This window comes from Marmota flaviventris, chromosome 7, assembly GCF_047511675.1.
Source record: "Marmota flaviventris isolate mMarFla1 chromosome 7, mMarFla1.hap1, whole genome shotgun sequence".
Classification (NCBI taxonomy): Eukaryota; Metazoa; Chordata; class Mammalia; order Rodentia; family Sciuridae; genus Marmota; species Marmota flaviventris.
In genome coordinates this window covers 49,471,312-49,543,400 of record NC_092504.1, presented here as the reverse complement: position 1 = coordinate 49,543,400, position 72,089 = coordinate 49,471,312, and positions in this window count along the sequence as shown.

Below are 72,089 nucleotides of genomic sequence, written 5' to 3'. Positions count from 1 at the left end.
GAAGCAAAACATTGAGGACTGGGTTAAAATCTTTGTCCTATTCTTAAAAACAAAAACAAAACAAAAATGCATTATATGAGTAGAGAAACTTTTGGACTTTTGGTTAACCTTTATTTTCTCATAGAGAACCTTTATTGTGTTCTGTGAAGTAATAAGCAATGTACTGAGAGAACTCCTGGTATATTTTTTAAAAAATATAAAGGATGATACTTTCTGTCCTTTGTAGAGAGGATTGATGACAGAAGTTATTACAAAACTGAACTACCGAGTATCAGTAGGGCTGGTAAGATTCCAAGATGCAGAAGCCAGAGGCAGCATTTATCTGATAGCCATGAGTAGTACAGTTTTTGCAACAAGTAGAAAAGCTGAAACCACTTTCAGGGATCCATAGGAGATGATTACTAGACCATAGAATTCCTAGTTAAGGTGAGTGAGCAGCCAGTGAGGATATTTCTTAGCTTATATAACTAAAAAAAAAATCAAGACCCAAAATATCAAAATTTTCTTTCAGTTTCCTCTTTGGAAAATTAAGAGCTTTTCTTCATTTTTAATTCTTAGGACTAGATAGAGCAAACAAATTGACAAAAAGCTTTAGTAACATTGAAGAAGTCACTAAAATATAATGACAAGTATATATGGTAACAATCCCCTAGTCATTCTCGATAGGTACCACCAGCCTTTTATCAGAGTAATGAATCATTAAGAAAAATAGAGTTCATATTTTTCAAGGGCTTTTTGATACAGGAAAAAGAACTGAAAAAGACAACAGAACAAAAAATATTGTCATATTTCAAATCTTAGTGAGTTTGAGGACAGATAAAACCAGATGATGAATGGTGTGGCTCAAATCCATTATAATTGTTCCATGACCTACTCTGTGGTCATTCACTGACCTGAGGTTATTATCAGCATGGAAATAATTAGAAGCAGGCCCAAGTTTGCTGTCAGTTCACTGGCATGAGGAAAAATCTATAGGTAAGAAACATCAGGACAAATCTCTTGAAACTTCCTTACCCCTGCCTTAGGTGGACAGTAAGAAGCAATATTACAATTCAAGTGAAATGACAGAGAAGAAATGAGTGCCACAAAAAGAATTAAATAATGTAGGAATGAAGTTCCGCTGGGTCCTTCACTAGTCTGACCTGACAGCAATTATGTGGATTATAATCTATGCCAAAAGACTACTATGACCATGCCTAAATGTATTATTGATTATTACTTTTTTTTCCATATATGGTATCTTTACTAGAGCAATCAATTCAACTTCTATAACTTGGATTGCTGTTATGTAGCTGAAAAAATGTATGGACTCTCACTAATTAGAGCTGCAAGTAGTACTGGAAAGTTCTTTGGTCACTATGGTTAAATCCACTAATGTCAAAAAAGTGGCAGAATTTAGAAAACTACCACATTATTACAGTATTAATGGTTCAGAGATCATGAAAACCAAAATGTTCCCTAAAAGTAAAAGGATATGTTGTTCCAATTTGCCTTTTCAACCACCAGAAAATAGGAGGAATACTTGGTAGAACTCTTTGAATTTTGAATATGGCAAACATTGCTTCGATACACCTGTCTGGTGGTTTGGAATACTGCTAGTTTTGAGTAGGGTGAGAGAAAAAAAGGATCCTCTAGGATATTCAGAAATCAACACATGTGGCTTTGCCATTGGGCCAGATGATAATAGAGATAATGATGGTCACAGATAAAAATAATAGACTTTTTTTGTCAAGAATAAATAGGAGAGTCACAGCTTAGTCACTTAGGATTCTGGAAAAATAATGTATTGGCTCTATTAGAGATCTGCTCATCCTTCCAAAAGGAGTTTTTACATACTCCTGAAGCTAGGAAGACTGAGTTCCTGACTCTGATACAGCAAGTTGATGGCACAACTGGTGCTATAGAACCTGACATGGATATTGTCAGTCTTTATATCAGACAGCAATAGCATTAATATATTATGTTATGGGTATATGTTCCATTGCACATCTTGGGGCATCCCTGGGAGTAAATACTGAGAGAAATGTTGCTTGGAGAATTGAAAATCTTGGAAAAAAGCATGTAGATAGAACTGTGGAAATAAGCCCAACATTTATGGATCCTTGTTTCTTAGGTCATTGTACACTAGAGAATATGTATAACAAAAAAAGACATGCAGCAACAAGGGAATGACTAATTCAACTGAGGTTAGTTAGCTAGCCTCTTCCCTGAACTATCCCAGGACTTGCACCATGAAGTTACAAATCAGAATTCCAGTGGTAAAGATGGAGATTACAATTGATTCCAGAAACATCAATACTCCAAATTTGCCATCTTCTTGGCCCAAGACCATTATTCCTCTTGGATGTTCTGAGCTAAAAAAAACTAATTACCACAAGGATATCAACTCAGACTCATTCCTGAGAGATACCTGACTCCGCTACAGAATTGAGTGTCTCCATTGGCCTGACCACAACTTTTACAGAACTATGTTGTCTTAGACGGTTCTTAACTTACCTCTTCTTCTATTACAGATGTCAGGCCATCATTATAGTATGAAGGCTATTGTCATCTGCTGTCTCTTGCAAATCTTTCCTGTGTAATCTCAAATTGGCATCTGCTTCATTAGACATTTGACCTAATTCAGCATTGAAGAATTCAGAGAGTAAGAGAGTAAGAAGGGTGAATAATGAGTAGAGAATTAAAGGCCTCTCATAGTATCAGGAAGAAGGGAAAAATGGAAGCAAAATAATACAGTTGAAATATGTTTGTGGTTAGAATCCATTTGCAATGCTAACTTCATTTTTAGTGTCCATGTTTTAAAAATAAACTTTTAATTTTATAATACATTTACAGAAACAGAAGTACAGAGTGTCCCCATATATCCCATACCTAGTTTAAGCTATCTAGTCTTTGCTTACAAACTAAAAAATACTCCTCATTAAAAGTCTTAAGTATCACCTTTGTAAATTTGAGATATGACTTTCAGTTTTTGTTTAATACATTTCAATTGGTTCCCCTTATTACAATAAAATATAAAATTTAGCATTGACTTAAGAACCTATATCAACTTGCAGACATCACTATTCTAACTTCAGTAATTACAAGTGTCTTCATTCTCTAATACACACTAACCATCCTTTTCATTCTCAGCCATCCGTTGCACTTTGATATTCCGTGGACTTATTGCAGTATTCTTGTTTGTATACCTTCTGCCTTGGACAGGTTTGCTCCATTAAACTCCTTCAAACTTACGCCCTGCCTCATCTAGGTAGTTCTTCACCTAAGTAATTTCCACTATAATTTAGATGGTGAATGAGCACTATTTCCTCAAGTAACATTTTGATTATTATTCTATTAATGTTCTTGGCACTTAGTTTGTCCCCTCCGTTTTATAATACTCTTTAAATATATGTATTTCCCTAGATGCTAAGGAAGTGAAGTATGTCCATTTTGGTTATTTTATATAACTTCAGAGGCTCATACATTCTGAAAATATGTTCAAGAAGGAAAAATTGAAAAAAGGAATAAAAAGACAAGGAGGAGAAGGATGAAATCAGGAGGGAACAGAGGAAAAGAAAGGGAAATCAGGGAAAAAAGTAAAGATGAAAAGAAGGAAGGAGGGAGGGAGGGAGAGGAAGAGGGAAGATAGGAGGATGAAGAAGGAAGAAAGTGAACAAGGAATGTCTTGGTTAGTATGTGAGATGTCTCCCAGAAGCTCATATGTGAGACAATGAAAGAAGGTTCAGAGCAGAAGCAATTGAGTTGTGAGAGCCTTAAACCCATTTGTGTAATCCCCTGACAGGGATAACTAAGTGATAACTGAAGGCAGGTAGGGTGTGGCTGGAGAAGGTTGGGCATAGGAGTTGTGTTTTCTGATCATCATGTGAGGTGCTTTCCTCTGCCACACTCTTTTACCATGATGTTCTGCTTCGCCTCGCCTCAAGCCCTAAGGAATGAAGCCAGCCTTCTATGGACTTAGACCTCTGAAACTGCGAGGCCTCAAATAAAATTTTTCTTCCTCTACAATTGTGCTGGTTGAGTATTTTAGTCATAGTAGTGTAAAAGCTGACTGAAACAAGAAAGTTATTTAAAGTTACTTATTCAATATAAGAAAAATTTATATCATTCATGGTATTAATTCTGTGTTTTAAAAATAAAACCAAATTTAGTTTCTAGTACAATAGTCTTGCTAGAGAATGGACAGATGTGAATGGTGGGAACACAAGGTTAAAATTCTACAAAATGACCCACTCTGCATCTCCAACCACATTTTTTTCCTGCATTATCTGCTGGACTTAAGTCAACAGAATTTATGACATTTCTCAGAAAACTCTCTGTTATCTGCAAAAGAAATACATACCTGAAAAAATGCCAATAAGAGTGTAAGGTCTGGCAGCAACAACTAAAAGGAGACAGATTTAAAAAGGATGCTGAATAAGGCTTTATTGATATTTCACTTCTGGGTGAGACCCTCGGACCAACAGGGTAGGTCTGAGGAAAAGCTCATGGGGCTTCATAGGACTGGAATTTTTATTGGGCTTGGGGATGGAAGGGAGGGCTTGGGAAAGAAAAAGGGGTTTTTAGAGTCCCTTGTCCTACTGGGGTGGGAGGGGGGCTGGTTAAGATCCAGGATTGGCCAGGAGACCCCGCTGATTGACAGGCCATTCTGTCAGTGCCTGAATGGTGTTTCTTTCCCACCCTAGGTTGCTTGATGCTTTGTTCCTCAGCCACCTCCATCAACCTGACATTGAGGAACATAAGTTACCCTGAAAAGGGGTGACTTTTATGACCTTTATGAAGACTGAATCCTGCAACTTGGGAAAATAAGGATAATTCCTACTAATGATAAAATCTATAAAATGGATCCCTAATAGAACCAGTCAGCAAGTGTCAAAGTGACATAGAGCCATCATAGCAGTAGGACTTGAAAGTCTGATGTTGAAACTGGTCTTGAAAATCAGAATCACGTCCCTTTCCCCTTGTGTTGAAGATTGAACTCCCACCAAATGCCAAGAGGCAAGAGGAAAAATTTTATTTAAAGGACAGAATGGGGCAGTGGGGGGGCTCTTCTGGAGAGGAGCAGTTTCAGAACAGGGTGAGGATTTTCTGCCCCTTTACACATTTTAGATTTTCTTTCTTCTCATGTCCTCTCCTCCTCTTATCTTGTCTATGTGACCAAAAGCCTGGAGAGAGGCGGCCCAGAGTATACCTCACACTATTTTTCATATTTTCGCAGAAAGGCAGGAAGGAAGACTCCCAGGAGTTAATCATTAACAAGTCCTTGTTGGGAGGAACAATTCCCTGGAGAGAGGTGTTGGAAGCAGGTTAGAAGAGGAAGAAGTGCTCTGGAGGTACTAGCATTGTATTTCCTTTGGAATCAGCCCCCATCTTTCTGACCCCGTCATTCATTATCCACACTGATTGTCCTTATTCCCTGGTCTCAAAGTCATCCTGCTATCAGTTAAAAGTCAAGAGGTAGAACTGGGGGGACTCTTTGGAAACTTCCTAAAGACTCCCAATAAAACTGGAGTGCAGAAGAAGCACTCTGTCCTTCCCCTTTCTTAGAAGTTCTGATCCCTTCCTTGAGAGTGTCCCCCTTTCCTATTCCTTCTAATAAATTCATGCCTGTTACCTCTGAGCAACATGTCTGAAATCTTTCTGACTTAATTGCAAAAATCAGAGTTGGAAGGGGGCCTTCACACAGCCTCAGTTTCCTGGAAGGCTTCAGCCCTGTAACAATATCAAAACATGCTTTTTACATCAGTTGTGTGTAGAATTTTGCTCATCCACACACAACAAAGCTATAGAACTTGGAAATCTTCTAATTCATATCACTTCTGACACTGTGTGTCAGAAGTAGTGTCAGATACTCAGTCCCATAAGACTTCCCTTATCTCAGATGCAAGTCTCAGTTCTGGGCCTCAGAACTTCTGCTAACTAGCTGTTAATTGAGGTTCCCATAGTCTCCACGTCAGGTTTGTTTAATTTTTTAAAGCAACTCACAGAAATCAGGGAAATGCTTACCCTTACTGGTTTATTACAAAAGATGTTACCAAGGACATAAATAAAGAAAAGCATAAGGCAAGGTACAAGGGAATGTTTGCAGAGCTTCCATGATGTTTTGTTCCTCAGCCACCTCTATCATGCAGGTGCACTATCCTCTAGGAACCTCCACATGCTTCGTTAGCAAGAACCTATGTGAACCTAGGCTCTTGACCCACCCCCCAATAAATTTTATTATGTAGCCATGATTTATTAAGCCATTGGTGATAAACTTAACCTTTGGCTCTTCTCTACTCTCTGGAAATTGAGGAATAGTGTTGAAAGTCCTAAGCCTCTGAGAACAGGCCGCTCTTCCCAGTGACCAGCACCCATACTGAAGTAACAAGGAGCTGACAGCCACCAGCCAACTCATTAGCATACAAAAAAATACTTATCCTCTTGAATATTCCAAGGGTTTTATGAGTCCTATTCCAAGAAATTGGGAAGAAAAGCAAATAATATTTTACAATATCAAATGGTACCTCTAACATTCTTTTACGAATCAAGTCTGTAAAGAATGAAAAAATGTTCAACATCTCTAGCAATTAGAGAAATATAAATCAAAACTACTCTAAGCTTTCATCTCACTCCAGTCATAATGGCAGCTATGAAGAGTACAAACAACGATAAGTGTTGGCGAGAATGTGGGGGAAAAGGCACACTCATACATTGCTGGTGGGACTGCAAACTGGTGCAACCAATATGGAAAGCAGTATGGAGAATCCTTGGAAAACTGGTAATGGGACCACCATTTGACCCAGCTATCCCTCTCTTCCATCTATCCAAAATACTTAAAAACAGCATACTACAGTGACACAGCCGCATCAATGTTTATAACAGCACAATTCACAATAGCTAAACTGTGGAACCAACCTAGATGCCCTTCAATAGATGAATGGATAAAGAAAATGTGATATATATATATATATATATATATATATATATATATATATACACACACACACACACACACACACAACACACACACACACAATGAACTATTATTCAGCATTAAAAGAGAATAAAATCATGGCATTTGCAGGTAAATGGAGCTGGAGAATATAATGTGAAGTGAAATTAGCCAATCCCAAAAAACCCAGTGCCGAATGATTTTTCTGATTTAAGAATGTTCATTAATAATATGCTCCTGGGGGTGGGGATAGGAGGATTAAGTGAACTCTAGATAGGGCAAAGGGGAAAAGAGCAGGAAGGAAAAGGGATGGACATAGGGGTAGGAAAGATGGTGGAAAGCAATGGTCATAATTACCCTAAGTACACATAGGAAAACATTAAGGATGTGACTTTACTTTGTGTACAACAAGAGATATGAAAAATTGTGCTCTATATGTGTAATATGAATTATAACACATTCTGTTGTCATATATAACAAATTAAAATTAAAAAAAAATTAAAAGAATGAAAAGGTTTCACACTCTTGCTTGCTCATGAGGAACAGTTTATTTTTTTGGGGGGGGATTATTTTTGACATATATCTTACCTTAAAAAGTACAGAGCATTTTTGTAAAAGAATCTTGGATTCAATTTGTTATTATTTCCAGGTTGCTCAATAAAAGTAATTAAATTTCCCAGAAGAACTCATCATATTTCTTGATATAAATGGAGCAATAAATTTTTTTGACTCCAAGGGATAATAATTTTCTAAAATGTCTCTAGAATCCTGTATCAACATCATTTGTTTAAAATGCTCACTGAATATGTACAAATGGTTAATGATGTTAATGTATTTAATATTAAATAGTTAACAAAATGGCTATAAATATAATGGAACTTTTAAATATCAATGAATTTATTTTACTTTTCATATGAATTTATATTATTTATATTCTCTAATACCATGATTTTCAAAAGTAGTACTATTTATTGATGAACACTGCTCTTATTTGGTCATATTTGTATTTTAGAAATGTATGGTAATTGTATTTCCAATTGACTTTATAATTTTGAAGTAGTTTTCATATTTATATCTTATCATATTTATGTCTTATTCCTTTATCATATGTATATCTTATACCTTTCAAGGACATTGTTATTGTAACACAGAATTGAATAGATCATATTTACCTAGAAGCTTAAATGTATAAAAACTTTTATATGAAAGTATCAAACTATGGCAGTAGTTCTCAAACTTCTTTGTATCATAATTTTTCATTTTTTCAAAAAATTATTGGAGTTCCCCAAAAAAGCTTCCTAAGAAAGTTTTAGGTAATATTTTAATAAGAAGTTTTAAACATTTTTTTTGTGAAAACAAATCAAAATAATTGATTTGTAAACACCTTATTTTGAAAACTTCCATAGCAAGTACTAATTAATAGTCATATTATAAATGCTAGTAAAACTATAAATCACTTCACAAAACCAATTATTGTCACTGAAAATGCAAGTATATGTGTCTGTCCTTCCTCAGAATCATTCAATCATTATCCTTGCTTCTGGACCTTGTGCTCTTGAGAGCTGATTAATTGTGGTTTTACTTTATAATTATGATTGCAGACCATGTTCTTTCAAAAGAGAAAGTATACATCACTCATAGAGACAATGCTATTCAGTTAAATATATATTTTTAAATATTTATTAAATATAAAGGTGTTATAGGATTTATGGTTTATTATCCAACTCATTTAATTTTTAACTAGAATGAATAAAATACACACTAAAGAAAACCTTTTGAATGTGGAATTTTTTACAATTACACAAAAAAATCACAAAGTCCAAGATTGATGAATATTAGGTGGTTAAAACCTACTTTTATCAAATTATGCAATAAATTATTTGTTTCAAATATAAATTATGTTCCCTAAAATACTTTTAATAAATTTCATCTCTTGAAAAACATAATCTTATTTCAATTTATGAGATACTCAGATAGATAGCAAATCAAAATGTGTTAGCTAGATACATAATTTTTCAAAACTTCTTAAAGGAAAGGGCAAGTAAAAGTTTTGAGAAAAATACCAACTCCACACTGAGGTTAAATAATTTAAAGTATATTTTATTCATCATATTATATATATTTTAAATTCTATGATCACTCATATTTTTGCAGAGTTTACAATTTGCATAAGTTTTATATGGTATTATTTTAATTATAAGATTATTAATGGAAAGCCAAAACTTAATCCTGATATTAACTATATGTAATAATTCTGTGTTTATCACTTTACTTATAGGTTTTGACTTAAATAAACTCTTTAGTGTTTGCTGATATACACTTATTTCTTGTGGTATTTCTTACTCATTTCAATTTATTTATTAGAATACCTTTAAATTATTATTCTATCTTATTGAATATCCTCTGATATACCCTATAGCACGACATGTCTTTAATATTTAGAAAAAAGTACAGTCGAGGGATAATTTTGTCTAGAATATTGTGTATTCTCAAATCTGAATTAGATAAGGTACTGTGTGCCATGTCAGAGGTTTCAACAGGTAAGATTAACATGGCTCTACAGAATTCAGAGGAGGCTGTTCAACATGTGGCCTCCTATGAATGACATACAAACATCCATGATATAGCATTCATCTACTTGCACAATGGGGAGAATCAATGGAATAAAATTAAAGAATAAATCTGAAAGGAAGACAGGAGAACAAGTTGTCTCTAAACTCACTATATTTACAGAAACACCCATTAACATACATATGCACACAAACACACACACACACACATACAAATACAACATACTCATGGATTGTAACAGGTGAGACTACCTTTCTAAACCATCATGATTCACTGGGGGAACTGAGATTAGTACTATGGGGTGACTTTAGCCACCTCAATCAATAGTCACAGATGATTACTTTAGAGAGTGGGTAAAAAGGACATAGTGTGCTCATTTTCTTCCTCCTCCTCCTCCTCCTCCTCCTCCTCCTCCTCCTCCTTTTTTTTTAAAGGTTTCCCTGCCAGAGTAAGTTTTAATCTTGTGTATTACAAAAGTATTTTGATTATTGTGTTTGTAGCCATTGGTGGATAAATAAAAATTCTTAATTGTTATATATTTGAATTAATCATTTTGACTTCTTATCACTAGTGTTTTTTCTGGACTTAAGATTTTTTTTCTCTCTTCTTAATTTAACAAACACATTTCTTTACATTATCCTGAAAAAGATAATAGAAAGACAGAGCTGGGGATGTATTTGAAAGATAAGCAAATAGACAAATGTTTTTCAAAAACTGAATTATATAAGTATGAGGATACATTTCTGAATAGCCATATGTGTAAATATTTTATGTACTATTTGTATCAAATTAGTTAAAATGTATGCAAAATCCTAAAAAATTTATCCCCTAATCTCTCCATATTGTTCAAATGAACTAAAATTAGTTTGTAACTGTCTAAAAATTTATCCAGTGTAACTCCTAGGAAGACTGTTTTGATTTAGACAGATCAGTATCCTAATTTTGTCTCACTCAGTCTCCTAATCAGTAAACTGATTGTTTAAAAAAAAATTATATGTTTACCACAAGCGCTAAACAAATTCATTATAGTAAACACATATTTTTCTTCTGATAATATTTTATTCTCCCTACATAAGTAATTTTGTCCAGGCTGTTAATCATGCATAAGAATTCTTCCTGAAGAATTGGGAGCATTTGATTCAATTTGAACATTCAGATTATCCTGGAACCAGTTTTTTTTGTAATGCTTCTCTTTCTTTTTCTTACTTCTGACTTTTCAATTTTATGAGGCAAATAAACCTTCTTTATTTCTTTATTTGTTTTAGATTTATACCCTCCCTTCAGATAAATCCTAACAAATACATGTGCTTAGAATATGCTGTCATACATTAGTATTTAATTAATATCAGACACAATTACTATAATGAAGTGTCATGTGAATTGCAGCTAAGAAATAAAAAGGGAGCTGGAAATCATTTCAAATATATATTAGCTTTCTTATAAGATATAAACATCTCTGAAATGTATTCGTTGTTTATTTATTAAGTCATTTACTTAGTAAATATCACTTGAGCCATTAATGAGTTAGAAACTCAAATAAAAATATGATGTGCTCTAAAAATATAGTGAGTTTAGAGACAACTTGTTCTCTTATCTTTTATTCAGATTTTCCCATGTTCAGGTATTAGTGTAATTAGTCAGCTAGAGATGAGCAGGTAAGAGAGAAGGGTCAAAAGGGTAGGGTCTACGCTAGAAAGAGCACCTGGCAAGGAATTGACCTACTGATACCAGTCTTACACATTTCAGAAAGAGGCCTAATAGTGCCTCTTACAGATTTTCCTACACACATTATGTCCCCAAGGTCATGCATGTACCCACAAACTGCTGTGAGGGTGAGTTGACCCTTATATGATCTCCCACCATTGGCACTAAGCCAGAAAGGGCAAAATAGCCCATGTATGCAGGTGTGTGTCCGGATTTTAAAACAGTGCAGAAGAAAAACTTCTTCCAAAGTGGCAACAGCTACACAAAGCATAGGTCCTAAAGAGGTATGGCCAAGGTTTTGAAGCACTTAAAGTTAGCACCTAGTGCTAAAGGACCAAAGAACAAAAGAACTAAAGAACAAAGCTTAAGCATTTGGGGGAATTTCTGCCCCTAATCTATCTGCCGACTTTTCTTTCTCTGGGGTTTATCTCCCTTTCTCTTGCCTTTCTCTGGTTTTATAACAAACCTCCCTTAAATGCTGTCTGTCTCTACCTCCTTATATACTTTTGTTTCTGTGCTGTGTTAAATGTTATATAATATTAGGCATTTATTCCCAAGGACTGACAAACTATCACAATGCTCCACCATAGTTCTCAATGCCAATAGTATTTAGTTATTTTTTTTTGAAAAACATAAATAATTTCAAATTAGAATCAAATATTCTATGTAATATCTGCAAGAGTTAATGAGAACATTATAGAAGAAAGTTATTCGTGATTTAATTCAATAAAATCTATTTAATGTGAACCAAGAGTTTTGTTCTTATCTAATACACACATACACAGAGAAATGATGCTGAAAAAAAATCAAGTAATAATAATAAAAAAAAACTATTGTAATCTTTTTTCTCCTTCTCCTTCTCTTTCTCCTTCTCCTTCTCCTTCTCCTTCTCCTTCTCCTTCTTCTTCTTCTTCTTTGTACAAGAGATTGAACATAGGGTGCTTAACTACTGAGTCACATACCCAGCCCTTTTTTATTTTGAGACATGGTCTTCCTAAATTGCCAAGGTTGGCTTTGAACTTGCAATCCTTCTTCCTCAACTTCCCAAGCTGTGGGGATTATAGGTGTGGGCCAAAGTGCCCTGCAAAACTACTCTAATCTAGATACATAATAAAGTTAGTAATTTTATGTTTTCAAAACTTAGTAGTCTTAACATCAGGTAGCTTTGTCTCTTTAAGAATATATTGGAATAAAAATGAATTTTAAAAATAGTGCATACAACTAAAACATTACCACATACATGCATTGACTAATGCTAAAACTTCCAAAAGCCATACTCTCACAAATATGTAAAATTGTTTGGATTATTATTGCCTGAATTAATGCTATATATTAAACATTGTTTAATTTTTTTCTTTTTAACCACCAGGGCTTTTGCATTTGCTGTATGGCTCTTTTGATAGATCAGGAACAATGATAGCAATTCTGATTCCTTGTGCACCAACTGGGAGGTTGACTCTCTTATGACTGGTCTGGGCAGGTTGGGGTTGAGATGACTCAGCCCTTTTCCATATTTTCTCCTACCTACTACCAGTTGTCTGAGCTTGCTTTCACGACAAGGACAGGTTACTAAAATAAACAAAGCTGAAATATACAGGGCTTCCTGACTTTTTAGGTTTTATTTTTTATTTTTTTATTTGTTTTAATTAGTTACACATGACAGTACAATGATCTTGACATATCATACATTTGAATCAGATGGGATATAATTTCTCGTTTTTCGGAGTGTGCAGGTTGCAGAATCACATTGGTCATGCAGTCACGAATATACACACAGCAGACTTTTTAGGTTTTAAAGGGGCATACTATAAATGTGATGCAATTAGTTGGTCATACAAATCTCAAGATTATTCCAGATTTAAGAAGTGGGGAAATAGACTATCAGAAGGGGACAAATGAAAAGACACATAGCAAAGGTATGAAAGGAAGTGCAAATCGAGAGTGATTTTGCAATTCTACCATGTTCTTTACCCCACTTACTCAGAACATCAACTGTAGAGGAGAATACAGAGAGGCCCAAGCATTTGAAATAATACAGTATTTGGATGAAAAAAAAGCAATAAAAAGGTATTGTAATAAACTGGAAGTATTGTTTCTCTTGACAAATATGCTTATTTGAGAAATGCTAACATTCTTCAATGATACAATGTAATAGTAAGCAAATCTACAAAATGTAAAACTACTCAAAACTATCTGTCCAACTAAATATGCAATAGAAAATTCACTTTAATTATAATTGTATTGCAGTCTGCAAAGCCTGTATTTTTATCATTAGAGTCAATAAAGCAATGTAGAATTAATAAGCATTTGTCCGTGTGGATATGGCTTCATGAATTTTAAAAAGGATGAGAAATTGCTATATTGCATCTTTTGTCAAACAATGATTTCCTGCTATTAGCAGTGACAGATTAAACCAAACACTTGTGGGTTTTTTTTTTTTATTTTTTAATGTACAATACACATATAATTTCTTAGCAGTTACTATCTGTATGTTTAGTGAAATGCCTTAATGTATTTTTTCAAGTTTAATTTAAGAAACGGAAAAAAATACAAATTCACATATCAATTTAGTTGAATGTTCAAACAGGTATAACTCATCTGGAAAAATACCTCACTAGTATTCATAGAGCTATTGACAGTAGGCTGTCTTCTTCCTGGAATGTAACAGGACTGACATTTCCTTTGCTTCCTAAAATTAAGCAGGACTTTTACCTTTCCTTAGGCCATGTGCTGTGGGTTGTGATAATGTCATTGTCATTTATTATTAAGATGAACAGAGTACCTTGGATAACCCAAATATGACACGTAGAGTGAGAGAATATTCTTTTTAATTTTTTGAGCTACTAGGACTTTCAGAGTTGTATTTAGCTTTCATTCATCTTGACTAAAATAAATTTGTCTCAAAGTGTCTTAATTATAGATTTGCTATAAATTAAATTTTTATTTTCAGTCAAAGGAAAAATTGTTGACTTTAAAGTATATAGTTGAGAGTAGGAGTGGTTTAAGTCTCTAATGATACCTTCTTGGTAATCTGAACAAATATTAATGGCTCAGGAATGTTTACTTCTTTGATATTTGTAGATATGATACTGGATAAAATACATACATAGAATACAACAAAATATTAGTTGCTATTTCTTGCCTATGGCAGTGCAGGGTTTTATATTTTGGGATACTATATTAAGGATTTTTTCCCCAGTCCTGGGTATTAAACCCAGCACACAGGCTTCCTTTAAGGTACACTAGTGTTTTACCACTGAACTACATCCCCAGGTATCTTATCTTGTTGACTCCTCAGAACAATTATCTAAGCAAATTGTTTTCAGTATGTGCTTTAATCAGCCTAGACTGCCACAGCCTGGGTGGTCTGCATGATACAACTTTATTTTCTCACAATTCTGAAAGATGGAAAAAGCTGGTTATGTTCCATTTGGTATCTGGTGAGGTCTCTCTTCCCAGTTTAGAGATGGCTGCCATTATATGATGTCAGCTCATGATGACAAAAACAGTCAAAATCTCTATGGATTTTTTAAGGACACTGCTTCTACTGTATCACAGCTCCACAGTTATGACCTCATTTATCCTTAATTATTATTTCTTTACTCCAAATATAGCCAAACTGGAAGTTACTCCCTCAAGAAATGAATTTTGAGTAATATATACATTCAGTCCATAATAATATAATTCTTTATTTTCATTTTCCTCTTTACTTCTTCCCTCCCTTCTTGACTCCAACCTACCTCCTACTCTCATTCCCTCACTCTTTCCTTCCTCTCTTCTTTCCTTTCTTCCTTTTTACCTGATATTCTATTAGTACTTCCTGCTTTTTTAAAATTAAGGTGGCAGTAATGCACACAAGTTAGTAAACCCAGGAACTTTGACTCCTGCTTCTCATTCTATGAATGCTATCTTTATAAATGCTAAAATATTTAGCTTTCCTCTTTTCTAATGTTCTCATATTCAAAGTGTACATAAAAAATATTATTCAATGTGTATTTGGATTTGTATTGTGTAAAATGTCATATATAGCAGTTCTATTTTAGAACTAGCTAAATGGCAAAACTATTTAACATAAAAAAATTATCAGAAAATGTTTCTATGGATTTAGTACAAAGTATAGTGAGACATAATTGCTCTTTAAATTTAAAAAGTAAGTTAGAAGTAAAAATATAATTAATGACTTAAAATTCATTGTTTCAGTTATTTAAACTCAAATAATTTTCCCAGTTCCAATTAAGTTATCACCCAATGATTCCATCAACTCTTAGGATTATTATTATTATTATTATTATTATTTGTATTGCCATGAACTTTATGCTAATTAAAACATAACTATGATGTCTACTTTCTACTTAAATTTTATTTTGTATGATACTAAGTTAGCTTTGTAATCAATTTTTTAAACATATTTGAATCTTCTGAGAAATAAGAAAATAAATCAAAATGAATTTATAAATTTTAAATGTATAAATTCTTTATACATTTTAAATTGATTTAAAAATGATTATTTTCTTCCAGATAAAATATTAGGATGAGACTCTAAGTAAAATTTATAATGATTAATTTTATGCTTTAACTAGGCTATGAATTGTCCATATATTTGGTTAAACATTTCTTGGTGTGTCACTGAAGCTGATTCTTTAGAGGACTAATATTTTATAGGCATACCAAATAAAGCTGACTGCCTTTCCACATGTAGTTATACCCATATAATCCCTTGGATGTCTGAGTGGAACAACACAAAAGGCTGATTAAGGCAGGAAACATTCATCTTCTGCCTTCAGACTCAGGTTCAGAATGGGACATATGCAACTGGCTCTCCTGACTCACATGTCTTTGGGACTCAGGCTGGAATTATATCATTGTCCTTGCTGTGTGTCTAGCTTACTGAATGCAGTTCTTGGAACATCAAGCCTTCAAAAAATCACATGAACTAATTCTTTAGATTAAAAATATATGTTTTCGTCTTCAGAATCCAGACTAATATATAGAAAAATGACATAGCAATGGATCTTAAGTCTCAGGCAAATATGAAATTTGGAAATGATCAGTTTTATTTTTGCTATTAGAAAAAAATAAATAAACAAAACAAACCATTATGATTTGGATGTAAAGTGTCCCCCAAAATCTCACATGTGAGACAATGTACAAATGTTCAGAGGAGAAATGATTGGGTTGTGAAAGTCTTAACCCAATCAGTGAATCCCCTGATAGGGATTAACTCAGTGGTAACTGAAGGCAGGTGGGGTGTGGCTGGAGTACGTGAGCATTGGAGCCATGGCTTTGGGGTGTATATTTTATATCTGGCTAGTGGAGTATATTTCTACTTCCTGACCATCGTGTGAGCTGCTTACCTATGCTGCACTCTTCTGCTATGTTATTCAGCCTCACTTAAAGCCCCAAGAAATGGAGCAGGCCTTCTGTTGGTGAGACTTCTGAAACCATGAGCCTTCAAATAAACTTTTCCTCCTCTACAATGGTGATCCAGTAGTGATCTCAGTAGTGAAATAACTGACTAAAACACAAACGTAAGCTGGGTATTAACAATTTTCTCATATCCATCAAAAAATTGAAGTAACAAGAAAATCTAGGAAACGTGTAGCCAGAAATACAGATAAGTTCTACTAACATGAAACAGAAGTGAATGGAGACATAAAGTGGTAGAAAGTCATATAAGCAATTTAGTTGGATTGCTAGAAATGGAATGGGACCAAAAGTGAGAGTGAGAAATGCCTGAATATTACAGTCTTAGATAGCCACCTAAAATTTTCTAGGTTTTATTTCCACGAATCCTATCAGATTTTCACAATGAAGTGCCAAGCATAATTATCTCAGATCCTTGGCAGGAAAAGAAAGAATATGTCCAGTGCATTTTCTGTAACAAAGGCTTACTCTGCTATAAAAATTATTTTACCAGAGTCTATTTCACACAGGTGGAAGGGAAATTACCTGCCTTTAACCCTCTTTAGCTTTTCTCTCTGATCTAATGGAGAAGTCAGACAGGAAAGCCAGGATAGGTAAGGTAAGAAACACTTGTGAAGGTTATAGCTGAGAAACAGACCCACTAAAACACTGAGAATTATTCATGATATTATAGATATTTTCTAGCCTCTACTCCTTACTTCCACATCATTGGGGACCCAGCATAATAATGTTAACAGTAAGAACTCTCATACTGAGACCTGATATCAGAAGGAGTATCCATATAAAACAAAAGATAATAAGGAAAGCAAAAAGAGGGGCATTAGAAGAGTTTAAAGTTTGGGTGGTTATAGAAAACAAGACATATAGTCAGTTTCCTAGTGGGATTAGCATTGGTGTCATTTCAATACATACTCTCATATTTTTCTCTCTGTCTCCATATGTATATATATGTCCACATATAGAAGAATTCCAACATTTTAACTAAAAAGAAAGTATAAATCACACTGATAGGCAAGAAAAATGTCTGAAATATCTGAAGAAGCAAAACAAGTACCTGAACCAAATACAGATGTTACTTAGACTTTGTAATTATCAAGAGTGATATTTTGAGAACTCTAAAGGCAAAGTTAGATAACATCCCAAAATAAATGGGTAAATTGCCAATGTATATTGCAAACTCTAAGGAAACTAAAAGCAAAAATTAGAATATTACTGATATGTTAATAGAAGTGACACAGTGGAATCATATAAAGTACTCAGTTACAATCTGAGATGGCAAAAAAAAATGGAGGGAAAAAAGAATGAAGAATAAATGTGGTGAACAGAAAATGGTACTCATGTATAGATATGCATCCAACTAGTTCATAATTGTGCAGCTAGTGATTATTGATTAATCATGTTAAATGTAAGTTGTCTCAATACAACAGTTAATAGAGTTTTAAAAAGTGGATAGAATTACCATATTTATCTATATTTGGTTTACAAGGATCCTACTTTAAACATAAAGACTCAGGTTAAAAGTTCAACAATAGAGTAAGTTATACCATGCCAACACTAATCTAAAGAAGGCTGAAAATGTGCATTACTTTTGGGAAAAAAAAGGATGTAAAACAGAAAAATTAACATGAATAAAGAACTAACATGTCTTCCCAGCTGTCAAGTCCTGCAGCTGGCCTACTGTTCCCTGCAGAGAAGTGGCAGCAGAGTAGTGAAGTGACAGAGTGTCTGTTCGGGTGGGTTGGAGCAGGGGTGGCAAGTATGGTGCCTGTCATGCAGGTGTGGTGGTCTTGAAGTGTGGTGAGATGAAGACCAGGTAAACCATGGTGCACCGCTCATCCTTTAGTGAACAGGCCTGTATATGGAATGAATGCCTGCTGCAGAGGTCTGCTTCTTGCAGCCCCATCCTAGACCTCCACCTCCCAGCTGCCTGACCTGCCGTGAGAATATAAAAGTGCAGCAGACTTGAATGAAAAACATTATGAGTGAAATAAATCAGATTCAGAAAGTCAAGGATTGAATGTTTTCTCTCATATGCAGAAGCTAGAGAAAAATAAGGAGGTAAAACAGCAGGCAGAATCCCCTGAACATAAAAGAGAGATCAGTGAAGGAAAGGAAGTGGATTGAAAGGGAGAATGGATGGATGGTAAAAATGAGAAACTGAAGAATGAAATTGACTAAATTATCCTATGTACATATATGACTATATCACAGCGAACTTCAACTTTCTGTAATGTATAAAGTACTAATTAAAAAATAAATGAATAAATAAATAGAAAGATGACCAGTAGAGTAGAGAAAGGGGAACAGGGGACAGAGGAAGATAAGGTTAGAGGAAGTATTGAGCACTAAAATAGAGCAAATTATATTCCATGCATGTATGATTATGTCAAACTTTGAACTGCATTATTATGAATAACTAATAAATGAATAAAACATTTTTGAAACATGATAAATAATTTTATATTGCTAATGTATAAAAAGATAATATTTTTGATATATCTAGTTAAAAAATGATTATAACTAATTTGTTAATAAAAGGAAAAGAGCTACATAAATCCACTATTACACCTGAGAAAACTGCTTAGTAATTGATATTCACAGAGTAAGATTGCACAAAATCTTTGAAGATATACTATACTTGACTAGTGTTTTCAATATACTTATCCACATTTAGGCAAATATACATTATTCCACAGTTCATATGTGACAATCACAAAGCTAGATTAAATTCAAAACCATAAAATGCACATTACGATACTTTTAAAAAGAATTATGCAAAATAAGTTTTCATGCTACAATCAAGTTAAACTGTAAATTAATAACAAAACATTGTTTGAAAAACTCTATTTACAGAATATAAACTCACTTCTGAATAAAACAGGGCAAAAAAGTTGCTAAGATATTTTAAAAAATATTTTTAATTAAATGAAGAATTAAATAGAGAATATAGGAATCTGCATTTTGAAATGTGTAAAATTAATGAATGTTAGAAAATAAACCTCAATTCTATAATCAAACTATTTACTTTACTAAACTAGGAGAAAACAGATAGGCTCAGTTTAAGCCAAAAAGAAGCAGAAAAAAGAAAAATTGGAGTAGAAATCAATACAATTAATGACAGAAAACAAGTAACTGCCAAAATTAGTTCTTTAAAAATATTATTATATAAACTTCTAGGCAAGGTAAGAAAGAATAAGAGGGAGAAGACACACATTACTAATATCAGAAAAGAAATGTACACACTAATAGATACCAGATCCTTATTATACACTGAAAGGAACAAACTTCTTTGAGAAATACATTATTCCTAAGGCTGTAGCAGGAAATATAAAATATGAGTCTTGAAGATCTTACAGGCTCGAAAATAATGACATAGTCAACAATCAACCAAATAAAATATAGCCAGAAGACAGATTAAAGGCACATAGGAGTGAACTAAGAAGGGCTCAGTGATCAATGTTGGAATAATTTTAGAAAAAAGATTCATATAGTACTGAATCATAGCCTTAAAGTATAAAAAAATAGCTATGAGTTCATAATAATATGTTTATTGTTGAGTAAGTGAATAATTGAAGGAGAAAAGACAAGTGTCCCTTGCAGTAAAATTCAAATAATTTACTTTGAGAGTCTACCATAAAGAAAGGGAATTATTAATTTCCAACTCATATTGTGGGGTTGAAGGAAATTAAATTTATATTGAAGAAACTTGACAACATTTTGGACAGATGATCAAAGACATGATGGACTTTGATAAGTCATGTTTATAGATTGGATTTTTGAAGTGCTATCCTGAGAATGGTACTTTACCTTTGTGATCTTTCTTTAAAAAAATCCACAACCTCAGGCTGAGGTTGTGGCTCAGTGGTAGAGCACTCGCCTGGCACATGCAAGGCCCTGGGTTTGATCCTCAGCACCACATAAAAATAAATAAATAAAACGAAGGTATGTGTCTAACTACAACTAAAAAAATAAATATTAAAAAAAATCCACAGCCTCTATCTAAATGTCTAAATGATGAGATACAAAATCAGGCAAATCTCAATTCAGGGACATCCTACAAAGTACTTGACAGTACACCTCAAAAGTAAAGAGGTCATTAAAAATGAGAGAAATTTTAGAAATTGTCCCAAACAAGAAGACCCCAAGGAGACATAGTTGATGTAATGTGGTATCTGTGATTTGAGTCCTGAAACAGAAAGAGACTCAAAATAAAATTAATAAACAAACAAATATCTTATTTAGATAAAAAGTATATATAAATATTGGCTAATTAGTGAAAAAATGAATAATACTAATATGTAAAAGAGAAAAGTCAGAGTAGATGTTCCTAAGGACATTAAATTTAAACTGAATTCTGAAAGATGAGTAGAAAGTACTCAGCAGTGGTGGGCAAAGATGAAGTATCCACTGGGACAAATCTTTGGCAGGAAGAAGTTAGTATTCTTTAAAAACTGGAAGGGTAGTTGGTCTAGTGCTGAAAAATTAAAGGAGACATTGGCGAAAGATAATATAGAAAGATGACAAACTCTAAAGTAATTTAATAGAGAATGTTGAGGATTTTATTTATTATTATAAGGGAACTACAAGACATGGAAGTGTTTATTATTTTCCTTGTTTCCTTAATTCAACAAATTTATACAGAAAGATGGAAGTTCAATCTTTGCAAAAAAAATATTAAAATGGGAAATGTGAGAACAGTTAGGGAAATTTGGTTCACATACACAGAGTGACTTTAACATACTTAGTAGCATAAATGAATTCCTTAAAAAGACAAATTGTCACCAATTTATTTTACTTGTGTATAATAAAATCTTCTAGTTAGATATATTTTTATTCCACTGAGTTTGATTTTTATAAATTCACATTATTAGTAAAATATTTGAGAGTTTAATTTGTGAACAGCATATCATAATCCATAAAATTTTAATTTTATTATATATACAATATTATATCCACGAATACTAATGCCTAGACTATATCAGGAATGAAAATGTTGGGATGGAGGCATAGGTATTAATTGGTGACATTTGAAAGGACATTCTCTAGTTTCATGAATATTAGAAACACAAAGAAAATGGCAGATAATTAAGGGGTTAGAAAGACAGATTAGATGAGGAATTAATAAATAGACAACTTATCTGAGACATCTACAATGAAAGAAGGAAGGGAGATGTAAAAGTTGCATGGGGAAGAATGGGGTCAATGACAAGTCCTGAAACAGAAAGAGACTCAATATAAAATAAACAAATAAATAAACAAATATCTTACTTTAGATAAAAAGTATATGAGGCAGGCACCAGTACTTGAAGCGGTCCATTTGTCGGAGGAAATTACATTGATTTCAGTTCATGAACTTTGAAAATGTTTAAGGTGTTAAAATATTTAAAATTAAAAGCAAAAGTGTTTCAGCAATACCCAGTTATTCTATATGGTATCACAGTTACCCCAGCTACACCATGAATTGCAATACTATTAAACACTTTTCGTCTACCCTTCCAGAAAATGTCTATGCTTAACTATTAAAATAGTGAATTATAATAATCATCTTTACTTCCTGATATAAATTATGTGCCTCAGTCTAGGTACGTGATTCTTTCAAGTAAAAATTTAATGTTTCTTCCTTCATTGATTGTGTTGTCAAGTAAAAGTACCGAAGTTTTCTTTTTTTTTTTTTTTTTTTGCTTAATGCTGACTTTATAAATAATATGGATATTTTCATTTTTCCTGGAAATTTTTTAAAAGAGTATAACATCATAATTGCTTCCTTATAGAATGGGTATAATAATTGTAGCATTTACTGATGATTCCACCAAAGTATGTTACTTTCTAAAATTTTGTATCTATTATTTCCCTGATTTTTATTGCCTATAGTTTTGTTTCTTTTTTCCCTGATAATCCATATTGAAAAGTAGCGCTATGTAGTGCAGAGGTTCTTGAAGGCAGAGAACAAGATTTTTTTGTATTTCTCTAGCAATTTAGATAAAGCCTTTAAGTCCATTTGATAATATATGTTCCTACATACATACACACACATAAAATTAACAAACATTTATTAATATGTACATATATAATTAATATAGATATATTTGCTTTGGTAAATTGCTCAGATTGTTCTGGTTTTTGAACAATGGTATTATGCATTTAATTATTTCTTTAATTAAATTTAGTTTTACCAAAGTTATCTATATGTTTACGTATGTACACACACACTTGTGATTAAAAGCAGAGATCTCCTTTTTACCTCCTCATCTCCATTCCCAATTTTCAGATTCAGTTTCCTTCAACTGTTTATACTTATATTCTTTATGATAGGTACTTTAGTAAGTTTCAATAATATGCTTACTAATTGCATAATTGCATAATTACTAATGAAGACTTATTTCCTTAACCTTCTCTTCTTTGTTCATAATATTTGTTGTTAATTACTTTATTGTAAGATTAAACATTTTCAGGAAATATTTGTGGTAGACTGTAATACAATTTTATATCTTTGAATCACATTACATAAATTGTATTCATAAATCACATGCTAATTTTAGGATAAGAACAACATGACATCCTTACCCTTCCCTCTACTTCTATTCTTATTTTATCTGGTGTCTGTTGATGACTTTGTACATGTTCATCTTGTTAACATTGATTGTTTATTTTTAACTAATTATTATTATTTTATAATTTTTTCATAAGTTTAGTGACTAAGATTTGACAATAACTTATTGGCATAGATCATAATTTATATTGTTATAAGAAATAATGTATATTTTTATAAACAATATATTTTATTGTAAAGACTACATTAATAGTAATCTATGTTGGACCTAGTAGGGTGCTAGGATTGCATTGCATTCTCTGGCTTGTTTCATGCAAAGATCAAATGATATTTTATAGCTATATACTTTTCAAACATTTATTTCATTTAGCTTCTTTTTCAAGCAGCTTAACAGAAGTAGTCAGCTATAAAAGTTTGTTTCTCTTATTGCTATGAACTAAATTCTGCCACATCAGAGTTAATGTGGAAGCCACAATGTAATGCTATTTCAGATGGAGTCTTTGGGAGGCAATTAGATTTTAGATGGACTAAGAAGGATATGGTCATTGTGATGGGATCAGTGCCCTCACTAGAATGCAGTAGAGAATAGTCTTTCTTTCTTTCTCTCCCTCTCCCTGTCTGCATAGTAGAACTCTTGAAAGAGATGGTAACTTGAAAGTCAGAAAACTCACCAGAACCAACTACACTATCACCCTGTTCTTGAATCTGCAAGCTGCTGGAATTGATAAAAATGGATTTCTATTGTCAATACCACCCAGTCTACAATATTTATTAAGGCAACCCAAATGGATGATGGCACATGATGCTCTTAATGCTTCATTATATTATTTAATAATATTTTTCAAATTATCAGCTTTAAATTTTTGTTGCTGTTGTTACTATCTTTCTTTCTCCATTTTTTCTACAGATTACTTGCTTGTCCTAATGGGATTTAACACTTAGTCATGTGGCATCCTGGGATGTCTCTGCATCACTTTTCAAAGGATTCCACATATTTCTTTTGAATTTCAGTATTCCGGGGATAGTCCTTTTCACCACTCCTAAGACATAGTGCAGGGAAGGATTTATTTTTCAACACTTGTATATCTGAAAGTCTCATCTTTCTGCCCTTATATAATTCTTTAATCATTTTTTTGGAAAAAATGAATTTAATTAATCAACTTTACTAACCTATGGTTTCTCAGAATACTATATCCACTTTTTCTTCTGATTTCCAATATTGTTAAAAATGTTGTAGGTACTAACTTTATTCCTTTGTAAGCAAACTATGTTTGCTTTTTTTTCCCCCAAGGGAAGATTTTAGATTTTACAACTTAACTTGCTCTTTTTGCCTTTGTGTTTTTTAAAAGGTGAGTATATGTAGATGTGTCTTTGTTTCATTCTTTGTATGCAGCATCTCAATCTTCATACTACCCTGGCCTGTTCTCTCTTTCTGAGCTAATAGATACTAAAATTATCCAATGCATCCTTTGTGCCTTATCTACTTCAATATAATATTTGTTTCCTTTGGATATGATTTTAGCTGATCCATTGAATTTATTTCTCAGATTATTTGTTATATATAAACAATAACAAAACCAGAAATGATCTTCCTTATCTAAGACAAATTTCTTCTTCAGCATTTTACAATTTCTTTTTTTTTATACCATACGATTTTTTTTTTACCATACGATTTAACATTTTACAATTTCTATGATAGATTTGATTGTATAATTTAGTGGTATAAATTAACTGTTGATTGATCCAAATTTGTGTATCAAAATGTTAATGTGCTCGTTTCCTGAATTATTACATTTAGTGTATGCAGGCATAGGAAGACACAGGGATGTATGTGTGTGTAAGAGAGAGTTGTTTTTCTCTTAGACAAGTGTGGATGCTATGTTCTACCACAAGCTCAGATTGGAATTCTAGCTTTCTAGTGCTACATCATGCAAGTACAGGGTGGCGCTGCCCTCCCCTGAACCCCTTTTATTGTCTTTTCTTCTTTTGCTTCTCTGGATTTTTCTACAAACACAATACATGTTTCCTAAAACATGTCACTTTTATTTTTATGTATGGATCTGCTTTAATTATCTTTTAGAAGTATATATGTCTTGTATACCTGTAGTTATCCTTGAGGAGCTTCGGTGGGCAGAGGTAAGCTAAAAAGTAGTTTAATGTCATATATTTCAATATACTAGTCATATCACAAGCATTAGTCTGAAATTAGGTATTGTTTCTTAAGTTTAATGACATAAAGAAAAGAGTTTGAATAAAATTCTGTAAGGTGGTTAACTATTTATTTGGAAGGGCCACACAACCTGATAAAAGAACTATTTTTAAACATTTTCATCATGATCCAGTTTTTAATGTAGAAGATATGGCAATTATTAATTACTTTAAAAGCTAGTGTAATAGATTATATTTTAAAATCAGTTATTTCAAATTCAGGAGAACTAGACTCTATTGAGCATACTAAATATTATCTAAGCCTGTTTTCTTATAATACATTTGTAAAAAGTGAATTACTGACCTGGTTTCACTTGTTCTTGGACATTCTCATATTTCCTAAAGAACTGCATGAAAATATAATTCGAAAAAGCCACAAAACAAAGTTGAATGCATTGTTCTTGTTGTTACTTATATTGAAGCCTAAACTTATTCCATGATTTTAGGTAGAATCTAACTAAAAATCATAGCAGCACTGGTCAGGTTGTGCACTTTCAAAACATTTTTATTTATTATATAATGATATGCATTCATTTTATCAGATTGTGAGTGTTTAGTGCCTTTGACATGTAATTTAAAAATAAAAAAAAAATCAGCATCATTGATTTTTAAAATTCTCTAAGGTCACATAAAACAAACATCCAAGAGAAATCAACTAAGCCAAAAAGAACAAGTGATGACTTAAAATTCTTTACCAATTGGAAGCAGAAGCATTAAAGGTGACTCAGTCTCTGATGATCAAATGTAAAATCACTTCGTGTGACATATCAACGTAACACTGCTTTTCTGATACAGCACTATAAAAAGAAATTGCTGAAGTACCTTTTAGATACATGAATCATAACCATCAAGAAAGAAAAATTCTATGCACCATTAATCTGTTCAGGAAGTTGATTTTAAAATACATTACTAGAGAGTAAATGTGCAGACTGTCGTGAGGACCATCTAGTTTGACTCTTACAATATCCCACTTTCTGAAAAAACACCAAATACAAAAGCTCACTCTGCCTTGGGACTAATTTACATCAAATCATAGTCCTGTGCAGTCACCTGAGATAACACTGGAATTCAAGTATTTGCTTGAGCTGCTACTTATTCACTTTGGGAATGGAATGGGGACAATTGATAGCATTACACCAAATGAGTCATTTCTTTAAATATTGCCATTTTAATTTAAAAAGGACCTTCTAGAACACCACTGTGGAAGTAAAATGGTGCCTACTAAGCTAGATAAGAAGATTGTGTTAGAAGACCTTTTTATGGTTTTTCTAGATATATAGAGAAACAAAATTAATTGAATGACAATCATTATCATGGAAAACAGCCACAGCCAAAGTAAAAAAAAAAAAAAAAATAGGAAGAGGAAGACCACTGCTACCACCCAGGAATATTGTAAAAACTCAAATACAGAAATAGAAAAAAAAGAACTATAATCATGCAAAAACTGAAATGTAGTCAAATTTTAAGTATGATATCTTCTCAAGTTTTATGTGATGTTCATATATACATGCATATGTATAACATTTATTACATACATAACACATGTGTACACACATTTGTTTTATCTAATAGCTTTTTCTATTTCAATTAATACAAATATTTTGAGACTATTACTAGCACTACTACACCAGAGATATGGGTTCAGTTTCACACCACAACAGTAAAAGTAATATTGTAATGAAGTGAGTTGTGTGATAATTTTTAGTTTCCCAGTATATATAATATTTATATTTATACTACACTGTAACCTAAGTGTACGATAAAATTACATCTAAAAATATTCACAGTTTAATTTAAAACTTTTATTGCTAGAAAATGCTAATGATCATCTTAGTTTTCAGTGAATTTTAACATTTCTTGCTACTGGAGGGTTTGCCTCTATGTTGGTGGCTGCTATCTTAAGAAAACACTTTCTTTCCTCATCCATAATAAGCAACTCCCTATCAGTAAGTTTTATCATGCAGTTATAGCAATTTAGTCATATTTTTAGTCTCTACTCTTAATTCTATTTCTGTTATTGATTCTACCACACCCACAGTTACTTCATCCACTAAGGTCTTAAACCCTTCAACACTCATCCATGAGTATTGGAATCAACTTTGAAACTTGCATTAGTTTTGATATTTGACCTTCTCCCAAGAATCACTAAGGCTTATAATCACATCTAAATTGTTATCCTTTCCAGAAGGCTTTCAATTTTCTTTGCTCAGATCCATATATAGCAACTATACCCTTTAAGAAAATGTATTTCTTAAATAACAAGGCTTAAAAGAGGAAATTACTCAGTGATTCATAAGCTGCAAAATGGATGTTTTGTGAACTTTCATGAAAGAAACATTAATCTCCTTGTACATTTCCATAAAAAGATTTTGCCTGACCAGGTAAATCATCAATGAACAGTAACATTTTGAGAAAACCTTATTTTTTGTACAGTAGGTTTCAATAACAGGTATAAAATATTCAGTAAAATATAATTATATATGCAGTCGTCCAATCTTTGTTTTTCCATTTATAAAGCACTGGCAGACTAAATTTAGTATAAAAGGTTTACGGAATTTGAGTATTGGCCAAAACTTAAAGTTGCCAGTTGTATGAGTCCCTAACAACAGAGGGAGCTTGCTTGTACTTTGAAATTCTCAAGTCAGGCTGGAGCATCACCTCTCTAGATTGGAAGTCATGAATGACACCTTTGGTGTAGATGGTTGTTTCCAACCAACCTCTGCCAGATTTAAACTTTTGTTCTACAGCAGCCTCACTTCTCACAATCATCACAAAATTGACAAGAGTTAGACCCTGCCCTGGATTAAGTTTTTTATTAGGAAAATACTGTGGTGGTTTGACCTTCTATCCAAACTGCCAGCATTTTCTCCACAGCAGCAAAGGATCTGTTTCACTTTCTTGTCATTTTGTGCATTCACTGGAGTAGCACTTTGAATTTTCTTCAAGAACATTCCCCTGCATTAACAGCTTGCCTGATATTTTATCACAAGAGGAATAACTTCTTGCCTATTATGCCTTTTTCACTAGATTTCATCATGTCTTGCTTTTGCTTTAAGAAAGAAACATGTAACACTTTCTTCTACTTGAACTCTTGAAGATCATTGTAGAATTATTATTATTTTTTTAAATTTTTTATTGTGGGTTGTTCAAAACATTACAAATTTCTTGACATATCATATTCCACACTTTGATTCAAGTGGGTTATGTACTCCCACCTTCACCCCATACACAGATTGCAGAATCACATCAGTTACACATCCATTGATTTACATATTGCCATACTAGTGTCTGTTGTGCTCCGCTGCCTTTCCCATCCTCCCCCCTCCCCCCTCCCCACCTCTCCCCTCCCCTCCCCTCCTCTCTCTCTACCCCCTCCACTGTATAACCCTGAGGGTCTCCTTCCATTACCATGCAATTTCCCTTCTCTCTCCCTTTCCCTCCCACCTCTCATCCCTGTTAAATGTTAATCTTCTTCTCATGCTCTTCGTCCCTACTCTGATCTTAGTTACTCTCCTTATATCAAAGAAGACATTTGGCATTTGTTTTTTAGGGATTGGCTAGCTTCACTTAGCATAATATGCTCTAATGCCATCCATTTCCCTGTGAATTCTATGATTTTGTCATTTTTTAATGCAGAGTAATACTCCATTGTGTATAAATGCCACATTTTTTTTATCCATTCGTCTATTGAAGGGCATCTAGGTTGGTTCCACAGTCTTGCTATTGTGAACTGTGCTGCTATGAACATCGATGTAGCAGTGTCCCTGTAGCATGCTCTTTTTAGGTCTTTAGGGAATAGACCAAGAAGGGGAATAGCTGGGTCAAATGGTGGCTCCATTCCCAGCTTTCCAAGAAATCTCCATACTGCTTTCCAAATTGGCTGCACCAATCTGCAGTCCCACCAGCAATGTACAAGTGTACCCTTTTCCCCACATCCTCGCCAGCACTTGTTGTTGTTTGACTTCCTAATGGCTGCCAATCTTACTGGAGTGAGATGGTATCTTAGGGTGGTTTTGATTTGCATTTCTCTGACAGCTAGAGATGGTGAGCATTTTTTCATGTACTTGTTGATTGACTGTATGTCCTCCTCTGAGAAGTGTCTGTTCAGGTCCTTGGCCCATTTGTTGATTGGGTTGTTTGTTCTCTTATTGTCTAATTTTTTGAGTTCTTTGTATACTCTGGATATTAGGGCTCTATCTGAAGTGTGAGGAGTAAAGATTTGTTCCCAGGGTGTAGGCTCCCTATTTACCTCTCTTATTGTTTCTTTTGATGAGAAAAAACTTTTTAGTTTGAGTAAGTCCCATTTGTTGATTCTAGTTATTAACTTTTGTGCTATGGGTGTCCTATTGAGGAATTTGGAGCCCGACCCCACCATATGTAGATCGTAGCCAACTTTTTCTTCTATCAGACGGCGCGTCTCTGATTTGATATCAAGCTCCTTGATCCATTTTGAATTCACTTTTGTGCATGGCGAGAGAAAGGGATTCAGTTTCATTTTGTTGCATATGGATTTCCAGTTTTCCCAGCACCATTTGTTGAAGATGCTATCCTTCCTCCATTGCATGCTTTTAGCCCCTTTATCAAATATAAGAAAGTTGTAGTTTTGTGGATTGGTTTCTGTGTCCTCTATTCTGTACCATTGGTCCACCCGCCTGTTTTGGTACCAGTACCATGCTGTTTTTGTTACTATTGCTCTGTAGTATAGTTTGAAGTCTGGTATCGCTATACCGCCTGATTCACACTTCCTGCTTAGCATTGTTTTTGCTATTCTGGGTCTTTTATTTTTCCATATGAATTTCATGATTGCTTTATCTATTTCTACAAGAAATGCCGTTGGGATTTTGATTGGCATTGCATTAAACCTATAGAGAACTTTTGGTAATATCGCCATTTTGATGATGTTAGTTTTGCCTATCCATGAACAGGGTATATTTTTCCATCTTCTAAGATCTTCTTCTATTTCTCTCTTTAGGGTTCTGTAGTTTTCATTGTATAAGTCTTTCACCTCTTTTGTTAGGTTGATTCCCAAGTATTTTATTTTTTTTGAAGATATTGTGAATGGAGTGGTTGTCCTCATTTCCATTTCAGAGGATTTGTCGCTGATATACAGGAATGCCTTTGATTTATGCGTGTTGATTTTATATCCTGCCACTTTGCTGAATTCATTTATTAGCTCTAATAGTTTCTTTGTAGAGCCTTTTGGGTCTGCTAGGTATAGAATCATATCATCTGCAAATAGTGATAATTTAAGTTCTTCTTTTCCTATTTTTATGCCTTTAATTTCTTTCGTCTGTCTAATTGCTCTGGCCAGTGTTTCGAGAACTATGTTGAACAGAAGTGGAGAGAGAGGGCATCCCTGTCTTGTTCCAGATTTTAGAGGGAATGCCTTCAGTTTTTCTCCATTCAGAATGATGCTAGCCTGAGGCTTAGCATAGATTGCTTTTACAATATTGAGGTATGTTCCTGTTATCCCTAGTTTTTCTAGAGTTTTGAACATAAAGGGATGCTGTACTTTGTCGAATGCTTTTTCCGCATCTATCGAGATGATCATATGGTTCTTATTTTTAAGTCTATTGATGTGGTGAATAACATTTATTGATTTCCGTATATTGAACCAGCCTTGCATCCCAGGGATGAATCCTACTTGATCATGGTGCACAATTTTTTTGATATGTTTTTGTATCTGAGTGGCCAGAATTTTATTGAGGATTTTTGCATCTAGGTTCATTAGAGATATTGATCTGAAGTTTTCTTTCTTTGAAGTGTCTTTGTCTGGTTTAGGTATCAGGGTGATGTTGGCCTCATAGAATGAATTTGGAAGTTCTCCCTCTTTTTCTATTTCCTGAAGTAGCTTGAAAAGTATTGGTTTTAGTTCCTCTTTAAAGGTTTTGTAAAATTCTGCTGTATACCCATCTGGTCCTGGGCTTTTCTTAGTTGGTAGTCTTTTGATGGTTTCTTCTATTTCCTCGATTGATATTGGTCTGTTTAGGTTGTCTATATCCTCCTGACTCATTCTGGGCAGATCATATGACTTAAGAAATTTATCGATGCCTTCACTATCTTCTAATTTATTGGAGTATAAGGATTCAAAATAATTTTGATTATCTTCTGTATTTCTGAAGTGTCTGTTGTGATATTGCCTTTTTCATCCTGTATGCTAGTAATTTGAGTTCTCTCTCTTCTTCTCTTCGTTAGCATGGCTAAGGGTCTGTCGATTTTGTTTATTTTTTCAAAGAACCAACTTTTAGTTTTGTCAATTTTTTCAATTGTTTCTTTTGTTTCGATTTCATTAATTTCAGCTCTGATTTTAATTATTTCTTGCCTTCTACTTCTTTTGCTGTTGTTTTGCTCTTCTTTTTCTAGGATTTTGAGATGAAGTATGAGATCATTTGTTTGTTGGTTTTTTCTTTTTTTAAGGAATGAACTCCAAGCAATGAATTTTCCTCTTAGAACTGCTTTCAATGTGTCCCATAGATTCCAATATGTTGTGTCTGTGTTTTCATTAATCTCTAAGAATTTTTTAATTTCCTCCTTGATGTCTTCTATAACCCATTGATCATTCAGTAACCTATTGTTCATTCTCCAAGTGATGTATGCTTTTTCCTTCCTTCTTTTATCGTTGATTTTCAGTTTCATTCCATTATGATCAGATAGGATGCATGGTATTATCTCTACTCCTTTATATTGTCTAAGAGTTGCCCTGTGACATAATATATGATCTATTTTTGAGAAGGATCCATGTGCTGCTGAGAAAAAAGTGTAACTGCTTGATGTTGGGTGGTATATTCTATATATGTCAATTAAGTCTAGGTTATTAATTGTGTTATTGAGTTCTATAGTTTCCTTATTCAACTTTTGTTTGGAAGATCTGTCCAGTGGCGAGAGAGGTGTGTTGAAGTCTCCCATGATTATTGTATGGTGGTCTATTAGACTCTTGAACTTGAGAAGAGTTTGTTTGATGAACATAGCTGCACCATTGTTTGGGGCATATATATTTATGATTGTTATGTCTTGTTGGTGTATGGTTCCCTTAAGCAGTATGTAGTGTCCCTCTTTATCCCTTTTGATTAACTTTGGCTTGAAATCTATTTTATTTGATATGAGTATGGATACTCCTGCTTGTTTCCGAAGTCCATATGAGTGATATGATTTTTCCCAACCTTTCACCTTCAGCCTATGTATGTCTTTTCCTATCAAATGCGTCTCCTGTAGGCAGCATATTGTTGGGTCTTGTTTTGAGATCCATTCTACTAGCCTGTGTCTCTTAATTGGTGAGTTTAAGCCATTAACATTTAGGGTTATTATTGAGATATGGGTTGTTGTTCCAGCCATATTTGTTTATTTATGTTACTAAACATGGTTTGTTTTCCTCTTTGATTATTCCCCCCCCCCTTTACTGTCCTACCTCCCACTGTTGGTTTTCATTGTTATTTTCCATTTCCTCTTCCTGTAATGTTTTGCCAAGGATGTTTTGAAGAGATGGTTTTCTAGCTGCATATTCTTTTAACTTTTGTTTGTCGTGGAAGGTTTTAATTTCATCTTCCATCCTGAAGCTTAATTTCGCTGGATACACAATTCTTGGTTGGAACCCATTTTCTTTCAGTGTTTGAAATATGTTATTCCAGGATCTTCTAGCTTTCAGAGTCTGTGTTGAAAGATCAGCTGTTATCCTGATTGGCTTGCCCCTAAATGTAATCTGCTTCCTTTCTCTTGTAGCTTTTAAAATTCTCTCCTTATTCTGTATGTTGGGCATCTTCATTATAATGTGTCTAGGTGTGGATCTCTTATAATTTTGCACATTAGGCGTCCTGTAGGCTTCTAGAATTTGGGATTCTGTCTCATTCTTCAAGTCTGGGAAGTTTTCTCGTATTATTTCCTTGAATAAATTGCTCATTCCTTTGGTATGGAGTTCTATACCTTCCTGTATCCCAATGACTCTTAAGTTTGGTCTCTTAATGTTATCCCATATTTTTTGGATGTTCTGCTCATGGTTTCTTAACAGTCTTGCTGAGCTGTCTATGTTCTTTTCCAGTTGAAATACTTTGTCTTCATTGTCTGATGTTCTATCTTCTAAGTGTTCTACTCTGCTGGTAGTATTCTCCATTGAGTTTTTAAGTTGGTTTATTGCTTCCTGCATTTCTAGGATTTCTGTTTGTTTGTTTTTTATAACCTCTATCTCCCTGTATAGTTGATCCTTTGCTTCCTGGATTTGTTTGTGTAATTCCTTGTCGAAGTGATCTTTCATTGTCTGATTTTGCTGTCTAATTTCTTCCTTGATACTCCAGATCATCTGAAGCATATATATCCTGAATTCTTTATCTGACATTCCATCTGCTGCAGCTGTTACCTCTTCTAAAGTTGAGCTGACCTGCATTGCTTGTAGTCCTTTCTTTCCTTGTCTTTTCATACTGCTTGCGTTTCTTTCTTCTTGGTGAAACTGTTGTGTTTTTGAAATTTTCCCCCCCCCTATATATTTATATTGCTCTTGTATAGTTGAAAAGTCTCCCTTGCAGGTGCGGGCGGGGGCTCTGCTCTGCCCCTCCTCCAATTGGTGTGAGGTGTCTACCACGCCCGCGGACCCCTGGGCCTGATCCGCCGTTCTGTCACAGGTCTGCCTACCTTGCAGGTGGGGGCGAAGGCTCTGCCCTGCCCCTCCTACCACGCCCGGGGACTGCTAGGCCTGATCTGCAGGTTGGTCGCAGGTCTGCCCACCTTGCGGGCACGGGTGTCAGTTCCGCTCCGCCCCCACTCCAAATGGGGTCACTTGACCACCACACAGGTGGGCCGCTGGGCCTGATCTGGGCGCAGACGAAGGCTCTGCTATGCCCCTACTCCAGTTGGGGTTAAGTGTGTACCACGCTGGCAGGCCGCTGGGCCTGATCCGCCGGTCTGTCGCAGGTCTGCTTACCTTGCTGGCGCGGGCGGTGGCTTTGCCCTGCCCCTCCTACCACGCCTGCAGACCGCTGGGCCTGATCTGCAGGTTGGTCGTAGGTCTGCCTACCTTGCGGGCGCGGGCGGTGGCCCCGTTCCTCCCCTCTGGCTCGACGACAAAGCGAGAGAGACTCGGGTATCTGTGACTCACCCTCCCTACCAGGGGACCAACTGTTTCCGTCGCCGCTGGCACCGATGAAGTTTTCTCCTCGACCGCTCTCCGATGACATCAGATCTCTGCCATGGTGGCATCCCCTGTTCAATGGCTGAATCCCATTTTCTTCTCTTCCAATAGGCGGAGCTGTGCCCTCTGAGCCGAGCTTCTGCCCTCTATGTGCTGACAGAAATCCCTGTACGGTGGCTCCTGGGAGTCTCTCAATCCTGTTAGTCCAGAGCCCTTTCACTTATCCGGCCCCTCCCCCTGTTCCTCCTCCCAGCCAGCCAGCCAGGTCCTGTTCACCAGAGGCGGTTCCCCAAGGATCTGATTAAACTTGCAGCCCCACTGCGTGTCCTATATCCCGAACGATGAACACCCTCTCTGTCATTCATCTAAGCCCCAGTGCTGTGGTGGGGTGATCTGGGAACCAACAGTTTAATATTTTCCGGACCCCTTTGGTGGGCACGCCCCCAGAAACTGGCAGCTAAGATCTTGGGTGTCGCCGCTGGTGTTAAGGGGAGGTGGGGATCTGGAATCCCCTCTGCTTCCCTACAGACACGCCCCCGGTGGTTTCCTGGCTGCTTGTATCTGGAAGGGGTGGGAGTCACACACCTGCTAATGTGGATTCCGCTGGGAAGGAATTCTGTCGGCAGAACTCTGGTGATGTCACCACTCTGCTATGGCGGGCCCCAGGCTCCTTGCTGGAGTGTCCGAAGGGAGGGGTGGGACTGGTCTGTCTCTGGTTGGTTTCAGCTCCCGGTTTGCTATTTCATGAAGGCTTGGCGAGAGACCTCTTCCTAGAGTCCCTGCACTGCTCCTGCTGCGCTGCGCCTCGGAGGCTATCTGCCCAGGCAGCGGACAGTCGCCGAGTCGCGCGGGCAGCGGCTGGCGGGTCTGGACCTCTGCGCTGCGTGGCGGAGATTCACTCGTCTAGCGCAGACTGTCACCTCCAAAAATCCTACCGATTCCCGGCCGATCTCTCTTTAGTGGAATTTTGCTAGGAGTTTCTCAGCAGGTCGAATCTAAGCGTATCCATGCGTCTCTCTGACCCCGTAGTTGAGGAGGTACTGAAAGCGCTGCCTCCCCTCTCGCCGCCATGTTGGATCCCCATTGTAGAATTATTAATAGGCTTGTTTTCACTTATGCTATAAATTTAAAGTTGGAATAAATAGGAAGGCCTGAAGAAGGGGACAGAGAAGGAAAAGAGATCAGTCAGTATAACAGTCAGCATATACACATTTTTGGATTAAATTTGTCGTTTTACATTGGTGCAGTTTGTGGTACCTCAGATTAACATAAGAATAATATCAAAAATCACTGGTTGGGCTGGTATTGTGTTTCAGTGGCAGAGTGCTTGTCTCACATATGTGAGGCACTGAGTTCGATCCTCAGAACCACATAAAAATAAATGAAATAAAGATATTGTGTTCATGTATATGCATGTGTGTGTGTGTGTGTGTGTATCACTGGTCACAGATCAGCATAAAAATACAGTAATAATTTAAAATGTTGAGAAAATCATCACAATGTGACACAGAGACATGAAATGAGTCCATGCTTTTGAAAAAAAAAAATGGCTCCAATTAGGTTGCTGGATGCAGGATTGCCACAAAACTTTAATTTGCAAAAATGTACAATATTTGTGAAGCACTGTAATACACAATGCAGTAAAATGAGGTATACTAGTATTTGTAATGAACAGGAAAATTGAATTATGTGGATGTGCATTTGATAAGTATGGATTAATGCATTATTTGTGTTAATCGAATGTAGCATTCTTCCTGCCTTCAGAAACATTTTTTGTATAGTTTAGCAGACAGAAATGTAAATTTCTAATGCAATGTATCCATAAAGAGAGTTACATACAAGGTCATATGAGTGCCATGAAAAAGTACCTAGTCCTGACTAAGTAAGAAGACAATGTCTTACAGGAAAAGCACAAGAGAAGAAGAGGTGATTCAGAATTTTCCAGAATATAATTGTGTCATAATATAATAAGGTGATAAGTTTTACTTTTATTCTATTATTTTAGTGTCTATTTTGAAAGACTTTAGTTAAAAAGATGCAGGGATATCACTCAATGTGATCACTTGGAGTCATAGCAATTCGTGATTTTACAGTGAATGACACAATTAAATGGATGGTCTGCTTCTTACATTGGGGGAGAACATTTTAGTGAAACAACTGGTGAGAAGGAATTTAGTCTGCAGAATTTCCCACTCACGTTCAGCTTCCTCCTCTGTACACATATTAGGATTAGATTGAAGGTTGATGAAGTCAAAATTCAAAAGCTTTTAGACCCACTACTAAAAATTTCTGGAGCTTATGTTTTCCACCAGCAAAATAAGGCCTTAAAATGATCCTTTTCTTATTTTTCATATTTTGTTCAATATCATGAATAACTCAAACTATTAGGCAAATGTTGTTTTTTGAAAAAACAACATTTACAATTTGAGGCTCAGGTTTAGAACATTAAGCTCATGATCCAATATTGCTACACATTAGTAATACAGTTTATTTCTAGAAAGAAGTTACTTATTTGAAAAAAAAATCTCAAAATATCACTCTTAATAATGGTTATTGAAGAAATGAAATTAGATAAGTTATAGTAAAATGGAAAATATCCTACTATGAGAGATATTATTAATGGGAAAATTGACTATATAGATATAAGATAATGTGCGATTTTCTAAGAAATTATTTCAAGAGATCAATGACTAGATGATTTATAACACAATCCCTTATGTGATTTACTTTGGCATAACTAAAATAAATAGCCTATAAACACAGAATACATATATCCATAAACTAGCTTTAATACTTCATTACCTATATCATTTTAGACACACCATTTAATCTCTCTTTGTCACAGTTTTCTATTTTTTTAATATGAGAGATTATAATAATGTCTGGTTTGTATAATTATTTTAAAAAATAATTGAGATAAAGTTAATAAAATACTTTAAAAAGCACAGGGCATAAGGTTGACTGCAATAAAATTTAACTACTATTTCTCTGCCTCCTATGTCTCATCCTCCTTGTCATTTTCTTCCCTTTTCCTTAAATGACATTTGGATTTTGACAGATGTTTGTTCTTCCAAACCCACAGAAGTTCTTGCAGCTCTGTCATGAACATTTTGAGTAACATATAAATAAAATGGAAAAAAAATGTTGGGTTGTTAACAACTAGTTATATCATGTATAAAAATTATGAAATGAAATTTCAACTGTTAAAAATAAATTAAGTTGGCTGCCTAGAACGTGGCTGTTTACAGGTGTTCTGAACACCTAACCTGCCAACAATGGAGGGAAACTTGAACCCCAGAAATGGCACCATTCCATAGGGAGTTACCAGGTAGCAAGTCATTGCATCACCATTGCTGTCAAGGACATAGCAGAGTTTTGGTCTCAGTGCAATAGACAAGTATTGTGAATGAGTTTGTTTTTGTTCTTGTTCCTGTGATACTGCTGGTACCAGCACGGAGGAACTGAAAAAATACTGTATTTATTGTCATGGCATTGTTTAAGACATCGTATCTGATAAAGGAATTCATTTCATGCTAAATGAACTTAATTCAATAATGGGCTCACTTCTACAGAATCAATTATTCTTACATATGCTCTATTGCCCACAAGCAGTGACTTTCTGGAATAACCCACAAATGACTTAGAGCATGTGTTTGCAAGCAAGGCTGAAAGGACAAAATTCTATTGCACAGGATGCAGTATCGGAGGCTAGTGTACTATATAGGGCTATAGTTTACGGAATATTGCTTTTCAGAATTAAGGAGTGGCCCTGGTTGTCCTTCCTCTCACCATTACATCTGATAATTCACTCCATTTTCTCCTTTGGATGTCAATGACTACATTAGTTAGGTTTTCATCACTGTGACCAAAATAACTGACAAGCAAAACTTAGAAAAGGAAAAGCTTATTTTGGCTCATGGTTTTGAAAGTTAAGTCCATGGTTGTCAAACGCCATGCCTTTGGGGCCCAAGATGATTTAAAACATGGTGGAGGGAGGTGTTCAGTACATAGTGGCTAGGAAGTAGAGAAAGGGAGGAAGAGGCCACAGGGAAAATGGACAATTCCAAGACATGTCCCCAGTGACCCACTTACTCCAGTCATGACCTACCTGACTACAGTTACCACCCAGTCAGTTCATTCAAACTAGGATGAACCAACTAGATTGCAGTTCTCATGATTTAATGACTTCACCTCTAGCATTGACTCCTCATATCCAAACCATAATAAAGATAGTTTTTCTTGTTGGGAGGTCTTAAGGACTGAAAGATCAATACTTCACACAGAACAAACATCACTCACACTGAACTCTAAACGACATTTGAACTGAAGTGTTTAGAGATCCAAAGGATATTTTTTTTGAACCAAGATGCAAAGAAAGGTGTTAGTGGCTTAAACAATGGATCTTGATTAAGAAAGAGAATCATATTGCACTCCAAATAAAAGTAGAGACCACACCTAGAATTCAAAAAATTTGTGAGGCCCCTCTAACTATTTCATATCCAGTAATAAAATGCATATAACATTGTAGCATGCATATCAGGTAAAATCAGAACTTCAGAAATAAAATTTTAGCATACAATAAAATCTTATTTAAAAAAGGGAAGAAAATACAAAGAAGGAAGTTAGGCATTTAGGCAGGTAAGCCTGACTTGCTAAGATCATGGCAGAAGATTATGGTTAAAGGTAAAGAAAATGTGGAATAAAAATAAAAGAAAAAGTTATATGTATCAAACATATGATAGCAACTTTGTGGAAATATGTAGAAAAGGAGAAAGCAGCAGTATGTTTATTTTCTTCAGTGCTTTTTATGTCTATCTTTGTGTATACACATATATAAAACATATTTATATAATAACCAATCCACCCATTTTTATGCTGACTTTTGTTTGTTTATACTAAATAGTTTAATTATCTCTCCTACTTTCCTTTACTTTGTCAAAGTTTTGTTGGATAGTAAATTGATAATGCAATATATGAGGAACATGATATTCTACTATTTAGGATTTAAGACAAAATTTATACATTTTAAAATTTGATAATGATTGTTGGGATTTGTATCTCCTCATTTTGAGGAGAAAGTATGAATCTTATGAAATAGTATTTACATTTTGTAAGTCAGAAATATTGAACTTGTGTGTTGCTTTATGGAAGTTCAAATGTGGAGGAGTGTGCAAACATGTTTTGTACCACAGGGATTCACTGTGTTAGTCACTACCTCTAAGCTTTTAACTCACTCTTCGACATTTAGCTTTTATATAGATGTTGCAAGCCATGCACACCATAATTCAGACTTGCCATTCAGACTTACACTGACACTTTTACAGAAATTGCTACAACAAAATGCTAGAAGAGAAGGTAAGTGCATTGGCAAACAGGTGTAATCCCAGTGATTTGGGAAACTGAGGGAGGAGGATGGCAAGTTCTAAACCAGACTGGGCTAGGCGGTTAGATCCTGTTTTCAAATAAAAATGGCTAGAAAATACCTCTGGATTCAATCCCCAATACTATAAAAAACAAAACAAAAACAAAAACATGATTTCATTGGTTTCCTGTGGGTGTTCTGCAAGCTATTACAATGGCTGAATTCACCTTACCATTTATTCTACATCTGCCTTCATTTCTAAATACCTTATCTTCCAACCAGCATCCTTCCACAAGACTCCTCAGAGCTTATAGCCACCAGCACCTGTGAAGCTGAGCTCATTGTTTAGAGGTCTGCTTTTAAGTTCTATATGATCCCTCCTGTGAACCTCAAAATGTTAATAAGTCTAGACACTTATTTTTTTGAGGGGGGTACCAGGGACTGAACTTATGGGCACTGGGCCACTGAGCCACATCCCCAGCCCTATTTTGTATTTTATTTAGAGACAGGGTCTCACTGAGTTGCTTAGTACCTCACTCTTGCTGAGGCTGGCTTTGAACTCACAATCCTCCTGCCTCAACCTCCTGAGCTACTGGGATTAAAGGTGGCTCCAGTGTGCCTGGCAATTCATATATATTTTATCCACTATTTTAACCTGACTAGACTCTTTTTTAAAATTATTTCAGCCTTTCTTGCAGTTATTATCTTCAGTGTTCTTTTTATACTTCGAGTTTCCTAGTTAATAATTTTGTACCTTTTTTATAATTCTTAATATAAAGTTTTCTTTGACCAAATAACTATTACTTTTTATGTTTTCTAGATGATATTGCTTATCAGAGATAAAAGTTATATTGAGTGTCTCACTTTCCATTTATATAGACTTGGCCTTAGATATATATGGTGGCTTTCAGATCATTTATTGTTTTGCAGAAGGACACTATTGGGACAAACTCATGTTACATTTTCTATAATCATATGACTTTCTTTGTGGACTTTTGATTTAACAAGATGGTTATTTTGTCTGTTATAAAACCTTCACATTATAAAGCTTTGAGAGTTGGCATAAAATTTAGGTAAATGTTATATAGTAAATATAGAAATGTAAGTCAGAATACCCAGTATAGAAATATAAGTCAGAGGGAAGTTGGATCTACATCTTAGGGTTTGAGCATGAATTCTAAAAGGTATAAAATGGTTTTGAGATGGGATTATCTCCCACATAAAACTGGAAAATCTTTTGTCATTGTTCCTTTCATTTGCTGCAGATACAACATTTATATTAATGTTTCCTTAACTCTCAATAATTTTAATATTAATTAAACATCTTCAAACTACTACAAAAATTACAGTCCTCATAATTCAATTAAATTCTTATTTGTAAATATTTTAATACATAATAGTATATAAAGGAGTTTTTTTAAAAGCACTGACACACATAATTTGTCTCCTCTGATCTGTTCTATATGTACTTTGGCTATGAGAAACATGGAAAAGGACTACTATGATCATCAAAGACCAAAGTAAATTAAGAGTGGTCACATTTGTTTCAATTAATTTTCTTATTTCTTTGCACTATTTGAAAAGCTGGAGACTGTATAAAATTGTTGTCTTATCAGTGGTGAATTTTTACTCTGTAATTCCTGAATTTGGGTTGAAATAAGTTTCAACTTTGAATTCATTAGAAGTTCATTATAACTGTACATATAAATGATTTAGTTATAAGTAAGTTTTATGAATAAAAATATTTTAAAAATTATTATGAATAATGTATGCTACTGCAGTATGTAGTTTTATTACAATTTATCATAATTAAAAAAAGGAATTTTGAGGTATAATTCTGTTAGAACTTATCATCATTAAAGACGATGTGCTAGTTGTTTTTATTTTGTTGGTCAAATCAGAGATGTTATATATGGCTCTATATTTAAAAAAAAAAAGAAAAGAAAAAGAAACAGAAATTTAAACAAAGTATATTAACCATGTGTTTCTGATGTTTCAGCCTTTGGAGTTTTGCTGACTTTGGAGTGACCACCCCTTCTTGCACAAGATAATTCCTAGAGATAGCAAATAATAATTCCTTTTAGAGAGTATTATTTATTTACAAAATAACTAATCAGAGGGTATTTACTTCCCAACTGCCTCCTTTGTGCTACTCTTAAATTCCAGGATACTATTTCCTGGCACTAACCATTCCAGTGCTCAGTATCAGATAATTAAGTACAACCCATGAACTCTCGAGTTCAGTGATTATTCAAAGTAGTCAATCCTATATCTACCTGCCACTCTGTTCTATTCATTCCTTGCAAAATAAAATGTAAGCCATTGCCCACATTTCCCTTTTTCTCCTTATGTCTCCTGACTGCCTCTGGTGCTTCTCCCTATGATTCTGCATGGTTTGACATAGCATTTTGTCTCTGTGGAGTTGTAACAAACTGTCTTTTAATGGCAATCATTTACTGATCTGTTTGCCTTACCATGCCTGACTAATAATAAAACCAGTATTTTAAAACATAAACAAACAAACAAAAAATTCCTGCAGTGATACAAACAGTGAGGAGTTCCTTTTACTTTGCAAACCATATACTTTCTCTTTTCCTGTCATGTAATCATAAACAAGGATTCTGGTGTGTATAATAGCAGTCAGTCTAGGGTTCAAGCAGAAAACCTTAAAAAGTCACAGTGAAAGGGCATTTTTCTATAAACTTCTACCTATAACTCTTTCATTGGAAACATTTTTAATGGATCCTTCTAGGTGCAAAACAACTCAGAAGATCAAATAATTTTAAAATTAAAAGTGTTTAAATTAAATTCTTTATTTTGAAATAAGTTTATGATATTGCAGTGAGGACCTTTGTAACTTTTATACTTTGTCACAATGGTAACATCTTGAAAATCTATGCTACAATAACATACCCAAATATCAGCACCAATATGATAATACACAATATTTCCACCACCACAGGATCAATTCTGATTCCTTTTTATAGCCACACCTACCCTTTCCATAACTAAGGATATGTACTAATTTGTTCCCCATTTCTAAAATATTGTAATGAATTTTTTTATATAAATGGAATCATATGATATGTAACCTTTTAAGATTGGCTTTTTGCACTTTTCACAAAACTCTTCTGATCTGAGTTATTGCCTTCATTAGCAGTTTGTTCTTTTATCTTGTTGAGTTCCATTTCATGTTAGGACTGTACCTTAGTTTGTGTTATCATTCACCCATGGAAGGACATCCAGGTTGGTTCCAGTATTAGCTATTATGAAAAAAAGTTCCTGGGATCATTCAAGTATAGACTGTATGGAAGCAAAAGTGCAGATGGGCACTGAAGTGAGACTTGAGTACATTAGCTCACATTACCACATATATGTGTGTCAAACTGGAGACCAGGCAGCCACAGAAGAGCTAAACATTTCAGAGTTAACAAAAAGAAGGAAAACAAAAAATCAGAGTACTAATACAGTATTAAAATACTTGCAATGATTTTCACTGGTTGCTTCAAGATGACTACGCCCTCTTCACCTCTAGTTGGGAAGAAATGTAACATTTTCTTAAGAATTATAGGAGGCACCACAGTGTTCCACCACCCATAGTTTTACTTTCCATGACTTCAGTTACCCATGATCAACCATATACTGAAAATATAAAATGGAAAATTCAAGAAATAAAATATTTAAACATTTTAAATAATTATTTCAGTATAGTTGGTTTTTGTTAATCTCTTATTTATAGAGCAAGCAACATTATATGTATGTATGTTTAGAAAAAATACAGCATACACAGTTTTTGTACTTTTCATGGTTTTAGGCATCCACTGAGAGTCCTGAAAAATATTTCCTATAGATAAAGGGAGACAACTGCATTCTGACTTCTAATGCATTATAGTTTGCTACTACATAAATAATATTTTTTCTAAGTTTAACAAGAAGAGTCTGAAATAATTAGTATATGCAATATTTTCTTATTAGCTTTGATTTAGCTGCAGATGGAATAAAGTATTTTGAAAATATAAAATTTAACAAAATGGATGATCATAATAATGTTCATCAATCAAAATCAATAGGATAATCTATTAATTATTTTTAGCTTTACTAGAAAACATGCTACTTCATGCATCTTTGGAAATATCAGTCATAAAGATTCTGTCAATATTTACAAAATGCCTCCTAAGAAGATAATAAAAATGGTGTTACTATTTATTAAGTTTATTAAAATGGTTGAATTACATTGTATCAGAATGTAGTAAAAAATGAATTCTGTAAGACTTCTGTGCGAAACAATCATATGAAGTCTAGGCACACAACATTTTTAAAATAGTTGAAAAATAATGGGTAATTGTGCATTTTGCAAGTATTTTAGGAAGCTATAACCATTTATTTTGATGTGATACAGCAATTTCTCAATTTTTGTACATAAATATAACTAATTCCTTCAGTGTAATAAAAATATATATTAAAATAATCTATTAAAAGAAAATCCTCATTTACCATGGAAATTTATTAATTTTATTGTGTTTAAGTAGTCTCATGGATTTTTTCATGGATATTTAAAAGATAATGCATTTTTTTTAGTTTTGCCATGCTTTTTTCCCAAAGTGATAATCATTTTACAATGACCATAATTTTAAACCAGTCTGTATAGAATAATTTACTAAACTATTACTTAACTTGAAATTGTTATTTATTTCAAATTTATTCATTCATCCTCCTTTTGCATAATTTCTTTTATGTTCAACACCTACTTCTTGAATTAGGAGCATAAATTTTCTCAAATTATGTGTCTGGGCTTCTGTATAAAAAACAAACTGCATCCTAAGAAAAACTCAGAGCATAATTTTATAGTTACTTTTCATTTATAAAACACTTTTAATAGTTTTTTAACCTCATTTATTTGTTTTGTAGGGACAAGTTCTGTGCAATGATGTTAATTTTAACAGGAAAAGATAACTATGAGAAAAAGTATTATATATGGTAATTATTCAACAAATGACCTAAACATGTAAATAAATGCTCATCAATCATATACATTTCCACCTTCCATGTTAACATCAAAAGTAATATGCTATGTATTAAAAACAAATTTTAAAATATTTATTATGATACAATGCTATGGTTAAGTATATGAAATATCTAATACAGTTAAAATAATAAAGTCCTTAATCATGTAAGATATTAGGTATTGAAAGTAGTGAGATTCTAGGACACTTTAACATCTTTAAGAATCTCTGTACATCCCATATTTGCATATTATCAACTTTATACTATTTCCTTTTATGATTTTAAGATGACTATAGAAGTCCCAAGCATCAAGTTTTCACATACCCTTGCTTTAGACAGAAAAAAAAAAAAAGAAAAAGTCTTTACTCAGTCTACTGATTCAAAAGTTAAACTCATTCAGAAACATTTACACAGACATATGAAAAATAAAATTTAACCAAATATCTACTAGGAACCCCATGTCCCAATTAAGTTGATATATAAAATTAACCATGACAAATTTTAACCACTTAAATGCATATACTGAAGTCCTAACCTGTAGTGACTCAGAATGTGGACTTATTTGGAAAGAGTTATGAAAATGTCCTGGAGGAAGGAAGATCATTAATATAACATTACTGGCATCCTTACAGAAGGGAAAGCTTGTCATAAACACCAAAGCAGGTAGGGAATATAAAGTAAAGAAGAAGGCAGATATTGGAGTAAAACTTTAACAAGCCAAGAAATACTTCTGATTATCAAAAAATCATAATCTAGGAGAGATGCATAGAATATATTCTCCAACACAGCACTCAAACAAACCAAGGCTGTTGACATCTTTGTCTTGTACTTTCATAACTATGAGGGAATCAATTTCTTTATTGAAGCCATTTAATTTATGGTACATTGTAAGGACAGTAGCTAAATACAAAAAAGTACATAAGGATATTGCTTCATCGATTCTGATGTTCTCTGTGTAAACTTTTAAAAAGGTTTATTTTAGCTCACAATATTGGAGATTCCAGTTTTTGATTGATTGGCCCCAGCCCTATGGAGAGCAGGGTATCAATGATGAGAGCAACTGATCTAGGAAAAACTCATGGCAGGGAGCAAAAGAGAAAAAGAAAACAAGCTCCAAATGACCTAAAGACTGCTAACTGGTCCCTGGCTCTTAAAGATTACACTATCTCCCAATAGCACCACCTTGGGGACCATACTTTTAACCATGCAGGGTCTACTTGGTCCTTTGTGGGACACTCAAGATTCAAATTACTAGCCAATCCCTAAAAAACAAATGCCAAATGTCTTCTTTGATATAAGGAGAGCAACTAAGTACAGAGCAGGGAGGAAGAGCATGAGAAGAAGATTAACATTAAACAGGGACAAGAGGTGGGAGGGAAAGGGAGAGAGAAGGGCAATTGCATGGAAATGGAAGGAGACCTTCATCGTTATACAAAATTCCATATAAGAGGAGCTGAAGGGAAAGGGGGAAAAAAAGGGAGAGAAATGAATTACAGTAGATGGGATAGAGAGAGAAGATGGGAGGGGAGGGGTAGGGAGGGGGCGTAGTAGAGGATAGGAAAGACAGCAGAATACAACAGACACTAATATGTAAAAACGTGGATGTGTAACTGATGTGATTCTGGAATCTGTATATGGGGGAAAAATGGAAGTTCATAACCCACTTGAATCAAATGTGTGAAATATGATATGTCAGGAGCTATGTAATGTTTTGAACAACTAATAAAAAATGAAAAAAAAAAAACAAATTACAACAACTATGAGTGTTAGGCTTCTAAGTTTTTGTTTTTAAATCATATTTTCTGTGTTTATTTTTCGTCAACAGCTTTGTATGAAATGACTTACTTTGGATGTCTTGCAGAGTTTGAACCCATTTGGGATAATCCTATATGAAATATAGTCAAAGCAACACATGTAAAATTATCTCTGGAGAATCCAGCAGACACCACAGAAGACAGGTCCTCATCCTCCAAAAGCAGCTAACACTGCCTCTGGAGGCTTGTTTTACCAAGGATTGTGGGGTCTCCTGAGTGCACTTAGAAAATGACAAGGAGAAAACAGTGTCAAACAGTTTAATAATGAGAGTTCAACCGATTATTTAACAGCTGATAAATGTAAGAAACCTGAATTTTTATCAGATCTTAAAGGAGGAGATTTTAAACCCCAACAAGGTTTGCTTATGTTCTCAACATGCATAATAGTTACAAATAAAAGCAAATGATAATTCTGACTAATTTTGTCTGGAGCAATAGGAAGAGAAATTCACTAAAATAAGAAAACATAAAATTTTCATAGTGCACAAGTCTATGGAAACAAGGTGCTCATATTTAGACACATTGAGAAGCATATTACATACAAATATTTGAAGATTGGATAGCTAGATACTGTGTGTAAGGGGAGGTGAAACAGATACTTACATTTTAATTCTGTTTAATCAATAGAAACATGAAGCTGATAAGATTACCTACAAATTGATGGAAGACAGTGAAGCTAAGAGTTTTAAAGATGTTCCATCATTTTGAACCAGTAAAAGTGGCTAAAATGAATGAACAGTGAAGAAAAAAAATCATGAGATGTTCTTGAAATCCAAAGAAAAGTTTTCCAAAAGGAAGGAAAGATAAATAATATCAAATGTCTATCAAGGGCTATGAAAGAAATTTATCCATAAAATTTATTCATGTAGAAGTCAAATGTGGTCTTGTTACATATACTGTTATAGGGTGAAGGAAACATTTTTTTTTTAAATGAAGAGAATAGGAAGAAACAAAAGCAGAAAGCAGAGAGGTGGGTGCAGTGATACACCTTTATAATCCCAGTGATTTGGGATGCTGAGGCAGGAGGATAGCAAGTTTCAACTTGCCTCCACAGCTCAGTGAGACACTATCTCAAACAAAGCAAAACAAAACAAAACAAAAAAAGAAACCAATGCAGGCCACCCTTACAACCTTTAAAATAGTGACAAAATAAAAGGGAAAAACTAAAAGTAATTGCTTTTAAGAGAGAGAGAGAGAGAGAGAATTTTTTTTTGTAGATGGACACAACACAATGTCTTTGTTTTTATGTGGTGCTGAGAATCAAACCCGGGTCCCTCCTGTGCTAAGCAAGTGCTCTACCTCTGAGCCACAATACCAGCCCAACTTCTTAAAAAATTTTAAAAAACAAATCCTTAATATTTCCTAGCAAAGGAGTTGGCATGAAACATGCTTTTTAAAACAAATTACAAGACGTAGATTCATTGAGAAATAAATGAATTAGTACGAATTAGTACGGTAAGATTTGTTGAACATATTATATTTCATCATACTTTAGATTATTCTACATACACATATTTGTAATTACACATCATTATTCTTCATATTTTAAATTGTTATTTGAATGTTTTATTCTAAAATTATGTTGGTGATGATACAAAGCAAGAATATATTCTTCCTATATTCAAAAATTCATTGAATACATAATAAGTTATTAGATACATAATTATAAGCACCAAATTTATTCATTTTGAAATTCATAAGCAAATAGAACAAGTAACAATTCTACACAGAATATTTTACAGTAGTATTACCAACTTCTGTTTTCTCAACCTAAGAAAATATCCTTATATAATTAGGATACCTTTACATCCAATGTTTATTTAAACCTCTGTAACCCCTACCTAGGGTTTTTGTATGTCACTGAAGAAAACGAGGGCTTGGTAAGGATAGGCCAGCTGTTGATGGAATGCTGCTCAGTTTTCCTAATGCTGCTCATGAATGGCTCTGTGCCTGAATGGATGAAAGCATCTCAGTTGCCCTGAGCCCTTATAATAATACTCACCAGTACCCCCTTTTTGTCCTTCTGTCTCACTTCCTTCCCCATGTGATTTCTGACATCTGTTATATAATATCCAGAAAACACTTTCCCAAGTCAGTAAGTTGAAGTTTACCTTTAAAACTTCTGAATAACCATTGAAATTCCTCCCTCTTTTTTTATATGTACACAGCATTTTTTGATTTATTTAATATTAAAGAAAACCTAGATGACTGAATGCTAGTATTTTATAATCTTTTAGATCTTGAAATTCTCCACTGCCTTTCCAATACAATATTTTCAACCCTCTAATTACCCTGTCATTCCAGTTTAAAAACACTAAATGATACATAGTAGCCACAAATTTCATATTATCAACATTTCCTTTAACTTGACATATAAATACTGTTTAAATCATTCCAATTGTTTCTAGCCCTTAACTGTCAATAGTGTGAATGGTTTTGAAGAACAAAATTAGTATTTTTTGCTTGTTCATAAGCAGGGATCATGAGAAGGTAGCAACAAGCAGATCCTGTTTGGATCACAGACTCACATAACACTATGTTCAAGCTTCATACTCGTGTGAAGCAGACATGTGATTAGCATCTAATGCAAAATTGTACATCAGTATTGAAGTTTTTCTTTGAAAGAACTATTATTTTTAATGATAAAGAAAACTAACTTTCCTGTGCAATAGGACTTAGAGTTTTAAATGAGCATTATCCTGACCCACTACCATGAAAGCCAGACCAAATTAGCTTTCAGGATGATGATTAACGTAAGGCTCTTTGCCTCAGCCTTCATAATGCAAGAGATTATATTTGGACATAGACAGTTTAAGAATGTAACATGCTTGTGCAGATGCTGTGACACATCCAGATTTGAAGGAGGAATCAAAGTTCATAAACAAAGAGTGAAGAATACAAATACAAGCCAAAGTCTCAGCTTGTTAAAACACCCCTGAGATAGTCGAGAAAGTATATGATTTCCTGACTAATGTTAGTAGGTGTAGAGAAACAGGGTACAAAAAAATTTGGATGTGAGCTTTATTGTTAAAAAAAGGAGAGAAAAAAATGTTTTATAATTAGAAGGATTTTTGAGGTTTTAAGAAAGTGACTACAAAGCTTGTAGTCTCTGATTTTATTTTAAACCATTTTAATTTATTTTGAGATATAACACAGATACATAAATGTACAATATAACAAATAATTCAGCATGCATATGTTAACCATTCAGATCAGTAAATATTGCCAGAACTTACCACATATGCCTTGGAGACCATGACCTCTTTCATCATTTAGATACAACCAGTATCTTGAAATGTATGACAATTTAGTGCTTATCTTTCTTTTAATCATTACTTTTGGGATTAGGTTTCATCACATACTTGTTGAGGAACACAAACATTCAGAATTATAATATTAGCTGTTCTGTGTTAGTCAGCTTTTCATCATTAAGACCAAAATATCTGACAAGAAAAACTTAGAGGAAGAAGTTTGCTTTAAGCTCATGTTTTGAGAGGTCTCAGTCCTCCAGCCACATCACCACCTGCCTACAGTTACTACCTACTAGTCCATCAAAATTATTAATCTATCAAATTGATTAATCCACCAGTGAGGTTACAGCTCTCATAATCTAATAATTTAACCTTCTTTTGTTGCTTAATACATGAGCTTTTGGGGGATGTTAAAAACCCAAACCATAACAGGTATATATTAGCAATATAAATATGAAGTAAGCCCAAATATGTTAAATGCAATATTAGATTGTATAACCCTGATAATCATCTTTTAAATCCAACTTTGTTGAGCTTCAAACCACTAAAAATTATGATAGAACACAGCCATGTGTGCAGCATTCTATGTTTTTAAACATTTTACAAGCCCTTATATAAAATCATGAAGATAGGCATTTTATTATTCATTTTCCCAGAGCATCAGAATTCACATAAATTTTATTCATCATTCTAACCCAACAAGTACTCCATAAGCATTTAGTGAATAAATGAATTTGCTCATATAAAAATTCAACACTGAATCAAAATGATAGAAAACATGGTAAAATTTTAAATGTCTCCCAATGACATGCTAAATTACTCTTGGGTGAGTTTGGTATTATTCTTCTGTAAAACTATGATATACTGTGATTTTCTAAAGAAAATATATTGAATTAACTCAGATATAAAATGTCCTCAAAAGCATAGTATAAGCTTTATTTTTATGTTTTTAATTATATTTGAAATATTCAGTTTTTGACAGCATAGCATAAAATAAGTATTAAGAAAAAACTACAAATTTTACATTTTATTTTTAATGAAAACATGCAAGTTACACCATTTCACATAATGAATATTGAAAAACAAGAGCTAGTTGATATTGCATATTGCTCCATTTCCCAAAATAAAGGGTACCTTTAAAGTTTTCTGAAAGAAACCTATGTGATTTTGTTATTAAATTCATTTCCACATACACTGTTGACATACTGAAAGACATAAGCATACTTTAGATACATATCAGAGTATAATCTTTAATTCTGTAATAGCTTCATTATTTGATGATTGTAAGCATTTTAAAATATTAAACAAATATTGTGCCTTATTTTTGTGCTAGATATGTGTCCACAATGAAGGTGCAAAGAACATCTTTTATATAGCCCAAACTACATAATTAAAACTAAAGTAGACTTTTTGATGTAGATACTCTGTATCCATGAAACCCAACACTATATGACTTAGTGTTGTTCTGAGATTGACCTAAAAAAATAAAATGTGAGAAAAATAAATTGTATGTGTAAGTTTACAGGATTTAATGTGTGTATATGTGTGTGTGTGTGTGTGTGTGTGTGTGTGTGTGTGGGCTAAGTACTAAATGGGCTGAAGTAGGTATGAAGTAAAACAAATTGACTACCAGGAAAAAGGGCCACCTGGGCTAGGATTAACATGGAGACTTGTCTTTTTTTTTTTTTTTTTTTTTAATTAGTTGCTCAAGATCCTTGTCTTGACTGAAGTTTTTGAATATATAGTGAGGTTTGCATTTTGAAATCAAAGTTGTACCCATGCTCTCTTTACCTGGTTGTAATACATACATTAACAAGATACAAAATAGTGCCTGTCATAGAGCCATGATCAAACAGTTCCAATCACAGAGGTTTGATAAAGCATGTGAACTCCTACAGTTTCCTCTGAAGTATATTTGAAATGCCAAAGATTGAGTGGATATCAAAGAAGTACCTATTCAACTTCTAGATTGATGAGTATTTTAGTAATCACAAATTATATAGAGGAATATAAAAGGCTCTGATAGCATCTTTCTAATCCTTCAATCATTCTTTTTTCAAAAATTTTTAAGACTTAAAAAAAAATATTTCCTTGGGACTGGGGCATAGCTCAGTGGTAGTGCGTGCTTAGCATATGTGAGGCCCTGGGTTCAATCCCCAACACCACCAAAAAAAAAAAAAGGAGGTAATTAAAAAATGTTTTCTTCATTAGCCTGTCATTTTCTCCTTGATCTTTTTTTAAATGCATTTGCGATTATTAGCTTGCTGCCATAAACTGTATTTAATTAGCTATTTGTACTCTGCTGTGGAAAGCAAACCAGGTAGCTACATATGTTTGATTTGGTCATCAAATCTCAATAGGAAACTTTTATATTACAACAAAAGGAAATAGTCCTTTATGAAATAAATCATATTTTATTTCAGTAAAGAATGCAAAATAATGTATTTCAGGATTTTAATTATGTAGAAGAAAAGCAGTTTAAAATACTCTAGGAAAAAAAAGTTTAATAGAAATCATCTAATTCATTTAAATTATCTAAACTTTACAACATATGATAGAATATTAATAGTGTCCCCAAATTATTAAATAAGTATAAAGTAACAAAATTGCACAATATTATGCTTGTTAAAATGATATAAATAATAATAGACTTAACTGATTTAAATGTTTTTGTCCAGACATCCCACTTGTCATACAATGCTAAATTTTCACAAAGGAGTTAATACATATAAAAGGCTAAAAGTAATGAATGGTAAGCAGTCAATGAATAATAGCTATGCTGCTTATCCTTATTTGTGGAAAAATTGTCCATAAAACTTTTCTTCCTTAAAATAATTTAACATATTTTTCCTATTTGCTATTTTCTTTATTTACCAAGATTAAAAATATATATAATTCAGCAAGAGGTTGTTAAAATATTTCAATAATAAATATTAAACACCAATCTATGATAACAATAAAAACTGTCAGATTATCTATTTAAAAAAGGAGAATTTCATAATACATGAATTATATTTTAATAAATTTGTTTTTAAAAAAGAAACATACTTAGTATGGACACCACAATAATTTTCTACCAATGTTTAGTTTATAAGACTTGGAGAGGCTAGGAAAATGAACTTCAGGAAATAAAGTAAATTCTGAAAATTTGTTAACTTTGAGTTTAATCAATATTTTAAAGTATAATACTCACAAATATTCACTATGAAATATTGACAGCTGAAATATGTCTCAAAGCTTAAAACTATATTGAAAATGTGCTAAAATATTTTACAATAATTATGAAAGTAATAGTGTTTTATTTTTTCATAAAATTTATCTTTTAAATATTAAAATTTAAAGTGTTGAATCATTCTATCAATTTAAAAATAAACAGTGTCAATTTTAATATATTACTGTTTCCATCAACAATGAGACTACCTTTAATTGTCTTTGATGAAAGAGTTATATCTTATATTTCTTTAGATCTTGTGCTGTTTCTCCTGTAAGACACTGAATACAATAAAATATATAGTACTCTTTAAATACATAATATAAATATTTTGAATAAATATCATTATTATTTCCTAGTTAAAAAGTAAACCAATCACTTCTTTTTAAAAATTTATTCTTTTTAGTTATACATAACAGTAGAATGTACTTTGATATACATACATGGAGTATAATTTGCCACTCTTGCAAATGAATCACTTCTAAAACTAGATAGTTTTGTAGATAAGTTTACTCTGTACACAAAAAGTATTAAGACATTTAATTCCAATGGTTAAACATGAAGCAATTCTTCAAAAAATAAAGACATTGGCAAATATCTTAAATTATTTTATATGTTCTATTCCTTTCGTTCTGAGTAACAACCACCCTGAAGAAATGACGGACTTGAGATTTCACAAATATCACAATGAATACTTTATTACACCACAAACTTTCTCCCTTCTCTCAGGAAATAAATTTTTAAAAATGGCAAAAGAAATCTAAGGCTGGTCGTGGTGGCTCATGCCTGTAATACTAGGGGCTCAGAAGGCTGAGGCAGGAAGAACACAAATTTAAAGCCAGCCTCAGCAAAAGTGAGATGCTAAGCAACTTAGTGAGACCCTGTCTCTAAATAAATACAAAATAGAGCTGGGCATATGGCTCAGTGGTCAAATGCCCCTAAATTGAATCCGAAGTACAGAAAAAAGAAAAGAAAAGAAAAAACAGAAATTTGAGGATTATTCTCTGTGAAATTGAAAGATACAACATGAAATTAAAGAACTGAAATATGATGTTTCAATGGTTCATCAGGAATGATAATGTGATCATCTCGTTCAGATGTGAAGCTAGAAGCTAGATAGATAGCAGAGTAATAGTTTCCATTGTTTTAGTAATAATGAGCTAATATATTAAGAGAGAATAGCAATTAGGTAGGAAGCTTAAGGAAACAATTACAAAAAAGCATAACTTAAATTGATGCCCTGAGCATATAACCAAGAAGAAAAAAATATATAGTGTAATTATTAATCAAAGAAAATTAAATTTGTGAGAAAACATGGAAACTGATGAAAGCAGGAAGGACAGGTATCCAATAAAATATTATTGGAATTATTTTTATTTTCCTTCTAGAACTAATGTTTATAGGGAAAAACATTTGAAATTCAATAATATTGAAATTTTAAAACAGTATTGCATGTAAATTAAATGTAATATTTTAAATAATGATATTTATAAACAAAAGTGAAAATATATTATTAGTTAATAGCAATTTTTAAGATCAATTTTTATTTTTCTATAAAATTATTATTTTAATTACTTTTAGTAAATGACTAGAAAAAAATTAAATAAGTTCTGAATACCTGTTGTTCCATATGGTCCTTATAGTTGAATATATTGTATTGAATACTCAATTTTTTTCTTCTGAAGGTGGATCTCATGAGTATTTATACTTCAATAAAATCAAATAAAATTTTGTATGCTACTTTGAGTTTCACTGTCAATTGAATAATCTGGGTATGTTGTAGCCTGCAGCGCCTCTCTTTGTTTTTCTTTGTTTGTTTTGATTTTTTAGAAAATATAAATTTTGAGGTAGCAGTACTCTCATACTATTGAAAAAATGATACAGCATGTAACATAAATTGATTTTAAAAGGATGTTGAGATACAGTTGTTATAGAAACAGAAATATTAAAGTGTAAAATTGGATGTTTTTGGAATATGCATGTATCTGTGAATTCACCACCAAAATTAAAATTAAAAATATTACAACCATTCCTAGAACTTTCCACATGTCCCTTGGTTATTCTGTCCTGATTCCACTCCTATCACTAGGGAGCCAATGATGCACTTTGTCTTACTGTAGACAAGTTTGTATTCTCAAGAATTTTATAGATATGAATCTTATAATATATATGTGCATATGTGTGTGTTTTGTTTGTTATGACCTTTTCACTTGATATAATTGTTTTGAGATTCATCTATGGTTATCCCTTCATCTGCTTAAGGATGTTTGGCCTCACTCAGGTGTGGTTATTATAAATAAAATCTCAGTAAACATGAGTAAAAATGTTTTTGTGTGTTTATTTTGCTTTCAATTCTGTTAGATAATATGTACTGGTGGAATGAAGTAATTATATGTAAATGTAAGTTTACATATTTTAGAAACTTTCAACTACTTTTTAAAATTGATAGTAGAATTTTACATACAATTTCATTAATGATAGTTATTTGTATAGTTGCATGATATTTCTAATTAGTCCATATCTCCATCATCAGTTGTACGGTCAGTCTTAAAGTTTAGACAACTTTCTATTAGGTGTTTAGTTTATGTCATTTTTGTTTAACTCATTCTTTCTAATAATTGGTTTTAGAACATCTTTTAATTCTACTATTTGCCATTCATATATAATGTTTTGCAGGGGATATTTAAGTGTCTATTAAATTTTTTATCCAGTTTTATTGTGATCTTTGGTATGTATATTGTGTTTAACGTCCTATAAATATTCTGCATATTCAAAGTATATATGTCTGCAATTTTATTTTCTTCATTATCCCTGTTTCCACAAAGATAATCACTCTTTTGCATTTGATTTTTATCTTTTCTAGGCTCCTGTATAATAAATATTTTGTGTAAATTTTAGAATGATGCATATTTTCGTCTTACATGTTTCACTTAATTATATATTGATACAAGTTAAATTTTGTAGAAAATTTGCTGGAACACAAAAATGAACACTCATTTTTGGAGTGCACACACACATGCCCTGTTTTTGCTGTATTTGTGTATGTGTGTGTGTGTGTGTGTGTGTATGTGTGTGTTGCTGGGGATTAACCCATGTTTTCCCACATGCTAGGAAATTGCTTTACCTCTGAGCTCTACTCAGTTGCAGCTCATTTTCCTAATTCTATGATAGTTCTCTCCTATTTTTTTTGTGTGTTTTGTATGCAACATTTTTCTGTTCTTATCCTTTTATAAGTAACAACTGTATGCTTTCCTCCATTTACATATTTATTTATTCATGTATCATTACAAGGACTTAAATATTTATTAAGATAATACATATTTATTTCTTCTTATGTTTCCATTTGCTGATTTCCCAGAGAAACTTCTAGATGATTGTTTTTTTTCTGATAAATTCTTTCCTTTGTAGAACATTTCTTTGTTTTTTATAAATACACACATATGTATACCAAGAGAAGTATATTTATATACTGTATAGAAACACACACACACACACACATTCATTTGTATTATTCGTTTTTCACTATGAGAAAATACTGATAAAATTTAAAGGCTGAAAGATTTATTTTGGGTTATGATGTCAGAGGTTTCAGTCCATTCCTCAGCTGGTTCCATCATTTCTGAACCTGTGGTAAGGCTCTACATCATGAGGGAAGGGCATTGCAAAGCAAATCTGTTCAACTTTTGACAGCAAGAAGTGGAAAAAGAGTGAGAAATAGGAGTTATAGAACAAAAGACTCAATTCCTTCAACTATGTTCCAACTCATACAGTATCCACTGCTTATCAAAGGTACATTCAGTTATGAATCTAACCATGGATTAATCCACTAATGATTACCAGGATTTAAACACTTTCCAAAGTCCTACCTGTGAATATTATTCTATTAAAGACCAATCCTTCAACACATGAGCCCTTAGAGGACATTCCAGTTCCAAATCATAACACATTTTTTATACATTTTCTTCAGTATACCTTGCCCATGTAGTTCTATTACACTACTATACATGACTGACACTCTTCCCCCCTCCCTCTCTCTCTCTCTCTCTCATCTATCTAAGGGAGATAAGGATGAAGTGCAGGGGAGTTAGAAAAGTCAACCTATTTTGCTACTTTGTGTGTATGTACGGATAAGTGACAACAAATCCCATCATTATATGTAAGTATAACATATCAATGGGAAACTATAACATATCAGTGGGAAAAAGACCTGTAACCTAGCATCATTATATGTAAGTAAAACATATCAATGGGAAACTATAACATATCAGTGGGAAAAAGACCTGTAACCTAGCATCAAGTATTCATAATAATGTCTGTGTTATATATATATATATATATATATATATATATATATATATATATATATATATATATATATAGTGCATGTTTTATATATGGGGTGTGTTAGTTATATATAGTGCAATCTTAATTTAATACTTCAGGGTATAAAACTTCTATTTTCAAATTGTTTATTGTGTAGCTCCCTTTACTCATAGTCAGATCACTATCTGGTATTTTTCTCAAAATTCTACTCATTTGTTCTTTTCTAGATACATTGAAAGTGTTTTTTAAAACACTAACACACACTGTTGTGAATATATGATGCTACTTTACAAGTCTTTTTTCCACATTTTTTATTGTGCATTATAGTTGTATATAATGATGGCATTTGTTGTCAGTTATCCATACAGACACACAATGTAGCAATATCATTTGGCTTTTATGGCTCCCCAGCACTTCATCCCTCCATTCCCGCCTCCCACCTTTGGTTTCTTTCCTCTATTTTATTAACCTCCTTTTGATTTGCATGAGACCTCTCTTCCTTTCTTTTCCTTTCCTCTCTAGTTTCTACAACCAGAAAACAAAGGACACTTGACCCTCTGAGTTTGGCTTATTTTTAACATAATGTTCTCAAGTTCCATCTATTTTCCTGAAAATGAAATATTTTTTTCTTTATTGCTGAATACAATCCCATTGTGTATATATACCACATTTTCTCTTCCATTCATCTGCTGCTTCTTTAGTTTGTCTACTGTGCATTGTGTTGTTATGTTTATTTGCCTTTTTAAATGAAAGTTTACAGTGAATTGCAAGAATCTTAAGTGTACAATTTGATGAGAGAATTTACTCTTGCCATTTTCAAGTACATTGCTATGCCTGTGACTATCTCTATAGTATTTTCCTGATTTTTAATTTTTATTTTTTTAAAATTTTCGACATTCTGTACAGTATGTCATTATATATGCACTCTTTTGTGTTCAATTTTCTTAACAATTTAGTTTAATACCTGAGATATACATGTTGAATCTAACAGTTACTTATTTTTGTTGATAGCTAATTAGTATTTTTATTGTATGATTAGGTTGCTTCCCGTTTTCCTTTCTTATGATTTATGGTGCAGTAAATAATCTTGCACATTTGCATAAATATCTATTAGTTTATCTGCTGCTTCCTAGGATGAGTATATATTTATCTTTCTAAGAAATTGACAAACTACAATTGGATCTGCTATTAGAAATATATAAATATTCCAACTGATTCGTAACTTCAATATTTAATTATTGACAGTTTTTAAAATTTTCATTATTCTATCAGCTATATCTTGGTAGCTTATCATATTTTTAATTTGTATTCTCTTACTTACTAGTGCTAAACTATTTTTAATGGTATTTCTGGTCATTTATATATATTCTTTTAGAAAATATTTTTTTTTCTTTTAGCCTACCTTAAAGACCCTTTGCTTTTTAGTGGGTGTAGGAGTCCTTTATATTTTTCAAATAGATCTTTTGTCAGATGTGTAAATTTGGCAAAAGAATTCTCTGTTTGAGTTATCTTTTTTGTTGTTATTGTTCTTAACTGTTAAAAAAGAAGTCTTTAATAATGAAGAATTATGGCATTATTTGTTTGTATTACTTGTTTTATACATCCTGTGAAACAATTCTCAATTCCTAAGTTACAAAAATATTCTAGATTTCCTCAGCAACATATTTTATTTCTTCATTCTTGTATTTGATTTCTTACACACATTTATGTGTCAAGTGAGAGACAAGATTGATGTTCATTATCTCTGCATGTTTTCTCAGTTGGCCCCAATCTTTATCTGAGTAGTCTTTCCTTTTTCACGTTGAATTCCTTCTTATGCTTTCTGAAAATCAGTGTATCAATTCATTATATCACTGTGGGTTTAGTCCTGAACTATGATATTATATTCATGTATTTTTCCATCATTGTGAAAGTCCACAAGGTACCAAAATCTATATTTTAATACTAATAATTGATGTATTGTAACTCCTTAAAATGTGTACTTTTAACACATTTAAAACATTGTTTTGCTTATTCCAGATTTGATGGATTTTTATATATAAAAGAGAACTTTGAAATATTTTGTCTTTAATTAAGAAAACAACAATTACTTACCATATAGTATGTTGTTTTTACATTGCTTAGTACATTTATCTTAATTCAAAAATGACTTATTTATTTACTTGTGACAAAGAATAATAGAAAAATTACCTCCAACATTCCCTTTCTCTATTTTTCCCATGGCATCAAGTGTCGTAGGACATTAATCCCAATAGAGCATTCATCTGACATTTATAAAAACACTCTTCTTGTATTTCAAAATACTTTAATATTTTACACAGTCATTATAGTTGGAGGTAAATGATTTAGAATAGAATTTACTTTGATCTCTTGCATTTTCATTTGGAGTGGTAATTAATATTTCTTTTTCTTTTAAATATCTTAAAGAGATCACTCAAATGTATTTGTTTGAACAAATGTGTTTCATAGAGTGGTCTCATTTTTATCAACATTTCATTTTTCAAAATGTATTTACACTATGTTTTACACTTAAAATTAATAATATTTTAGTATAAGAACTTTACATGAAGTAAATACCATTCAATGTTGTTGGTTTATTTAAGATGTGTCTTTATGAGCTTAAATTTTTATTTTCTAGTAGCTGAATCATTTGCCTGTATTAGTCACATTTTATTACTATTATTACAAAATACCTGACACAGGCTCCTTAAGCGGGGGAAGAACTTTATTGATCTTACAGTTTTAAAGATTCTAAGACTAAGATCAGGTTATCCCTCTGGTTTGGCCTTTGATGAGGGTGGCAGATAAGATACATCATGGTGGGAACACATTGAAAGGCAAGAAAGTGATTATATCTCAGTCTAGGAGCAGAGAGAGACTAGATTCTCACAATCCTTTCCAGGGAAGCCACAGTAACCTAATGAACCTCTGCCAGGCCCCTACCCTTAGAGGTCCACAATACTCACCAAGTAGTGACTGTGCACAATGGACTGTGGGGAATACTCAAACAACAGGACCACCCATTGTTACAAGAGAAGTGAGAAAGGAATCAGTCTTTTTTTTAATATATATTTTCAGTTGTAGATGGATACAATATCTTCATTTTATTTATTTATTTGATTATGTGGTGCTGCAGATAAAACCCAGTGCCTCACATATTCAAGGCAAGTGCTCAACCACTGAGCTACATCCCCAGCCCAAGAATCAGCCTTTCTGCAGAGAAAAATGATACCAAAAAATAAACACAGCTTTTTAAATATAAAATTTGCATATAAATATTAATAATCTTTATGGGGTTTCCATTAAATGATACAAAATTTGTATATTTACACTGCCATGTTTAATCATGATGCAAATTATAGTTAGAATGATCATTACTTAAAATACTTATAAATTTTCTGGTGCTATATAATCAAGAATTTGTTATATTAAGATAAATTGACATTCCATGCTAAAACAGTGTGTTATTTGTCTTTAGTGGAAGGAAGAAATCTATGCAAACCAACTTTGAAGCAGTCAAACTTCAGACTTTTAGTAGAATCACTATAGAGATTTAGTAATAATAAATGGCAACACCGAAAACATGAATTACTTGAAACTTACAAAACCTAGGTTAGAATTTCTGTCTGATCTTTTAAGCCTCAATATTTACATTTAGGAAAAAAATGGCTAATGCTATTTTTTTTCATGGGAATATGAAAACTACATTTTATCACTTTAGTACCTTAAGTAGACTAGTTGTGCATTAGGATTCCCCCTTTCTCTTCCCTTAAGAAGGAAATTTAATAAATAATATACTGTGTACTAAGAAAAAACAAAGATTCACTCTTTCACTTGATGTAAACTTGTATCTGCTAAAGGAGACAGTAAGTGGACTTGTAATAATGAAGAAGTTTAGGATTAAAATGATTTAATTTTATATGTGGATCCATTAAGTAATGCAGAAGTTGGTAGTTCTTTAAGCTATATGCCCTGAAACTTTATATTTGCTTTAAAATAACATGGATTTTTAGTTTAGTGGTCATGGTCAAGAAAAGGAAATATAAAAAAATCTTAGCCATTCAATAAAAATAAATGTAATCTAATTAAAATAGATACTTACAAATCACCAAAAGGAAATCTGAATAGACTTTTTAACCAGGAAGAGTGGGAAAAGATTCACAAGATTTTTTTTTACTTTAAAATAATATCACTTATTTTGTAATGTATAAGTGAAAAATGAGCTATCATAACACTTTTCTCCATTGATTCTGCCATGGCCAACTTAAGTTATTGAAGATTGTAACTGAAGAGTATAATGAGAGTACAGCTACTTTGAACACCCATGTTCATCAATACTTTAAATTAGCACTACTGTTCTCTCTTCTATTTTCCAAAACTAATACAAATATATGTCACTAGGTTAACAGACATTGGAAAAGCAAGTTGGGGCACAGAAAAAATAAAGAAAGGAAACAGACTACCAGTAAAACAATCTAGTTTAGTAGGTGGGATAGTTATTACACAAAGACATACAGAAATATAGATTGAACTGAATTCCAAAATCATGAGCTTATTGAATAATAAATATAGCAGTAAAATTATATCATTTATTTTAAAATAATATGGAATCTGTAATTACTTCCATAGAAGATTAGCATTAATTGATGTTCAAAATATACAGATGTAATTTAATTGTAGAAACAATTATCTCAAACAGTATGTGACATTTTCCATTTACATATATAGATACATTTTCAGATAGTAAGTTTAACAAATAATATAGGGCTGGGGATATTCTCAATGGTAGAGTTCTTGCTTCGCTATGTGAGACTGTGGGTTCAATCCCCAGCACCACATAAAATAAATAAGTTAAAAAGTTAAAAAGAGAGAGAAGGAAATTAAATAAGCAATATACAGTGTACTAAAAAAGCACAAAATTTAGTATAAATTAAAAGATATCAAGATTTCTGAAATGGCCAACTTGCAATACTGTGAATAAAATGGATAATGCTTACAATAATTAACTGTAATTCAATTTAGGGTTCAGTATCACATAGATGTGACAATCACCTTTTGGGATATTTATTACCTTTCTACAGCATATTTAAGAGAAAAAATGGAACATCTATGAATTTATGTAATTTAATTCTAATTTAACTCAGTACTGTGAGTGGCTGACCCAACACCAAACAGACATACAATTATTCCCTTACTAATGGAGTCCATGTCCTAATACAGAAAGCTAAAATGGTGAATCTCATTAATACTCCTTTGCACCTGAGAAATGGGAATATAGCCAAATTCTAGAGACCTAAAGGAAAGTCTACTGGGTAGATTTTTAAGCAAATACGTGATGAGGATCTCTTCTTCCTGCCTTGTATGAAATTTGCTGAAGATGTAAAACCTATGAGAAAATCTTTATTGATCAGAGATGGTGATTATTGGAAAATAATTCCATACACCAAGAAAGCGACACAGATTTTGAATGCTTATTTTCACACCTGGGAAATATTTATGGAACTACCTACTCTCCAGATCCCTTGAAACATAAAATAATAAATTCACTCTTAATTTAAGCCCCTTTAAATGGGGTATTTTACTACTTTTAATACAAACAAACATGAATGATAACTGCTGAGAGCCATAGCCAAGTAGGGATGATGTATGGCATTTTTGGTTGAAAGGTGACACCAGCAAGCCATTGAGACGATATGATTATGGTAAGATCTGCATTCAATTGGATATTAGACCCCTGCTGTCCGCCTGGGCCTGCTACTTTGGAGCTCTAGCGGGACTCCTGGAGAGTTCCCATTGGTTGGGGAAGTGCAGTAGTAGGGAATTCTGGAGGAGGGATTTCCTGTTGGGGTAGTGTGTCCCGGGAGAGTGCCGCATGTGTGGTTCGGCATATTTCCCGGGAGCGTGTGTGGCATTGGCGGGAGTTTCAGAAATAAAGTTTGTTCCTGCTTGAGTGGCTCATGATTTTGTGCCCAACCAGACTGCGGCATTTAGTGGCCCGTATGGGAGACGCCTGAAGCTCGGAGGTAAGTAAAATTGCTCACCCCTGAGGGAAGGCGAGAGAATGGGTGACCATTTCAAAAAAAAAAATGTGTTCTTGTTTTGATTTATTTTGTTTTTGTTTCAAGCTACCTATCCCTAGAACTTTCTCAGGCAAACTGGGAAAAATGGTTGGCTCAAGGTTTGAAGTTGTTCAGCCCTGAGGAAGAGAAAATTGATACAATGATTTTTTGTTCCATTTTTGTTTCATTCTGTTTTGGTTTTGTTTTATGTTATCTTATTGGGTTGTGTTATCTTTATAGTAGATTAGAAATTAGTAAAAAACAAACCAAAAGAATGTTAAGTAAATTGTTAGAGGTTCAGGCTATGGTAGAAAACATGTTAGATCAAGCAAAACAGAAGGTCTCTCGAGCTAGTCAGATAGAGGAAGAAAATTTAAAGGAAGAAAGCTTAGAGGACAAACAGCTATCGGGGGGGGGGGAGCTACAACAGGAGGCTGCTACTAACTACATTCTATCACCAGAGGGCGTAATTCAACCAACAGCTCCATCTATAGAGACAGCTGAGTGGCCCTTAACCCCCGGAGTTGATAGATGGAATCCTGAGGCAGGACCTCAAAGATTAGCATGCCCTGTACTTGAGCAGGCAGGAGGGCAACGAATTCACCGTGCTTTAGATTTCAAAACAGTGAAACAATTAAAGGAGGCTGTAACAACCTATGGTCCACAAGCACCCTTCACTGTAAGCATGGTCGAATCCATTACCAACTTGGACATGACACCAGCAGATTGGGCTAGCATGTGTAAATCTGTGCTAAATGGAGGACAGTATTTGTTATGGAAGGTTGCCAATGAGGAATTTTGCACAGAGACAGCTAGGCGAAATGCAGCAGCCGGTTACCCTCAAAGAAATCTAGATATGTTGTTAGGGAAAGGACCTTATGAGGGTCAACAGCAACAAATTGAATATGATCCTGCTATATATGCACAAATTGCTGCAGATGCAGTTAGGGCATGGAAGACTTTACAAGGACATGGAGATTTACAAGGTCAATTATCTAAGGTAATACAGAGAGCTAATGAACCTTACGCTGAATTTGTAGATAGGCTTATTCAAACAGCTGCCAGAATTTTTGGGGATACAAAACAAGCAATGCCATTAATAAAACAACTGGCTTATGACCAAGAAAATCGTTACTGCAGAGAGGTCATTAGACCATGGAGACATGAAGATTTAAACATATATATTAAATTATGTAGAGACATTAATGAACAAGGGCAAGTCTTGGCAGCTGCAGTACAACAGGCTTTAGATGCCAGGCCAAAAACATGCTATAATTGTGAACAAACAGGACATTTTAAAAGGAGTTGCCCCATAGGAGAGGGGTTTAACAAAGGTAGGTATCAAAGGAATAGAATACAGGGTATTTGCCCACGATGCCGTAGAGGGAGACATTGGGCTAATGAATGCCGTTCTCAAACCACCATAGAGGGTACTCTGTTATCAAAAAACAGACAAGGACAGGAGGCTGACGCATAGAGGTCAGCTCATCTGATGACGGGTAAGGACCATATGTTGTATTGGACAACCTAACAGGCAGGGTCCCTAAGCCACATTGCTTGTTGCTTAATTAAACAGAAGCGGGGAGATGCTGAGAGCCATAGCCAAGTTGGAATGATGCATGGCATTTTTGGTTGAAAGGTGATGCCAGCAAGCCATTGAGATGATATGATTATGTTAAGATCTGCATCCAATTGGATATTAGACCCCTGCTGTCCACATGGGCCCGCTACTTTGGAGCTCTAGCGGGACTCCCGGAGAGTTCCCATTGGTTGGGGAAGTGCAGTAGGAGCAATTCCGGAGGAGGGATTTCCTGTTGGTGTAGTGTGGTCTGGGAGAACGCCGCGTGTGTGGTTCAGCATATTTCCTGGGAGCGGGGGAGTTTCAGAAATAAAGTTTGCTCCTGCTTGAGTGGCTTGTGATTTTGTGCCCAGCCAGACTGCGGCAGATAATAGTCTTTAGAAATGGCTCATGAAGTTATTAAAACCTTGTAATATTAATTGCTAGAATTTCATAGCAAAAGATGAAAGATTTAAGATCACATGTATTATCTTCTCTAATAATTATTACTATACAAATAAAAGATATGGAGTATGAACAGTGAATGTTTATGAATTATTATTTACAAGCAACACTTTGTTTTTCCTGAATCATGACTCACAACATTAAAATAATAAAATTCAAGCAAGTAGAGAATATATGATCAGGAACAAATATATAAACACATACATATATACATGAATGGAAGTAAATTGGTATACACGTGTATATATACACATTTATATGTATATAGACATGAAGGAAAATCAATTGGCAAATCTGATTAAGAGAGTTTACTAATAGAATTTCAGATAATAAAACTATTAAGACAGATCTATCATGACAAGATATATGAACATATCCACAAATTTGGAGAAAAGATATAATTTAAAAATGGGAAGAATAAATGTACTTTCTATTTATATACATAAAAATGAATAAATAGGAAATATTACATAAAAATGAATAAATAGGAGATACATAAAGAATTCTTGAAATGTTGACAAAAAAAAAATGTCATACGATCTCCTCATTATCATCTGGTACTTTGGCACTTAATATAGCATTGAGAGCCAGAAGAAATGATTATAATAAAGACTAGGAACTTTAGTACCTCATATATTCCCAGTGATATGGTGACACTGGGATAATTCTCATCAAGAAAAAGCAATTGTTTCGGATGTGACTATGTTGGGAACTCTTCAGAAAGTGATCATGTTTTCACTTTAGCCAAGATTAACATAATAATGAGGACAGGAAAGTTTCTGAGAGTTTGAAAAGCAAATTTAAAGAATTTCAGATAAAATAATGTATTCAGGGGAAGATATAAATACATTAATAAAATAGAAGACACTAAAATAAAATAGTGAAAAAATGAAACAATGATATAGTTAGAATCTGTCAGGGTTTAGAGGATGCAATACGCTTAGACTAGACACAGAGAAGGAAGGAAGAGATGATTTTCATTTGAGATTTTCATTTGACCCCAAAAGACAATTCAAAGATTTATTGACTCATAGAATATCAGTGCATTTAGTTTTTATTTTTAATGCCGTGTTCAGAAAAAAGAAGGGAGATTGAGTTCACTGTTAAAAATAGCATGTCAAAAATTGAAAGCCAAAAGTGTCATTATTAATTGATTCTATCTTTAGAGAAAAGGGATACAATGATGAAAATGGAAGGTTTATAACAATAACAGAAGAAATTAAGCTTTCTTTCAAAAATTGTTTTGGAAAAATACTTAACTTGACATAAAATAAATCCCTTTCTTATTTTAGAAATATTTCAGAATTGTTGTCTTGGTAAAAAAAGCACAGTGGTTGGACATGTGATCCTATGCTTGTTTAACCTTTCCCACTTACTAATGTTGGTACTTGAAAAAGTTACTTATGTGTTTTAAACATTAATGTCTTTGCATGCAAGTGAATGCAAAGCACTTAGCCTAGTGTGTGACAAATGGCAAGCAGTTCTTGCTCTCAGCAAACATTATTCATTTAGAAATCAAAATTGAGTAGTCTTAAAACAATGATATGAAAATCAAAATGAGACAGACACAGGCTTTACCTCAGAAGTTTATAGTGCAAATAAAATGACTAACAATAAATTATACCAGTGCACCCCATGTTTTGAAATATGAAACACTGAATGAGCAATGGCAGGTTGTCTGGTAATAATGGGTCAGGAAACTTTCTTTAGAAATTTATGTCCAAGTTGGTGACAAGATGCAGATAAAAATCATCTAGAAGAAACAGTGGTCAAAGAGAGTGTGATAATTCAGGCAAAAGGTATTTGTTATACATTTGCCTGAAGGTACAAAAATTAAGGAAAAAAAATAATGGACCTCTGGATGTCAGGTGGGGATTGGCAAATGTGAACTTTAGAGTCACCAATAAATTGGTTCATTCTAAGTCATATAAAAAGGTTTTCACATTTCCTTAAAGTCAGTGGAAACATATAGAAGGGTTTCAAGCAAAGAACATGGAGAAGTAAGAATTTCCATGGAGATGTGCCTGCAATCATGGGGGAGAAGGTGAGGGAAATGGTAGTATCTGGATTAGAGTCCTGTCATTCAAAATGAGGACAAATGGATGGATTAATTTCAAATACATTTAGAAAACAAATACAGGATTCTTATTTAAATATGATCGATGGTAAAAAATGATGGAGGAAAGCAAGCAAGAAATCTATCTTGAAGACGCATTGCTAAGAAACAAAGTGTGAAAAATCAGAAAAAATATTTAATATCTCTGACCATCAGTGATCTTATCAGTAATAGAGGTGATGGTACAAAATGATAAATATTTTCCTCTTTTTTCAAATTTCTCTGATTATTTAATTCAATACATATATATATATATATATATATATATATATATATATATATATATATATATTTATCATTCAGTATGTTCTCACACTGATAAATACTACTGTGAAGCAGACCCATACAACATAATCCTTATCCTTTAGCAATTGTCATATAAATAACTAAATGTAAGAGAATAAATTGCTGAAGTTTAACTTTGAAACACAAGAGGAGAAATGTAATCCAGGGTGAAAATTATCATACGGTTTCTGAGAAAGAGCAGCAGCAGTTAAGATATACAGCAAACGAAAAACACAAGTTGAAAGGTGAAATTTCCTCCTTAAATATATGCCCTTAAAAATTGGAGTTTTGAAACTGAGTAAGTACAGATATCAAAGAATTCTTTGGGCTGGGGTTGTGCTTCAGTTGTAGAGTGCTTGCCTAGCATGTGTGAGGCACTGGGTTTGATCCTCAGCACCACATAAATAAAATTTAAAAAGTAAAGGTATTATGTCCATCTGCAACTAAAAAAAAAAAAAAAAAAAAAGAGGAAGATTCTTTCCTGTAAAACAGTAGCTCAAACTTGGAACAAAGTGCACTCAAGTCCCTCATCTAGCACTTCCATGGAGTAGCTAAGATATAGAGATGCCTTCTTACACCACAAATAGTTCTCTGATTCAAATACTAAAAGTGTTAAAAGTTAGAATCACTTTTCTGAAGTTACTTTAATCACACTGAAGAAGTAAAATTTCAAATTTGGTTAAGCAACTAGTCTCAGGGTTTTTTTTGTGTTGTTGTTGTTGTTGTTTGTTTGTTTGTTTTTTCCTGTGCTTCTGCTTCGTCAAATTCTTCCTGCATAGTGTTCAAATATTTTCCCCCTCCACTGTCTTAATTGCTTTATATTCTTTTTCAAAGTCTTCAGTGACTGTAGTAGACTTAAGGAATTAATTCTAATTATTAGCTGAATAGTCCAAGCCTTTCAAACCTGATCCAGGCAACTTCTTTTTCTATACCAATGTTTATATCATTTGTGTTGATAAATTGGTAGTTAGCAATAAATAAAACAGTGGATTTATTTGTTTGATTAGCCATTTTTTTGCTCCCAATACCACAGAAAAAACAACATTTCAGTTTAACAGGTTTTATATTTACTTTATTAAATCTAATAATTTATGTTTTATAAGTATATACTTCTGAGTATTTGTATCTTCCAATATACTGATATTGTTACAGGTACATTACATCTAAGTTAAGAATTAAAAACTGTGATTTAATTGACTTTATGAAAAAATGGCTTCTTTACATAGTGTATTTTCTTATATTTATTAATTCCAGTTATTTTCACTTTAATTTGTTATATTTTTATTAACAATTCACCAGCTGTGTTTAGCAGCAATATTTTTTATTAATTGTTCTACAGGGAAGTAATTTACTTCTGAAAGAACAGATGTTGTTCCATTAATGAAAATCTCTCTGTCCCTTCAGAGAGAATGAATGATGTTTATAAGCTTTAAGAAATGGATGAAGTGAATGCATATATGTTACTAAATCATTGTTTTAAAAAGCTCCAGACTATATTTTAATATTTTAAGTGATAACTCAAACATAAACTTTAATGGTATGTGTTAAAATCACACATTTAATATAAAAATGGGCAATTTAAGTTCAAATAATATATTTACATTGCCTTTATCATTATCAAATATTTTATACTCTCACCTGCATATAACTAACTTCTAAGTATTTTTTAATAACAAGAATATTATTATTTCTAAGTTTTATTCACCTAATTATGCAATAAATAAGCTTAATTGTACTCCTTATTTAGTAAACACATTTTTATTTTACTGAGAAAACAGAAATAATTTAATGTATCTCTCCCCAATCTATAAGCATCTCTGAAATTATTGCCTTCTAATTTGTCTTCACTGCTGTTATAATGAAATACTACCTGACTTTATTTTCATTTGTTCATTCATTTATCAAATATTTATAGATGTCTTATTTGCTAATACTATAAATATGAAATGAACCTACAGACAAAAATCTACGACTTCATGAAGCATATATTCTTAGGCTTAGAAAGAAAAATAAACAAACTAAATGAGTAAATGTAATAATTTAGTGGATCAGAATAGGACAGGTTATGTTAATGCCCACAACCATCCTCCAAATGACAGTGGCTTAATGCACAGTAAGTTTCTTAAACTTCTAGTCATAGCTCTACACTCACCCTGGCTCTTCAGAGAAAAACGCTTGTGCTAACCATTTGGGTAATCCATTATGGAGTCATGTTAATATCTGCTTCAGTAATCACCAAGTCAACGAGAAGATAATATTGAGAATTCTGTTTGGCTATTAAAGCTACCACCCAAAAGTGACATACATAAACTCAGCTTAGACATCATTGACCTATGCAAGCATGTCTATAGGGACCAGAAAGTAAAATCTTAGATTTTCTGTGAGAATAAAATCAAATTTTATTATTTATGATAAATACTATAACTTACTAGTCTAGTAATAAAATATTTAATTCAGTCTCTTTTCTGATACAAAATGAAAAAACTTCTCCAAGATAAAAACTTAAATCCCCTCAATTTAAGGCACTGAGCCTTGAATTTGTAGATCATGGTCTATTGATCAATCATGTTTGTGTGTTTCTCTATATTTATCTTGAACTAGTGATATTGCACAATTATATCCATCCTCATAGTGGTTTTCTTGATTCAAAGTTCTATGGAATTAAAATATGAGTTATCAGTAATGAACAGCCAATATCCACAAATGAGCTAAGACAAGATAATTGCAATAACAACATCATCAACAAAGGTAAGGGATTTGGGGCTATAACTCAGTGGTAGAGCACCTACATAGCACACATGCTATGTATGAAACCCTAGGTTCAATCCTTAGCACTGAAAAAAAAGAAAGAAAGAAGAAATAGAAAATATATAAAAATTGAGCAATCTAATTGAAAATTCTTACCAATTATTTAAGCCCTCTATGCTGGGAGTGGGAATATTCTTTGGCACTGATTGTGCACATGGAGGTGCCTCCTTGCATGATATCACTTGAGGTTCTGATCTGAGTTGCTGTCATTTTCTGTTTGGTCTCATTTGAAATAGATGTTTAGAAATATCTCTAACATAAAGTATATATATGTTAATGATCATAAGTTTGACACTAAAATCCTGGATATCTGTATATCATTTTACTTCTCAAAGGGTCACAGAGGATTTAATTTAGGCAGGTAGTTAATATACCAATAGAATTCCCTTAACTTTTTGACAGATTTTTTTGAGCATGTTACTGTTCACTATAATTACATGTATTTAAATTTTTGTCAATAGCCTGCCCTCTAGCCTTATCTAATTATTGATACTTTGAGATTATTATTTAGGAAGGTAGTGTAGGTAAGGGGAGTATAAAATTGTGATTTGAGGAGCAGATTCTATTTTATTTTAACTAAGATGGTATTCAGAAAAATTTTATATTTGAGACAACATGTGAAGAACCAATTAAATTAGAATAAAATTGCAAGTTCAAGGCCTTGACTTAGGCAGTATCATAGAATGAGCAAAAGGCCAGTGCAGCTGAGTGGAATGAGTGAACAGGAGAAACGAGCAAGATCTGTGTCGAATGAAAATAGGCATAGATCATGCAGGGTTTTGTTGGTGGTTATAAAATCTTTGACTTTTGTTCTGAATAAAATAAAAGAACAATGTGCACTTACACAGAGAATACATGAATATGACATATTAGATTTTTAATTTTCTTCCCAGTGTACTGAGGTTTAATTGACAAAGAAATTGTATACATTTAAGTTGTATCACATAATATTTATGCACACACACAAACAAGTAAGCTAATTTACATGCCCATGACTCACAGTTATTTATTTTTGTTATCAACATTTAACATCTACCCTTTTAGCAAAATTTTAAGTATAAAATCCAGTATCATTAACTGTGGTCACCATGGTGTGTGTGTGTATGTGTGTGTGTGTGTGTGTGTTCTCCAGAATTTATTTATTTTTTATTTATCCTGAATAATTGAATCTTTATATTAAAATATGTCTTGTTGAAAGTGAACTTCAGTAAGGACAAGATACAAAGTAAGGACAAGATGCAAAGCTAGATACAGAATTTTTAAAGCAATTCCAATATTCTACATGACAGATGGTGCTGTTTATGAGACATGTTCAGAGTCTGAACAT